The 72,089-nt window shown below is 43.9% G+C and overlaps 1 protein-coding gene across 1 annotated transcript; it reads right to left on the reverse strand.

The window, feature by feature from the left end:
* Positions 1–21,470: 21,470 nt before the first annotated feature.
* On the reverse strand, positions 21,471–57,979 carry LOC120045347 (melanopsin-A-like). Its single transcript, XM_038990226.1, has 11 exons — positions 57,857–57,979; positions 38,403–38,539; positions 37,216–37,349; positions 34,839–35,042; positions 34,453–34,624; positions 27,733–27,891; positions 27,295–27,402; positions 25,435–25,612; positions 23,122–23,328; positions 22,272–22,340; positions 21,471–21,701 (listed from the first exon to the last, which is right to left on the reverse strand). Exons 1-11 carry the CDS (start codon positions 57,977–57,979, stop codon positions 21,471–21,473), a joined length of 1,722 nt encoding a protein of 573 aa, XP_038846154.1.
* Positions 57,980–72,089: the final 14,110 nt, after the last annotated feature.

The raw sequence follows: 72,089 nt of genomic DNA on the forward strand, positions 1-72,089 counted from the left end.
TACCTTCAAACTCAGTGCCTTTTTGCTTGACATCATGGGAAAATCAAAAGAAATCAGCCAAGACCTCAGAAACAAAATTGTAGACCTCCACAAGTCTGGTCCATCCTTGGGAGCAATTTCCAAATGCCTGAAGGTACCACGTTCATCTGTACAAACAAGTATACACAAGTATAAACACCATGGGACCACGCAGCCATCATACCGCTCAGGAAGGAGACGTGTTCTGTCTCCTAGAGATGAACGTACTTTGGTGCGAAAAGTGCAAATCAATCCTAGAACAACAGCAAATGACCTTGTGAAGATGCTGGAGGAAACAGGTACAAAAGTATCTATATCCACAATAAAAAGAGTCCTATATCAACATAACCTGAAAGGCCGCTCAGCAAGGAAGAAGCCACTGCTCCAAAACGTCATAAAAAAGCCAGGCTACGGTTTGCAACTGCACATGTGGACAAAGATCGTACTTTTTGGAGAAATGTCCTCTGGTCTGATGAAACAAAAATGGAACTGTTTGGCAATAATGACCATCGTTATGTTTGGAGGAAAAAGGAGGAGACTTGCAAGCCGAAGAACACCATCCCAACCGTGAAGCACGGGAGTGGCAGCATCATGTTGTGGGGTGTTTTGCTGCAGGTGGGACTGGTGCACTTCACAAAATAGATGGCATCATAGGGAAGGAAAATTATGTGGATACATTGAAGCAACATCTCAAGACATCAGTCAGGAAGTTAAAGCTTGGTCGCAGATGGGTCTTCCAATTGGACAATAACCCCAAGCATACTTCCAAAGTTGTGGCAAAATGGCTTAAGGACAACAAAGTCAAGGTATTGGAGTGGTCTTTTGAGCGCAACTCACCAAGGGTGAAAGAACTGCGAGCTCAGTATATGCAAGTAAGTGTACATTCAGAAACATTTACTGTAATCCAGATTGTCTACAGTACTAACACATACTATGTGAATGACATTACTCTTCAGTACATACAATGTATGTGAATCAGAAGCCTAATTGTACTCTACAGTATAGCACTGTCTCTGTACGACTTACAAAATCCTACATACAGTATATTGTATTTCTACACAGACAATATTTGACTTGGAATCCTTGGACAGACCCCATGAGTTCATCTTTGTCGATGAAACAGGCTTCAATCTAACAAAGAGGAGAAGGAGAGGCCGAAACATGATTGGACAGCGGGCAATTGTTGAAGTCCCTGGTCAACAAGGTGGCAATATCACAATCTGTGCTGCTATCAGCAACCATGGTGTTCTACATCACCATGTTACACTCGGGCCATATAACACCCAGCACCTTCTAAGATTTATTGCCAATCTAAGAGATATTTTATTTGAGCAGCAGGTTCAAGAGCAGCAGGGTCAAGAGCTAAATGAGAATCCCATTCCCACCTATGTGATAGTGTGGGACAATGTCAGTTTCCACCGAGCTGCTCAGGTAAGGGAATGGTTTAACATCAATGGGCAGTTTATGAACTTGTACCTCCCTCCATACTCGCCTTTCCTGAATCCGATTGAGGAGTTTTTCTCCTCTTGGAGATGGAAAGTGTATGATAGACAACCCTACACCAGAGTAAATCTGCTGCAAGCCATGGATTTAGCCTGTGGTGATATAGGTGAGGAATCATGTCAGGGCTGGATACGGCACACAAGAGGCTTCTTCCCCCGTTGCCTCAGGAGGGACAATATTGCTTGTGATGTCGACGAAGTGCTCTGGCCTGACCCAGCCCAAAGACAAGAAGAAGCACATTGATCACATGTTTACTCCTTTGATTTTTGTCCCTTTTAGTATTGTATACTGTAGTACAGTGCATTGTAGGCTGTATACTGTTCAAAAAGGCACTCGCACATCTGAGCAATCTTATTTGCAGGTGCATGGTAACAATTGAACAAGATGAAGGAAAAAAGAAACCGCACACTGCTCTTGATAGTATCACCGATATTTAATAAGCTTTACGTATCGGCCACACGGCCTTCGTCAGAGCTTTTGGGATTTTTTGAAAGTTGCACCCTTATGTAGACCTGGCCCCACCCACATCCGTTCTGCATATCGAAGGGGGTTGGAGGCAAAGGAAAAAACAAATAAGTGCCACCAAATATAACAATATGCATTTCATAAATATTACAAAAGTGTATAAATAAGGCGTATTGAACACTTCTGTATAATCTCAATGAGGACATAGCAAGTTTTCATTAGTCATTGGGTACATCATATGAAAAACGTCAGAATAATCTACAAGAGACACACATTTCATGTTCCAATTCACAGCATAACATACATAGGCATTTCATCATTAAGTCCTTTTGGAAATAATGTCTGGAGGGTGAAAATCCAAAAACATTCTCTTTTACTCAGAGTATTATTAATATCACCTCCCCTGTCTGATATCTTAACTTTCTCTATGCCACAAAATCTAAAGGTAGAAATGTCATGCTTCAGGTCATTAAAATGTACTGCGACTGGATAATCCCTGTCGTTTCTCCTGATTGAACTTTTATGTTCACTAATTCTCTGTTTGAGAGAGCGGGTGGTTCATGGAACATGAAATGTGTGTCTCTTGTAGATTATTCTGACGTTTTTCATATGATGTACCCAATGACTAATGAAAACTTGCTATGTCCTCATTGAGATTATACAGAAGTGTTCAATACGCCTTATTTATACACTTTTGTAATATTTATGAAATGCATATTGTTATATTTGGTGGCACTTATTTGTTTTTTCCTTTGCCTCCAACCCCCTTCGATATGTAGAACGGATGTGGGTGGGGCCAGGTCTACATAAGGGTGCAACTTTCAAAAAATCCCAAAAGCTCTGACGAAGGCCGTGTGGCCGATACGTAAAGCTTATTAAATATCGGTGATACTATCAAGAGCAGTGTGCAGTTTCCTTTTTCCTTCAGGCTGTATACTGTACAATGGACAAATTGTATGGCCCTGAACATTGTGCTTTCCATTTATTAACAGTACTGACTGCTCAATAGATTTTGACTGGTTGCAGGTTCATATTAACAAAGAACAAGAATTACAGTACCACAGAGACAAAGAACAAGAATTACAGTATCACAGAGACAAAGGACAAGAATTACAGTATCACAGAGACAAAGGACAGGAATTACAGTATCACAGAGACAAAGGACAAGAATTACAGTATCACAGAGACAAATAACAAGAATTACAGTATCACAGAGACAAAGAACAAGAATTACAGTATCACAGAGACAAAGAACAAGAATTACAGTACCACAGAGACAAAGAACAAGAATTACAGTATCACAGAGACAAAGGACAAGCTTGTGAGATGCAGGGTACAGTACTGTAAAAATAGGGGTACAAGGAGGAGGAAGAACAAAAAACCTAATTGCAAAGAGCAAAGCAGAGTAGTAATTTCTGATCAATTTTGAGCTACTATGATAGAACATGTTTTCGTTCATCAAAAGACAATGACGGTAAAATATGAATATTTTTTTAGATTAAAAATGTACTTCTCCCTGAGAATTGTATGTTTTGAACAATGTGTTTTCTATTTTTCAGTGTATTGTTAACTGACTGCTTGAGAGTGTATATCATTTTGATCACTTTGTTTATGATTTGAGAGCAGTGTTTGATTTTGAACACAGGTAAAACTGTTTTGAGGCGAATGTTTCATTTTGCGAGAGGAGTCAGAGGTTATGTAAATAGTGCTTGAAGATGAGGTTTTGTGTTGAATGTTTTCAGGAAATGGAGCAAGGTTTCAGATATTGTGTTTTAGCAATTGAGAAAAACTGTAAGAAGCTGAATCAGGTGTGCTATCTCTGAAACAGCTGTGGGTCCCTGAGGAGAGAACTGAGAACTACTGACAGTCAACCATTCTCAAAGCCATACATGAGAAAGAGAGAGAGGGAGAGAGAGAGACAGGGAGAGGGAGTGGGGGAGAGAGAGAGAGAGAGAGAGAGAGAAAGGGGGCGTGATAGAGAGAGGGAGATAGAGAGACAGAGAGAGGGAGCGAGAGAGAGGGAGAGAGAGAGAGAAAGGGGGGAGCGATAGCTTTGACTATGTACAGACTCAGTGAGCATAGCCTTGCTGTTGAGAAAGGCCACCGTGGGCAGACCTGGCTCTCAAGAGAAAGACACACTGCCCACAAAATGAGGTGGAAACTGAGCTGCACTTTCTAACCTCCTGCCAAATGTATGACCATATTAGAGACACATATTTCCCTCAGATTACACAGATTCACAAAGAATTTGAAAACAAACCCGATTTTGCTAAACTCCCATATCTACTGGGTGAAATACCAATGTTCCATCACAGCAGCAAGATTTGTGACCTGTTACCACAAGAAAAGGTCAACAAGTGAAGAACAAACACGATTGTAAATACAACCCATATTTATGCTTATTTATTTTCCCTTTTGTACTTTAACTATTTGTACATCGTTACACCACTGTATAAATACATAATATGACATTTGTAATGTCTTTATTCTTTTGGAACTTCTGTGAGTGTAATGTTTACTGTTCATTTTTATTGTTTATTACACGTTTGTTTATTATCTACCTCACTTGCTTTGGCAATGTTAACATATGTTTCTCATGCCAATAAAGCCCCTTGAATTGAATTGAGAGAGAAAGGGGGGAGTGATAGAGAGAGAGAGGGGGGAGTGATAGAGAGAGGGAGAGAGAGTGTCACGATCGTCTATAGGTGAAAGAGAGGACCAAGGCGCAGCGTGATAACAATACATCTTCCTTTTATTAACGAAGATGAACACGAAACGAAATACTGACAAACTGACGACCGTGAAGCTATACAAACAAATAGTGCTGACACTAAACACTACACATAGACAATTACCCACAAATCCCCAACACAAAACAAGCCACCTATATATGATTCTCAATCAGGGACACCGATAGACAGCTGCCTCTGATTGAGAACCATATTAGGCTGAACATAGAAACAGACAAACTAGACACACAACCTAGAGTTCCCACCCAGCTGACGTCCTGACCAACACTAAACAAGCAAAACACACAAGAACTATGGTCAGGACGTGACAGTACCCCCCTCCTGAGGTGCGGACTCCGGACGCACCCCTAAAACTCCAGGGGAGGGTCTGGGTGGGCATCTTTCCGCGGTGGCGGCTCCGGCGCAGGACGAGGACACCACTCCACCATTGTCTTTGTCCCCCTCCTTAGCGTCCTTTGAGTGGCGACCCTCGCCCCCGACCCTGGTCTAGGAACCTTCACAAAGGTCCCCCTTAAATAGAGGAGATAGCTCAGGACAGAGAGGTAGCTCAGGACAGAGAGGTAGCTCAGGACAGAGAGGTAGCTCAGGACAGAGGGGCAGCTCAGGACAGAGAGGTAGCTCAGGACAGAGAGGTAGCTCAGGACAGAGGGGCAGCTCCGGACAGAGGGGCAGCTCCGGACAGAGAGGCAGCTCCGGACTGAAGGGCAGCTCATGACTGGAGGGCAGCTCATGACTGGAGGGCAGCTCATGACTGGAGGGCAGCTCATGACTGGAGGGCAGCTCATGACTGAAGGGCAGCTCATGACTGGAAGGCAGCTCATGACTGGAAGGCAGCTCATGACTGGAGGGCAGCTCATGACTGGAGGGCAGCTCATGACTGGAGGGCAGCTCATGACTGGAGGGCAGCTCATGACTGGAGGGCAGCTCATGACTGGCTGGCGGCTCTGGCAGCTCCTGACTGGCTGGCGGCTCTGGCAGCTCCTGACTGTCTGGCGGCTCTGGCAGCTCCTGACTGGCTGGCGGCTCTGGCAGCTCCTGACTGGCTGGCGGCTTTGGCAGCTCCTGACTGGCTGGCGGCTCTGGCAGCTCCTGACTGGCTGGCGGCTCTGGCCGCTCCGGACTGGCTGGCGGCTCTGGCCGCTCCTGACTGACGGACGGCTCTAGCGGCTCCTGACTGACGGACGGCTCTAGCGGCTCCTGACTGACGAACGGCTCTGACAGCTCGGGACAGACGGGCGGCTCTAATGGCTCGGGACAGACGGGCGGCTCAGATGACGCTGGGCAGACGGATGGCTCAGATTGCGCTGGGCAGACAGATGGCTCAGATTGCGCTGGGCAGACGGATGGCTCAGATGGCGCTGGGCAGACGGATGGCTCAGATGGCGCTGGGCAGACGGATGGCTCAGATGGCGCTGGGCAGGCTGGCAGCTCAGACGGCGCTGGGCAGACGAGCAGTGCAGGCGGCGTAGGGCAGACGGCCGACTCTGACTTGCTGAGGCGCACAGTAGGCCTGGTGCGTGGTGCCGGAACTGGTGGTACCGGACTAAGGACATGCACCTCAAGGCTAGTGCGGGGAGCAGCAACAGGACGCACAGGACTCTGGAGACGCACAGGAGGCTTGGTGCGTGGTGCCGGAACTGGTGGTACCGGGCTGGAGACACGCACCATAGGGCGAGTGCGTGGAGGAGGAACAGGGCTCTGGAGACGCACAGGAGGCTTGGTGCGTGGTGCCGGAACTGGTGGTACCGGGCTGGAGACACGCACCATAGGGCTAGTGCGTGGATGAGGAACAGGGCTCTGGAGACGCACAGGAAGCCTGGTGCGTGGTGTTGGCACTGGTGGTACTGGGCTGGGGCGGGGAGGTGGCGCGGGATATACCGGACCATGCAGGCGTACTGGCTCCCTTGAGCACCGAGCCTGCCCAACCTTACCTGGTTGTATGCTCCCCGTAGCCCGACCAGTGCGGGGAGGTGGAATAACCCGCACTGGGCTGTGTAGGCGAACCGGGGACACCATGCGTAAGGCTGGTGCCATGTATGCCGGCCCGAGGAGACGCACTGGAGACCAGACGCGTTGAGCCGGCTTCATGGCACCTGGCTCAATGCCCAATCTAGCCCTGCCAGTGCGGGGAGGTAGAATAACCCGCACCGGGCTATGCACACGTACAGGAGACACCGTGCGCTCTACCGCATAACACGGTGTCTGCCCGTACTCTCGCTCTCCACGGTAAGATCGGGAAGTTGGCGCAGGTCTCCTACCTGACTTCGCCACACTACCTTTTAGCCCCCCCCAAGACATTTTTGGGCTTGACTTACAGGCTTCCTACCGCGTCGTCGTGCTGCCTCCATTCGCCGGTATCCCTCCTCACACTGCGCCAGAGAATCCCAGGCGGGCTCCGGCACTCTCCTTGGGTCGATCGCCCACCTGTCGATCTCCTCCCAGGTAGTATAGCCCAGATCCTTCTCCTGCTTCCGTGCTAGCTCCTCAAAACGCTGCCTCTCTGCTTTCGCTGCCTCCAGCACAGCTTTGGGGCGGCGATATTCTCCTGGTTCTTCGCTGTCCAGAATTTCCTCCCAATTCCTGTAATCCTGCGTTTGCTGCTGCTGCCTTGAATCACGCTGCTTGGTCCTGTTGTGGTGGGTAATTCTGTCACGATCGTCTATAGGTGAAAGAGAGGACCAAGGCGCAGCGTGATAACAATACATCTTCCTTTTATTAACGAAGATGAACACGAAACGAAATACTGACAAACTGACGACCGTGAAGCTATACATACAAATAGTGCTGACACTAAACACTACACATAGACAATTACCCACAAATCCCCAACACAAAACAAGCCACCTATATATGATTCTCAATCAGGGACACCGATAGACAGCTGCCTCTGATTGAGAACCATATTAGGCTGAACATAGAAACAGACAAACTAGACACACAACCTAGAGTTCCCACCCAGCTGACGTCCTGACCAACACTAAACAAGCAAAACACACAAGAACTATGGTCAGGACGTGACAGTACCCCCCTCCTGAGGTGCGGACTCCGGACGCACCCCTAAAACTCCAGGGGAGGGTCTGGGTGGGCATCTTTCCGCGGTGGCGGCTCCGGCGCAGGACGAGGACACCACTCCACCATTGTCTTTGTCCCCCTCCTTAGCGTCCTTTGAGTGGCGACCCTCGCCCCCGACCCTGGTCTAGGAACCTTCACAAAGGTCCCCCTTAAATAGAGGAGATAGCTCAGGACAGAGAGGTAGCTCAGGACAGAGAGGTAGCTCAGGACAGAGGGGCAGCTCAGGACAGAGAGGTAGCTCAGGACAGAGATGTAGCTCAGGACAGAGGGGCAGCTCCGGACAGAGGGGCAGCTCCGGACAGAGAGGCAGCTCCGGACTGAAGGGCAGCTCATGACTGGAGGGCAGCTCATGACTGGAGGGCAGCTCATGACTGGAGGGCAGCTCATGACTGAAGGGCAGCTCATGACTGGAAGGCAGCTCATGACTGGAAGGCAGCTCATGACTGGAGGGCAGCTCATGACTGGAGGGCAGCTCATGACTGGAGGGCAGCTCATGACTGGAGGGCAGCTCATGACTGGCTGGCGGCTCTGGCAGCTCCTGACTGGCTGGCGGCTCTGGCAGCTCCTGACTGGCTGGCGGCTCTGGCAGCTCCTGACTGGCTGGCGGCTCTGGCAGCTCCTGACTGGCTGGCGGCTTTGGCAGCTCCTGACTGGCTGGCGGCTCTGGCAGCTCCTGACTGGCTGGCGGCTCTGGCCGCTCCGGACTGGCTGGCGGCTCTGGCCGCTCCTGACTGACGGACGGCTCTAGCGGCTCCTGACTGACGGACGGCTCTAGCGGCTCCTGACTGACGAACGGCTCTGACAGCTCGGGACAGACGGGCGGCTCTAATGGCTCGGGACAGACGGGCGGCTCAGATGACGCTGGGCAGACGGATGGCTCAGATTGCGCTGGGCAGACGGATGGCTCAGATTGCGCTGGGCAGACGGATGGCTCAGATGGCGCTGGGCAGACGGATGGCTCAGATGGCGCTGGGCAGACGGATGGCTCAGATGGCGCTGGGCAGACGGATGGCTCAGATGGCGCTGGGCAGGCTGGCAGCTCAGACGGCGCTGGGCAGACGAGCAGTGCAGGCGGCGTAGGGCAGACGGCCGACTCTGACCTGCTGAGGCGCACAGTAGGCCTGGTGCGTGGTGCCGGAACTGGTGGTACCGGACTAAGGACATGCACCTCAAGGCTAGTGCGGGGAGCAGCAACAGGACGCACAGGACTCTGGAGACGCACAGGAGGCTTGGTGCGTGGTGCCGGAACTGGTGGTACCGGGCTGGAGACACGCACCATAGGGCGAGTGCGTGGAGGAGGAACAGGGCTCTGGAGACGCACAGGAGGCTTGGTGCGTGGTGCCGGAACTGGTGGTACCGGGCTGGAGACACGCACCATAGGGCTAGTGCGTGGATGAGGAACAGGGCTCTGGAGACGCACAGGAAGCCTGGTGCGTGGTGTTGGCACTGGTGGTACTGGGCTGGGGCGGGGAGGTGGCGCGGGATATACTGGACCATGCAGGCGTACTGGCTCCCTTGAGCACCGAGCCTGCCCAACCTTACCTGGTTGTATGCTCCCCGTAGCCCGACCAGTGCGGGGAGGTGGAATAACCCGCACTGGGCTGTGTAGGCGAACCGGGGACACCATGCGTAAGGCTGGTGCCATGTATGCCGGCCCGAGGAGACGCACTGGAGACCAGACGCGTTGAGCCGGCTTCATGGCACCTGGCTCAATGCCCAATCTAGCCCTGCCAGTGCGGGGAGGTAGAATAACCCGCACCGGGCTATGCACACGTACAGGAGACACCGTGCGCTCTACCGCATAACACGGTGTCTGCCCGTACTCTCGCTCTCCACGGTAAGATCGGGAAGTTGGCGCAGGTCTCCTACCTGACTTCGCCACACTACCTTTTAGCCCCCCCCAAGACATTTTTGGGCTTGACTTACAGGCTTCCTACCGCGTCGTCGTGCTGCCTCCATTCGCCGGTATCCCTCCTCACACTGCGCCAGAGAATCCCAGGCGGGCTCCGGCACTCTCCTTGGGTCGATCGCCCACCTGTCGATCTCCTCCCAGGTAGTATAGCCCAGATCCTTCTCCTGCTTCCGTGCTAGCTCCTCAAAACGCTGCCTCTCTGCTTTCGCTGCCTCCAGCACAGCTTTGGGGCGGCGATATTCTCCTGGTTCTTCGCTGTCCAGAATTTCCTCCCAATTCCTGTAATCCTGCGTTTGCTGCTGCTGCCTTGAATCACGCTGCTTGGTCCTGTTGTGGTGGGTAATTCTGTCACGATCGTCTATAGGTGAAAGAGAGGACCAAGGCGCAGCGTGATAACAATACATCTTCCTTTTATTAACGAAGATGAACACGAAACGAAATACTGACAAACTGACGACCGTGAAGCTATACATACAAATAGTGCTGACACTAAACACTACACATAGACAATTACCCACAAATCCCCAACACAAAACAAGCCACCTATATATGATTCTCAATCAGGGACACCGATAGACAGCTGCCTCTGATTGAGAACCATATTAGGCTGAACATAGAAACAGACAAACTAGACACACAACCTAGAGTTCCCACCCAGCTGACGTCCTGACCAACACTAAACAAGCAAAACACACAAGAACTATGGTCAGGACGTGACAGAGAGAGAAAAAGAGAAAGCGAGACAGACAGAGAGAGAGAGAGAGAGAGACAGAGAGAGAGAGAGAGAGGTGTGTACTTTAGAAGTGTCAGGTCACTGCTCAGCGTCTGTCACAAATCGTTACGTCATTACATAATACACACAAGCGCACGCACACACACACACACTCACACACACACCACAATCACTATATCTCACATCAGAAGCTACTCTAACACAGCGTAGAAACCAACGTGAACATGTGTGTTCGCTTACCCTGGAGATGCTTAGTGGCATGTTGAAGTCCGTTCCTCCTTGTAGTCTAAAGCCCCATGGTGCGGAGCCTTTGAGAGTAACTGTGTACGTAGCCATCTTCAGCTTTGAAGAAAACACACATACTTCCTTAGTGTCCTCCTGAAACCGCTTTCCCCCTTCACGCACAGTACTTTTTACATTTTTTCCTCTCGCACTAGTATTCTTGTTTCCCTCCTTTAGTTGCGTTCCTGTGTTCTTTACCTGTTATTTCCTGACGATGGGAACGAACACGTTAGGGGGGGGGGGGGGGCAAGTGCCTAGGAGCTTCTGAAACACACAAATACAGGTGTGAGAAACACACAAACGCACACACATGCACGCTCACATGCACGCACAGGATCCACACACACAGGAGACACAGAGCGGAGCAGAGCGATCCCCCACACACAGGAGACACATAGCGGAGCAGAGCGATCCCACACACACACACACAGGAGACACAGAGCAGAGCAGAGAGAGATCCCACACACACAGGAGACACATAGCGGAGCATAGCGATCCCCCACACACAGGAGACACAGAGCAGAGCAGAGCGAGATCCCACACACACACAGGAGACACAGAGCAGAGCGATCCCACACACACACAGGAGCCACAGAGCGGAGCAGAGAGAGATCCCACACACACAGGACACACAGAGCGGAGCAGAGTGATCCCACACACACAGGAGACACAGAGCGGAGCAGAGAGATCCCACACGCACACAGGAGCCACAGAGCGGAGCAGAGAGAGATCCCACACACACAGGAGACACAGAGCGGAACAGAGAGATCCCACACACACACACAGGAGACACAGAACAGAGCAGAGAGAGATCCCACACACACAGGAGACACAGAGCGGAGCAGAGAGAGATCCCACACACACAGGAGACACAGAGCGGAGCAGGGTGATCCCACACACACAGGAGACATACAGCAGAGCAGAGAGAGATCCCACACACACAGGAGACACAGAGCGGAGCAGAGCGATCCCCCACACACAGGAGACACATAGCGGAGCAGAGCGATCCCACACACACACACACACACAGGAGACACAGAGCAGAGCAGAGAGAGATCCCACACACACAGGAGACACATAGCGGAGCATAGCGATCCCCCACACACAGGAGACACAGAGCAGAGCAGAGAGAGATCCCACACACACACAGGAGACACAGAGCAGAGCGATCCCACACACACACAGGAGCCACAGAGCGGAGCAGAGAGAGATCCCACACACACAGGACACACAGAGCGGAGCAGAGTGATCCCACACACACAGGAGACACAGAGCGGAGCAGAGAGATCCCACACACACACAGGAGCCACAGAGCGGAGCAGAGAGAGATCCCACACACACAGGAGACACAGAGCGGAACAGAGAGATCCCACACACACACACAGGAGACACAGAACAGAGCAGAGAGAGATCCCACACACACAGGAGACACAGAGCGGAGCAGAGAGATCCCACACACACACAGGAGACACAGAACAGAGCAGAGAGAGATCCCACACACACAGGAGACACAGAGCGGAGCAGGGTGAACCCACACACACAGGAGACACACAGCAGAGCAGGGGGAGATCCCACACACACAGGAGACACAGAGCAGAGCAGAGCGAGATCCCACACACACAGGAGACACAGAGCAGAGCAGAGCGAGATCCCACACACACAGGAGACACAGAGCAGAGCAGAGAGAGATCCCACACACACACAGGAGACACAGAGCGGAGCAGAGCGATCCCACACACACAGGAGACACAGAGCGGGGCCAAGCGATCCCACACACACAGGAGACACAGAGCGGAGCAGAACGATCCCACACACACAGGAGACACAGAGCGGAGCAGTGAGATCCCACACACACAGGAGACACAGAGCAGAGCAGAGAGAGATCCCACACACACAGGAGACACAGAGCGGAGCAGAGCGATCCCACACACACAGGAGACACAGAGCGGAGCAGTGAGATCCCACACACACAGGAGACACAGAGCAGAGCAGAGAGAGATCCCACACACACAGGAGACACAGAGCGGAGCAGAGCGATCCCACACACACAGGAGACACAGAGCGGAGCAGAACGATCCCACACACACAGGAGACACAGAGCGGAGCAGAACGATCCCACACACACAGGAGACACAGAGCGGAGCAGAGAGATCCCACACACACACAGGAGACACAGAACAGAGCAGAGAGAGATCCCACGCACACAGGAGACACAGAGCGGAGCAGGGTGATCCCACACACACAGGAGACACACAGCAGAGCAGAGAGAGATCCCACACACACAGGAGACACAGAGCAGAGCAGAGCGAGATCCCACACACACAGGAGACACAGAGCAGAGCAGAGAGAGATCCCACACACACAGGAGACACAGAGCGGAGCAGAGCGATCCCACACACACAGGAGACACAGAGCGGAGCAGAGAGAGATCCCACACACACAGGAGACACAGAGCGGAGCAGAGAGAGATCCCACACACACAGGAGACACAGAGCGGAGCAGAGAGAGATCACACACACACAGGAGACACAGAGCGGAGCAGAGCGATCCCACACACACAGGAGATGCAGAGCAGAGAGAGATCCCCCACACACAGGAGACACAGAGCGGAGCAGAGAGAGATCACACACACACAGGAGACACAGAGCAGAGCAGAGAGAGATCCCACACACAGAGGAGACACAGAGCAGAGCAGAGAGAGATCCCACACACACACAGGAGACACAGAGCAGAGCGATCCCACACACACACAGGAGCCACAGAGCGGAGCAGAGAGAGATCCCACACACACAGGAGACACAGAGCGGAGCAGAGCGATCCCACACACACAAGCACAGACCTCTGTCTCCTTCTCACGAGATCTGAACTAGTTAAATAAAGGTTAAATAAATACAATAAAATAAAAGTGAACTAATTCAACCTAAAACAGATCCTAGTTTAACCTTAACGCCGAAAACCTGAGTTTTAAAAGTGTCTAAAAGGGTTGACGGGGAGGTCTTGCCTTTTAGGTGAGGGACAGACGGGACAAGAATAGTCAAGCAGAGTGGAGACGGAGACAGGGATGGAGGACACAGGGGCCTTATAAGACCTGTAACCCTACCCCCAGCATGCCTCACTCTGATACCCTGCATTACTCACTCAGACAGATATAGACTCCTCTTAGCCCCACACATTGTCCCCTATCTCTACACTGTTAAACATTTCCTGTAAAATGTACAGTACAGCAATTGGCCAGTGAGTTACTGTAACTTATTTTACAGTACAACTACTGTAATCAATTTTACAGTACCAACATGTTACTGTAATCTAATTTACAGTACCAAGTCAGTCACTGTGATCTAATTTAGAGTACCAATTACAATTACAGTATATTACAATGCCATATTACCCAGTGTTCTTTTCATTTGTACATTTACATGAACTTTTTGGTCATTTAGTGGGTGCTCTTGTCCTTAGCAACTTACAGTTGGTGCATTCAACCAAGGCTGATAAAGAAAATGTATCATAGCAAGTAAAAAGTTGTCGTAGTCAATACACTGGTCTTCAAAATAATTGTAATTACAACAAGATATCTTATGATACTCTATGTCGCTATCTCTGGATAGTGTCAATACATTACGGAGATATTCACAGTAACTTGATGCCAGCTTCCTGTAAATTAGTATAAAGTCAAAGCAATGAAACAGTACAATTCTGTAAAAGTGAGTAATAAACTGTAAGATTTTTTAAACAATATTTTACTGTAATTACAAGGGATTGGAGCTAGCTGGTTGTCTATTAGGCATTTGTATAATTACAGCATATGAATGTGTTTTATTTCACTCGCACTTCTAGATGCCTAAACAAAGGCTTCCAAACTAACCATCATATCAAAGATTTTTTTTTGTCACACGATGATATGAGGTGTGGTCCTCCCACTACAACTCGGGAAACCATGTAGTTTATTAGGCTACAGATTCAATCAATTATGATGAACTTCACAGGGTGGTGAAAGTGCACGGTGATGAGCTTGATGCTGCTTTCCAATTATTGTGGTGACATCATGATCGAAGCTGCCGTTTGAAAAATAGAAATATTCTTGCTCTTATCCACAATAATCTCATCATGAAGACTAGCCTACCCACACAGCCTAAGCGCTCTGTATCTCTGAGCTGTTGGATAGAGCAACGCGCCAAGACCAGAGTTGGCACATTTGCTATTTAACGCAACAGTTTGTGACAAAACTATCGGTAGAGATAAAAATGTAATAGAAACACATTGAACTTAAGATTTTTATTTGAGACATGTTACTTAAAATTTCAAATCAACTTTAATAAAAATCCTAAATAATAAGTAATCTATTCAATTAAACTTAATAATAATGATAATAATGATAAAAATAAATTAAAACAGGTAACAATCAATGAGTTAGTCAGTCATGGTTGGTCTGTTGGAGTGGTTGATGGTGTCTTTGTGTCTTTGTTTTGCGGGAGGGGAAGGGATGGGGTCTGGCCTGGCAGTTGCTGGATGGAGATGGCAGTTGTGGTTGGTTGGTGCTGTGTCCAGGGTTGGTGCTGGTGTTCGGGCTGGGACTGGGAAAACCTGGTTGTGAGGACCGGGTTGGAAATTGTACAGTACCAGGGCGGGAAAAACCAGGGGTTGGTGCTGGGTCTGGTGTGGGGACTGTGAGGCTGGGAGAAACAGGAACTGGGTTAGGATCTGTAGAGGGGAGGAAGGATAACCTGAGGAGCAAGCAGTCACATAAGGAAGCCCTAGAACCAAAGGTCAATGGTGGTACTTCCCTGTGGTCTGCTTGCTCAGGGTGAAAGTCTGGTGTTTAGTCCCTCCTCCACACCTTGTCTGTTGGTGTGGTGCTGGGACTGGTGCTGGAAACCGGGATCTTGATTCGTGGACTGGAGAGTCAGGTCAGGCCGCGGTCAAGCCATTGTTACCTTTCCAAGTTCTCCCGGCGATTCCGGCCTTGTCCTCTGGATCAGAGAAACAGAGCCAGCCATGTTCAAGCCACTGTTACTGTTGCTGCCTTCTGGTCCATCCAAAGAAAAGGATGGTGAGAGAGTAGAGAGAGGGACACAACCCCAGAGAACCTCCACCAGGCAGGGTTGTGCGTAATAAAGCGAAACCAGAGTCCTACCGTTTGAAGTTTATACTAGTAGAAACCCATAGACTTCCAATGTGTATGTACACTACCGTTCAAAGTTTGGGGTCACTTGGAAATGTCCTTGTTTTTGAAAGAAAAGCACATTTTTTGTCCATTAAAACTTCTTCAGGATCGGTGTCCCTTCCACAGGACGGTTGAGCTAACGTAGGCTAATGCGATTAGCATGATGTTTTAAGTAACAAGAACATTTCCCAGGATATTGACATATCTGATATTGGCAGAAAGCTTAAATTCGTGTTAATCTAACTGCACTGTCCAATTTACAGTAGCTATTACAGTGAAATAATACCATGCTATTGTTTGAGGAGAGTGCACAATTTTGAACATGAAAAGTTATTAATAAACAAATTAGGCACATTTGGGCAGTCTTGAAACAACATTTTGAACAGAAATACAATGGTTCATTGGATCATCCTAAACCTTTGCACATACACTGCTGCCATCTAGTGGCCAAAATGAAATAATACATTATGGCCTTTCTCTTGCATTTCAAAGATGATGGTACAAAAAAAAATACAAAAGAACGGTTGGTATTTTCTTTGTATTATCTTTTACCAGATCTATTGTGTTATATTCTCCTACATTCCTTTCACATTTCCACAAATTTCAAAGTGTTTCCTTTCAAATGGTATCAAGAATATGCATATCCTTGCTTCAGGACCTGAGCTACAGGCAGTTAGATTTGGATATGTCATTTTAGGCAAAAATTGAAAAAAGGGGCGAATCCTTAAGAGGAATCCTTAGCTAATCCAAGTTGATCATTTAAAAGGCTAATTGATCATTAGAAAATCCTTTTGCAATTATGTTAGCACAGCTGAAAACTGTTGTCCTGATTAAAGAAGCAATAAAACTGGCCTTCTTTAGACTAGTTGAGTATCTGGATAATCAGCATTTGTGGGTTCGATTACAGGCTCAAAAGGGCCAGAAACAAAGCACTTTCTTCTGAAACTCATCAGTCTGTTCTTGTTCTGAGAAATGAAGGCTATTCCATGCGAGGAATTTCCAAGAAACTTTAGATCTCGTACAACGCTGTGTACTTATTTGTTTGTTTATGTGTCAAGAAAATAAAATTTCATTAATTTCATTCATTCCAATCATGCTCTAACAGTAGTTAGCATTGGCTCGCGAAACTACCTCCAACTTCCTTCGTACTGGACACAAAGACATAAAAATGATATCCACGAGTTCATCTGACTCTGGGGAAAATCCCGGAATATCACTTTAAAATATGTTAATGAGCCAGAGACTAACTTCCACCACCAAAACATTTTCCCACAATGCACCATAATTAATTCTATAAAACACATTTAAGGTATTTTACTGTGCATTCTACAGCGTTTCTACCATTGAAATGACAGAAAAGTCTTACGGTGTGCTGTACAACACATTTACAGATGTTTTACTGTGCATTCTACAGCGTTTAACTGTTGAAATGACAGACACGTCTTCCAGTGTACCTCTATCTGTCGCTCTCGCCTATCAATCCCTCATTCTCTCCCTCATTCTATTTTTTTTGTCAGTTTTGCTGTGTCACTTTCACTCTCTCTCTCTTGCTAACACTTTCTATTTCTCTCTCTCTCAGTTTTGCTGTGTCACTTTCACTCTCTCTCTCTTGCTAACACTTTCTCTCTCTCTCTCTCTCTCTCTCTCTCTCTCTCTCTCTCTCTCTCTCTCTCTCTCTCTCTCTCTCGCTCTCTCTCTCTCTCTCTCTCTCGCTCTCGCTCTCTCTCTCTCTCTCTCTCTCTCTCTCTCTCTCTCTCTCTCTCTCTCTCTCTCTCTGTTGTCTGTCCCAGCTCTCTCTCTGTTGTCTGTCCCAGCTCTCTCTCTGTTGTCTGTCCCAGCTCTCTCTCTGTTGTCTGTCCCAGCTCTCTAAGGGGAAGCAACACACTACAGAAGTCTGAAGTTTGATTTCCTAGAAGGCCTGTAGCAGGAGACACAGTCACCATGATCAACAAGCTGATAAAGGTCAAGCTTTTTTAACAACTTCTGACAGTTCCGTATGCTAGGATATTCAACCATTACATTTCAACATGTGCATGTTGGATTACTGTACATGCTTTAAACACTTTTATATAGAAAATAAACCAAGGGTAGTCCTTGAATTGTGGCAGCATTTAAAAAATATATGTTTTTATGTATTTGGGTACATCTTCCCGTTCTTAATCAAATAATATGGCAGATTAATGACATTTAATTATTTTTACCAATATGATAACATTGTGCCACCAGTCAGATTAGTAAAAAAAAGTGATCTATATACAATATATTAAAAACCTTTGTTTACTTTCTAGTATTCAAAATAGCAGATAGATATGTCTAAATCTCCAAAATATGTTACAAGTATTTTAAACAATGCATTCAAATTAAGTTTTGCAGTATAAATGACTTCCAATACATTTTGTCATTGATAAACAGTTCAATATAAACAAAAACATGTATGATGTGTAACTATTTATCATTTTAAGGTGTTTTTCAAGGTTGCAAAGGCAAGGGACACGAATGCCACTCAAAACCAATAATGACTCAAAAACAACACATTAGCAGATAAACCTTACCAAAATCAAATAATGACTTCAAGAGATTTTCAAAAAATAATCTCCAATGTCCCAATCTTTCCTGTATAAAACGGATTGATCATGGTGCATAACGGCAAAGACTATATGCCATTTACAGACGCTTTTATCTAAAGCTTCCAATCGTGCTTACGTACATTTTTGTATGGGTGGCCCCAGGGGAATAGAAGCCACGATCCTGGCATTACAAGCACTATGCTCTAGTCCAGGGGCACTCAAATCTTATTTTATGAGGTCTGCAGCCTGCTGTTTTTTTGTTCTACCTGATAAGAAATTGCACACACCTGGTGTCCCAGGTCTAAATCAGACCCTGATTAGACGGGAACAATGAAAAAAATGCAGTGGAACTGGATTCAAGGTCCAGAGCTGAGATTGAGTCTATCAACAGAACCACACAGGGCCACAATAATACTTTTAATACAATTCACTTTATTTTTAAATCTCAATGTATGTCTAAGTATAGGAGTCAGAGGTCTTCAGTTATTAAAGTGAATACACACACACTACACACACGCTACACACACACACACATTTACACAAACACTGCACCGGTACTCTGGGTGTCACCTAAGCACCAGCAACCCCAGTATGCACAGTGACCTCATGGAGCTATCTGAAAGGAGTGGAAAATATGTCTGCCCTAATACCACAGACAGAGAGAGAGAGAGATGGATGGATGGAGAGAGAAATAGAGAGTAAGAATGAGAGTGAGATGGGGGGAGATTATAATTTGTGTTAAAATGTATTCAGGTTAACATGGAGAGGAGGGACACAGGCTGATTCTCATACAGCGTACACACACTCACATACATTATAGAACGTTTTTTGAAGGTTCTATAAAGAACCATGCACATAAAGAACTTTTCTCAATCTCAAAGGTTCTTTGTGGAACCATACAGGTTTTTATTTATTCTGGTATAATAGACTTATTATATTGTTAAATTCCATAGGTTTTATTATGGTGTTCATTAAGAAGTTGAATCAGGTGTGCTATCTCTGAAACAGCTGTGGGTCCCTGAGGAGTTGACACAAAGCCATACATGAGTCTTTCACAAGACACCATCACTGGCTATAGTCATATACAACATGTAATAAGGAAACACAACACATTAGATAAACTGGAATGACACTCTTACTCACCCACGGTTGCACCAAAAGAGCTGTGCGCAAACCACACACACAAAAATATTCCAATGAGCTGCCGTCCTCACATTTGAATTATTACTAAGAGAAAAAAATTATAATTGGGAACTGCAAAGAACCATTGAAGGGCTCAAAGGGTTCTTTGGGCCAGTATGGTTCTGCATAGAACCATCAGCCTTCCTAAAGAACCCTCATATTGTAGTGTGTACTGACATGTACCAGCAGATGGGGTCACCGTGGCGATGGTAAGATGTGTTTTCAACCAGCAAACGTTTATTTTATTTTCAACTCCTCATAACACACCCCCACACACCGCTGATGGAAAATAGACCACACCCACACACACCGCTGATGGAAAATAGACCACACCCACACACACCGCTGATGGAAAATAGACCACACCCCCACACACCGCTGATGGAAGTAGACCACACCCACACCGCTGATGGAAAATAGACCACACCCCCACACACCGCTGATGGAAAATAGACCACACCCACACACACCGCTGATGGAAAATAGACCACACCCACACCCACCGCTGATGGAAAATAGACCACACCCACACACACCGCTGATGGAAAATAGACCACACCCACACACACCGCTGATGGAAAATAGACCACACCCACCGCTGATGGAAAATAGACCACAGCAACACACCGCTGATGGAAAATAGACCACAGCAACACACCGCTGATGGAAAATAGACCACAGCAACACACCGCTGTCAGTAACACATTTAGTTGGAAAAATAAATAAAATCAACAGAAATAAACAACTTTATACATCACAAATCTACAATAAACCATCACATAATTTAGAACATATATATATATTTTGATTCATATTTCCATAATGTAACAGTTAAACAGTTGATCAGTTCATCAATACATTACAAATCAATCAGTTCATCAATATTCAGAACTACAATAAATTCTGTTAGTACACCAGAAGGATCGCTACAATCATAGAGTCGACACTCAGCAATGACATACACTCCCTGCGTCCCAAATGGCTCACTACTCCCTACATAAGGCTCTGGTTGAACGTAGTGCACTATCTAGGGAATACGGCGTCATTTAAGACGCGTGATGATCAGACAGGAAAACAGTGATCACGGAAGAATTGACGTTCGGAAAACAAGTGTTGCTCAATCGTTGTGGATTGTTCTGTGTTGCGGAAGGGGTCTGATGTGTGCAGACACGCACACTGGCACACATACAAACAGTAAACTGGGGCAGGGCCATGTAAGGTGCTGAAAGGACAATTAACACAATTGAGAGAGGGAAAGGGAGAAAGAGGGGGAGGAGAGAGGGAAAGGGAGAAAGAGGGGAGAGGGGGAGTAGAGAGGGAAAGGGATAAAGAGAGGGAGGAGAAAGGGAAAGGGAGAAAGAGGGGGAGGAGAGGGAAAGGGAGGAAGAGAGGGAGGAGAGGGGGAAAGGGAGGAAGAGAGGGAGTAGAGAGGGAAAGGGAGGAAGAGAGGGAGGAGAGAGAGAAAGGGAGGAAGAGGGGGAGGAGAGAGGGAAAGGGAGGAAGAGGGGATGGAGGGGACCACATTTTCACAATCCTCATTGTTTAAAGAAATAAAAAGGAAAGAGTCACCAACTGAAACTGTTTCACATTCTGTGTTTTCTACATTTCAATGGAAAACTTCTCTAAATACATAAATACAAAACACTAACCCACACCCACACGCACACCCACACCCACACCCACACCCACACCCACACCCACACACACACACACACACACACACACACACACACACACACACACACACAGCGCATGAGTTACAGTAGATAGCAAGGTGATAGCGTAGAACCCCGTAGAGGGAAGAAGCGACCCACACACAGCTGTGTCACACATTGTCCAACTGCACAACATCCACGGGTTCTCTTACAGCAAGCCCCGCCCCTTTACTGACGTTATTGGCTGGGTTGCCTCGGGAACCTTGTCTTTGTAGCAGGGAGATGGAGGAGGGGCTAGAGGTAGACGTGAGTACGATGGCAGGGATCAGGTCGGTTAGGCATGTGGAAGAGCCACGCCCACTAACACCTTGAGACGACCTCTCCTCTCTGACGTCATCCAGCTACAGAGAGAGACAGTGTGATGTCATTCTTACTGCATAATACCGTTACATTGATTAATTGATTGGCTGATTGACTGGTTGATTGACGTGTTTGAACTATACAGTACAAGTCTATACATCTGCAGTCACTAATGGGACAGGCACCTGGACAGAACTATCATTACAGGATTGTACAGGGCATTGGGAAGATGCATTTGACAGGCTAGGATACTTTTCTTTTATTTCACCTTTATTTAACCAGGTAGGCCAGTTGAGAACAAGTTCTCATTTACAACTGCGACCTGGCCAAGATAAAGCAAAGCAGTGCGACAAAAACAACAACACAAAGTTACACATAAACAAACGTACAGTCAATAACACAATAGAAAAATCTACGTACAGTGTGTGCAAATGTAGAAGATTAGGGAGGTAGGGCAATAAATAGGCCATAATAATTACATTTAACATTACCACTGTAGTGATAGATGTGCAGATGATGATGTGCAAGTAGAGATACTGGGGTTCAAAAGAGCAAGAGGATAAGTAACAATATGGGGATGAGGTAGTTGGGTGTGCTATTTACAGACTTACAGTAGCAGGAAGGATATTGGTCAAACCAACATTCTCAGACATGGAGATGTCCTCTGGCTCTGTCAGCGTCTGGAAAGGTGAAGCATGGTCAGCACAGACAGACAGACAGACAAACACACACACACACACGCAGGAGACAAAGGCCTTAACAGCATAGTCATATGATAGCTGCATGTAGTGTATCACATGGGGATTACAAGCACCAGCTTACCAGATTACAGAACAACTAGTTAATGTGTGTGTGTGTGTGTGTGTGTGTGTGTGTGTGTGTGTGTGTGTGTGTGTGTGTGTGTGTGTGTGTGTGTGTGTGTGTGTGTGTGTGTGTGTGTGTGTGTGTGTGTGTGTGTGTGTGTGTGGATGAGTGGATCATATAAGGAAAACTATAATAGAGAAACTGACTATAGTGTGAGAGAGACTAGTGGGGAGCTTTAGCTCAGTGGGCTATTGTGATTGTGAAACACACAGTAAACATAGGATCAATACCTAAACTCTAGGTACAGATGTAGGATCTTAATTTGAGACTGTTTGCTACAGCATGAAAGATAATCCTGCAGCAACATAATAATTATGTGGATTATAATTTATGGACATTTTTGTCAGGGTTGATACATTTTTCGTAAGGGAAACTCAAGTCTGAAATTTGGAAAGTGGAAACTTCAGAAGCCTTTTTAAACCTGGAAAGATGTCCTGCAACAGGTGATCAAATATAGTTCCTACATCTGTATTGAACCTAGACACACACACACACACACACACACACACACACACACACACACACACACACACACACACACACACACACACACACACACACACACACACACACACACACACACATTCTGACACTCACAGTGACGTGTTGCAGGCGGCAGACAGCAGGGTCAGAGGGGGACTGAGAAGCTGCTTTCTCAAACGCTCCTGAGTCGCGACCTTTCACCTTCAGGGAGCTATGACCTTTTGACCTCTGGGAGAAGGTGGGGTGGAGCTGGGTGACATCACTGGACACCTGACGACTGGCCGGACGAGAGGAATGTTGCGCCTCCGTGTCCGTAAATGCCTGACAGACAGACAGACAGACAGACAGACAGACAGACAGACAGACAGACAGACAGACAGACAGACAGACAGACAGACAGACAGACAGACAGACAGACAGACAGACAGACAGACAGACAGACAGACAGACAGACAGACAGACAGACAGACAGAAATCAGAGACATACATTTGATGTAGCACTCATTTACATATAGATTTTTGTCAGCTAGCAGATGCAGTTGTACTGTAGGTAAGATGACCACATATCACAGTCATCTAGTGTAGGTAAGACAACCACATATCACAGTCATCTACTGTAGGTAAGACAACCACATATCACAGTCATCTACTGTAGGTAAGACAACCACATATCACAGTCATCTACTGTAGGTAAGACAACCACATATCACAGTCATCTACTGTAGGTAAGACAACCACATATCACAGTCATCTACTGTAGGTAAGACAACCACATATCACAGTCATCTACTGTAGGTAAGACAACCACATATCACAGTCATCTACTGTAGGTAAGACAACCACATACCACAGTCATCTACTGTAGGTAAGACAACCACATATCACAGTCATCTACTGTAGGTAAGACAACCACATATCACAGTCATCTACAGTCATCTACTGTAGGTAAGACGACCACATATCACAGTCATCTACTGTAGGTAAGACAACCACATATCACAGTCATCTACAGTCATCTACTGTAGGTAAGACAACCACATATCACAGTCATCTACTGTAGGTAAGACAACCACATATCACAGTCATCTACTGTAGGTAAGACAACCACATATCACAGTCATCTACTGTAGGTAAGACCACATTCTGTATACATCTGGCCCTTCTTTGGACACTGTGTTAACTAACCTCCAGACGAGCATCAATGCCATACAACTCTCCTTCCGTTGCCTCCAACTGCTCTTAAATACAAGCAAAACTAAATGCATGCTCTTCAACCGATCGCTGCCCACACCTGCCCGCACGTCCAGCATCACTACTCTGGACGGTTCTGACTTAGAATATGTGGACAACTACAAATACCTAGGTGTCTGGTTAGACTGTAAACTCTCCTTCCAGACTCACATTAAGCATCTCCAATCCAAAATTAAATCTAGAATCGGCTTCCTATTTCGCAACAAAGCATCCTTCACTCATGCTGCCTAACATACCCTAGTAAAACTGACTATCCTACTGATCATTGACTTCGGCGATGTCATTTACAAAAAGCCTCCAACACTCTACTCAGCAAATTGGATGCAGTCTATCACAGTGCCATCCGTTTTGTCACCAAAGCCCCATATACTATCCACCACTGCGACCTGTATGCTCTCGTTGGCTGGCCCTCGCTTCATATCCGTCGCCAAACCCACTGGCTCCAGGTCATCTATAAGTCGTTGCTAGGTAAAGCCCCGCCTTATCTCAGCTCACTGGTCACCATAGCAGCACCCACCCGTAACACGCGCTCCAGCAGGTATATCTCTCTGGTCACCCCCAAAGCCAATTCTTCTTTTGGCCGCCTTTCCTTCCAGTTCTCTGCTGCCAATGACTGGAACGAACTGCAAAAATCACTTAAGCTGGAGACTCATATCTCCCTCACTAGCTTTAAGCACCGGCTGTCAGAGCAGTTTACGGATCACTGCACCTGTACATAGCCCATCTGTAAATAGCACACCCAACTACCTCATCCCCCATACTGTTATTTATTTTGCTCCTTTTCACCCCAGTATCGCTACTTGCACACTCATCTTCTGCACATCTATCACCCCAGTGTTAAATTTGCCATACTGTAATCATTTTGCCACTATGGCCTATTTATTGCCTCACCTCCCTTATCCTACCTCATTTGCACACACTTTATATAGACTTTCTGGGATTATTTGAGCGTTGTGGGATTATTTGAGATACTGTTTAAAGACGTAGGTTTTCAGATGTTTTCGGAAGATGGGCAGGGACTCAGCTGTCCTGACGTTAGGGAGAAGCTCGTTCCACCCTTGGGGCGCCAGGACAAAGAAGAGCTTAGACTGGGATGAGCCAGAGCTGGCCCCTCATAGGGGTGGCAGTGCCAAGAGGACTCCAAAAGTTTAAAGAAAGAAAGGCAGGAACACTCACTGATTCGCTGTCGGACAGGGAGGACTGGCGGGGCCTGCCAGTCTTACCGGGGTCAGATGTTGTACTGGTGAGGGTTGATCGACGGGTGGAGGACATGAAGCTGCTGCTGCTATAACGATCTCTGGTAGGAACACACAGCAACACACCCATAAATGGAATGTACCTACTGATAGCTAGCCTGGAGAGAGAGAGAGAGAGAGAGAGAGAGAGAGAGAGAGAGAGAGAGAGAGAGAGAGAGAGAGAGAGAGAGAGAGAGAGAGAGAGAGAGAGAGAGAGAGAGAGAGAGAGAGAGAGAGAGAGAGAGAGAGAGAGAGAGAGAGAGAGAGAGAGAGAGAGAGAGAGAATGTTAATTGCATTAAGCTAGAGAAGTGATGAGAGGTTTAAGGTTGCCTAATGTACTGTATTATAAATCCATCTGACATTCTAATTATCGTAAAGACTATTAAATGTTTAGAGGTTAGAGGTCACTCTAGGAACAGATTAGATACATACATACAGTAAGTGTTTCTAAGCAGGTGCTGCAGATTAAAGAACATGTTCAGGAGAAAGTACGCACACACTGCAATCTATGCTCCGATGTGGTTCATCTATCAAAGGTTGGAGACTTCAATGGGCAAGCTGCAGTTGCTATATCCATTCTTGGACGTATACTTTAATGATATCTACCCATTGATTTTTGAAGAATATAACTTGCCCCAAAAAATGACCCATGAGCTTTCTTTAACTGTCGTACCCCATCAGAACCCAAATTATATAAGCTTGTTTTTTAAAAGCACAGTGCAGCCAAAAACATGTTTTATATATACTGTAATTCCACACTATGAGGGTGGAATAATGTTGTGAAATTTTGAAAATGATGATAATGCCCTTTTAATGTAAGGAGCTGTTTGAAAAGACCGCCTGAAATTTCAGCCTGTTTTGGTGGGATGGCGTTTTGGAATGCCTGGTGACATCACCAGGCGATAAATTAGCTAAGAGACCAATAAGAAAGAGAGTTCCAAACTTCTCTGCCAATAACAGCTAGTTTTCAGTTGTCCCCGCCCCACTCAGACCACTACCAGACAGTCCTTGCTAAATTCTTGCTAGAGGAAATAGCTATTTGCTAAGAAGCTATTTTTGTGTCTTTTTGACCATTTTAATTGAAAACAATCACAGTAAAGTACTTCATTGTTACCCAGAAATGATTTGATATTGAGATGAAAACGGCTGCATTGCACCTTTAATGTAAACAAACACTATATTTCCTCAACACATGGTTAAAACTATAATGTTGATATCATAGACGGTCAGTCTTTTCATCCATAGCTCTATCTATGAACACTTCTCCAGCCCCATCCCTCAGATTTTTACCGAACCAGTGGAGGAGAAAACACTTTGTTATTGTGTCAACTGTGTGTTGCCACTGTAAGGGTTACAAGCATATTCAACAAACCACATGGGGTCTGTGTCTCATTTAAAGGTTAGAGGTCAGCTCGGACTCACTGAGTCATTACTGACACACACACATAAGGTTACTACGGTTACACAGAGAAGGATCATGGGTCAGACAGATGCTAAGGCAGCTGCTTAATTAACCTCTTTTTAATCTAGCTCAGCCCAATGATAGTAGTCATCCGCCTATACAGCAGATGTGTTTATTAAAGATGATGTGTGTACCTGTAGTTGGGGTGTGTGATGGTGATGGGTGTACCTGTAGTTGGGGTGTGTGATGGTGATGTGTGTACCTGTAGTTGGGGTGTGTGATGGTGATGGGTGTACCTGTAGTTGGGGTGTGTGATGGTGATGGGTGTACCTGTATTTGGGGTGTGTGATGGTGATGGGTGTACCTGTAGTTGGGGTGTGTGATGATGATGGGTGTACCTGTATTTGGGGTGTGTTATAGCGTATATTATAGGGTTGTGGATGGCAGAGGCTTTAGCGATGGCAGCAGGAACAGAGTTCATATACGGAGTTAGCATGTCAGCATACCTGGAGAGAGAGAGAGAGAAATGACTCAGAACAGCAGACTTCCTTACACACTCTCCTTCAGCTGGGGCAGACATACAGTTGAGAGAGGGGGTACCATGACCTGACACACACATCACACACAAACACACACACCAAACACCAAACACACACACACACACACACACACACACACACACACACACACACACACACACACACACACACACACACACACACACACACACACACACACACACACACACACACACACTACACACACACACACACACACACACACTACACACACACTACACACACACACACACTACACACACACACACACCATCCTACCCTGCGAAGGCGGTGAGCGCGACACACGAGTACGGAGCCCAGGAGATGACGTAGAGCAGGATGACGATGAGAGCGATCTTGGCCGTCTTCCACTCAGTCCTCATCTTATGCATGCTCTTCACTGAGTCCCTGGTGCCCTCGTTTATCTTACACACGGCTCTACAACACACACACACACACAAAAACACACACATACACACACACACTCACACACACACACATTTACATATGACCATTACTGACAGTGGCCATCAGTGAATTATCAGCAGAAAGTATGGCTCAATAACGTATAAGAGTATCCACATCAATACTGATACCACTCACTCACCCGTGATACAAGTCAGTATTCGGCGTCCACACAAACAACGACTACATCTCATCTGCCCAGACCCACATGCTCACACCCCCATCCCTACTGCCTGGTCACACCCCCATCCCTACTGCCTGTTCACACCCCCATCCCTACTGCCTGGTCACACCCCCATCCCTACTGCCTGCTCACACCCCCATCCCTACTGCCTGCTCACACCCCCATCCCTACTGCCTGCTCACACCCCCATCCCTACTGCCTGGTCACACCCCCATCCCTACTGCCTGCTCACACCCCCATCCCTACTGCCTGCTCACACCCCCATCCCTACTGCCTGCTCACACCCCCATCCCTACTGCCTGCTCACACCCCCATCCCTACTGCCTGTTCACACCCCCATCCCTACTGCCTGCTCACACCCCCATCCCTGCTGCCTGCTCACACCCCCATCCCTACTGCCTGTTCACACCCCCATCCCTACTGCCTGGTCACACCCCCATCCCTACTGCCTGCTCACACCCCCATCCCTACTGCCTGGTCACACCCCCATCCCTACTGCCTGCTCACACCCCCATCCCTACTGCCTGCTCACACCCCCATCCCTACTGCCTGGTCACACCCCCATCCCTACTGCCTGTTCACACCCCCATCCCTACTGCCTGGTCACACCCCCATCCCTACTGCCTGGTCACACCCCCATCCCTACTGCCTGGTCACACCCCCATCCCTACTGCCTGGTCACACCCCCATCCCTACTGCCTGCTCACACCCCCATCCCTACTGCCTGGTCACACCCCCATCCCTACTGCCTGGTCACACCCCCATCCCTACTGCCTGCTCACACCCCCATCCCTACTGCCTGTTCACACCCCCATCCCTACTGCCTGGTCACACCCCCATCCCTACTGCCTGGTCACACCCCCATCCCTACTGCCTGGTCACACCCCCATCCCTACTGCCTGCTCACACCCCCATCCCTACTGCCTGCTCACACCCCCATCCCTACTGCCTGGTCACACCCCCATCCCTACTGCCTGCTCACACCCCCATCCCTACTGCCTGCTCACACCCCCATCCCTACTGCCTGTTCACACCCCCATCCCTACTGCCTGGTCACACCCCCATCCCTACTGCCTGGTCACACCCCCATCCCTACTGCCTGCTCACACCCCCATCCCTACTGCCTGGTCACACCCCCATCCCTACTGCCTGCTCACACCCCCATCCCTACTGCCTGTTCACACCCCCATCCCTACTGCCTGCTCACACCCCCATCCCTACTGCCTGGTCACACCCCCATCCCTACTGCCTGCTCACACCCCCATCCCTACTGCCTGCTCACACCCCCATCCCTACTGCCTGTTCACACCCCCATCCCTACTGCCTGAATGTTCATACCCCCATCCCTACTGCCTGTTCACACCCCCATCCCTACTGCCTGCTCACACCCCCATCCCTACTGCCTGGTCACACCCCCATCCCTACTGCCTGTTCACACCCCCATCCCTACTGCCTGCTCACACCCCCATCCCTACTGCCTGGTCACACCCCCATCCCTACTGCCTGCTCACACCCCCATCCCTACTGCCTGTTCACACCCCCATCCCTACTGCCTGTTCACACCCCCATCCCTACTGCCTGGTCACACCCCCATCCCTACTGTCTGAATGTTCACACCCCCATCCCTACTGTCTGAATGTTCACACCCCCATCCCTACTGTCTGAATGTTCACACCCCCATCCCTACTGTCTGAATGTTCACACCCCCATCCCTACTGTCTGAATGTTCACACCCCCATCCCTACTGTCTGGTCACACCCCCATCCCTACTGCCTGGTCACACCCCCATCCCTACTGCCTGTTCACACCCCCATCCCTACTGCCTGGTCACACCCCCATCCCTACTGCCTGTTCACACCCCCATCCCTACTGCCTGGTCACACCCCCATCCCTACTGCCTGTTCACACCCCCATCCCTACTGCCTGGTCACACCCCCATCCCTACTGCCTGCTCACACCCCCATCCCTACTGCCTGGTCACACCCCCATCCCTACTGCCTGGTCACACCCCCATCCCTACTGCCTGGTCACACCCCCATCCCTACTGCCTGGTCACACCCCCATCCCTACTGCCTGGTCACACCCCCATCCCTACTGCCTGGTCACACCCCCATCCCTACTGCCTGGTCACACCCCCATCCCTACTGCCTGGTCACACCCCCATCCCTACTGCCTGGTCACACCCCCATCCCTACTGCCTGGTCACACCCCCATCCCTACTGCCTGGTCACACCCCCATCCCTACTGCCTGGTCACACCCCCATCCCTACTGCCTGGTCACACCCCCATCCCTACTGCCTGGTCACACCCCCATCCCTACTGCCTGCTCACACCCCCATCCCTACTGCCTGTTCACACCCCCATCCCTACTGCCTGTTCACACCCCCATCCCTACTGCCTGGTCACACCCCCATCCCTACTGCCTGGTCACACCCCCATCCCTACTGCCTGGTCACACCCCCATCCCTACTGCCTGGTCACACCCCCATCCCTACTGCCTGCTCACACCCCCATCCCTACTGCCTGTTCACACCCCCATCCCTACTGCCTGTTCACACCCCCATCCCTACTGCCTGGTCACACCCCCATCCCTACTGCCTGGTCACACCCCCATCCCTACTGCCTGGTCACACCCCCATCCCTACTGCCTGGTCACACCCCCATCCCTACTGCCTGGTCACACCCCCATCCCTACTGCCTGGTCACACCCCCATCCCTACTGCCTGGTCACACCCCCATCCCTACTGCCTGGTCACACCCCCATCCCTACTGCCTGGTCACACCCCCATCCCTACTGCCTGCGTTATTGTTTGCCACATGGCTTTAAATTGTTCCAATTTGTTTTTCTCGGTCGGCCATACTATTTCAATATTTCAATAATAAATCTTACGATTTATACAGTGTCAACGATGGCAGATTGATTGACTTCCAAGTTTTTAAGCATACGTTTTTTCAAGATGAGTGAAAAACATATACCATGTACCATGTACCATATACCATGTACTATATACCATGTGCCATATACCATGTACCATATACCATGTGCCATATACCATATATCATGTACCATGTGCCATATGCCATATACCATATACCATGTACCATGTGCCATATACCATGTGTCATATACCATATATCATGTACCATGTGCCATATACCATATACCATGTACCATATACCATGTGTCATATACCATATATCATGTACCATGTGCCATATACCATATATCATGTACCATGTGCCATATACCATATACCATGTACCATGTGCCATATACCATATACCATATACCATGTGTCATATACCATATTCCATATACCATATACCATATACCATGTACCATATACCATGTGTCATATACCATATATCATGTACCATGTGCCATATACCATATACCATGTACCATGTACCATATACCATATACCATATACCATATACCATGTACCATATACCATGTGTCATATACCATATATCATGTACCATGTGCCATATACCATATACCATGTACCATGTGCCATATTCCATATACCATATACCATGTGCCATATAACATGTGCCATATACCATGTACCATGTACCATATACCATGTGTCATATACCATGTGCCATATACCATATACCATGTGCCATATACCATATACCAGGTGCCATATACCATATACCAGGTGCCATATACCATATACCATGTGCCAAATACCATGTACCATGTGCCATGTGCCATGTGCCATATACCATGTACCATACACCATGTACCATGTGTCATATACCATATACCATATACCATGTACCATATACCATATACCATGTACCATGTCTTGAAATGCAGACAGACGGATTAAAAGCAAGAGTACATTGTAATACTTCTGACAGCCAATTTTCTAGTTCCGCCCACATCTTCTGGACTTTATAGCAGTCCCAGAAAGCCGAGATTATTAAGTCATTATTAGTTTAACATTAACCTGTTTGGGCTCAAGGGGCAGTATTGAGTAGCCAGATAAAAGGTGCCCATTTCAAAAAGGCCTCGTACTCAATTCTTGCTCGTACAATATGCATATTATTATTACTATTGGATAGAAAACACTCTCTAGTTTCTAAAACCGTTTGAATTATATCTGTGGGTGAAACAGAACTGGACTTAGAGCAATTTTCCTATGTGTATGTCAGAATGCAGAATTTTGCTGGCTGTTCTGAGACCTGTGTATTAATTTGCCTGTCCTCTATTGGTTGAGATGCACTGCATACGCCTTCCCCTGGGTGTCAGCGAATAGGGAGACTTGAAATGGAGTTTCTACGTAGTTCCCAAAGGTTATAAATTGCTTGGAACCGAAGTGTCCCATCTTTCCACTCTTCGCTCTGACGCAGGGAGGATCTTGACATGTCATGTTAGAAGCTCCTGTTTTAGCTCCTAGATATATCCGGCTCTGTTTTTAATAGATATAGGTGTTAAAGACATCGTAATGTTGTTATTTTAAACCGAATTATATCAGTTTATGTCAGTATATTGCGATTTTCGGGTATTTATTTTCGTGACGTTGTAGGAAGTTGGCCCACATGGCTATTGTTTACTGCTAATTGCAACGTTGAAGACGACGTTCTCCAACCTAGCAACGATTCTTTTGGACAAAGGACACCTTTCCCAAGATTCTGATGGGAGTTCATCAAAAAGTAAGAACTATTTATGCTGATAATTTATTGTTCTGTTGGAAAAAGTCAAATGCATAAGCCGCCATTACTTGCAGTGTAGCCTTGCTTTATCGCACGCTGTATTTTGAATTAACGTTAATTTTAAAAATGTAACCCAGCGATTGCATTAAGAACTAATTTGTCTTTCAATTGCTGTCCAACCTGTATTTTTTTAGTCAAGTTTATGAATAGTTTTCGATAAGAATAGGTGCCTTTCCAAGATGGCGCCGGACAGATTGCTTGAGATTTTGGACACTATTCTCATTGTATAAGCACGATTTGTGCCGCTAAATATGCACATTTTCGAACAAACTCTATATGCATTGTGTAATATGATGTTACAGGACTGTCATCTGAAGAATTCTGAGAAGGTTAGTGAAAAAAATTAATATATTTTGGTGGTTTATACGTTATCGCTATTTTTGCCTTGAATCAATGCTGTTGTTATGTTTGCTATTGTGGTAAGCTAATATAACGCTATATTGTGTTTTCGCTGTAAAACACTTGATAAATCGGAAATATTGTCTGGAATCACAAGATGCCTGTCTTTCAATTGCTGTACACTATGTATTTTTCAGAAATGTTTTATGATGAGTATTTAGTTATTTGGCGTTGGTGTCTGTAATTTTTCTGTCTGCTTTCGGTGCAATTTCTGACTGTAGCTGCAATGTAAACTATGATTTATACCTGAAATATGCAAATTTTTCTAACAAAACATATGCTATACAATAAATATGTTATCAGACTGTCATCTGTTGAAGTTGTTTCTTGGTTAGTGGCTATTTATATCTTTATTTGGTCGAATTTGTGATAGCTACTGATGGAGTAAAAAACTGATGGAGTAAAAAAAGTGGTGTCTTTTGCTAACGTGGTTAGCTAATAGATTTACATATTGTGTCTTCCCTGTAAAACATTTTAAAAATCGGACATGTTGGCTGGATTCACAAGATGTGTACCTTTCATATGCTGTATTGGACTTGTTAATGTGTGAAAGTTAAATATTTTAAAAAATATATATTTTGAATTTCGCGCCCTGCACTTGAGCTGGCTGTTGTCATAAGTGTACCGACGTCGGGCTTGCAGCCAGAAGAAGTTTTAAAGACATGTCTCTGACGTTGTGCTGTAGAACTTGTGAATGTTGTCTCTTGTATAATAAATTATACACATTAGTTTATACTGGATTACGCATACATTTCTTGTAACTGTAATTAGTTCTGCTTCAACTTTCCCTCCATCTTGTGGAACAGTTAGTTCTGCTTCAACTTTCCCTCCATCTTGTGGAACAGTTAGTTCTGCTTCAACTTTCCCTCCATCTTGTGGAACAGTTAGTTCTGCTTCAACTTTCACTCCATCTTGTGGAACATCAGAATCAGCATCTGCCTCTGGTGCCATAGGTTGCATGTTCGAATCCAGCGACAAAAAGTAATTTTTTATATTTTTGTTTTAAGCCTATCCCAAACCTTAACACTAACCTTAAACATTCAGAGTTAATGCCTAACCTTAAACTTAAACACTTTGAAATTTGACATTTGGAACAATTTTGAAATTGTGCTTTTGAGAAACATGGATGAACGTCTAATTCTGCCATGAGACTGTGAGAGCTGGTTGACTAATACACTGGGTAGCCTATTGGACGTGGTCAATGGTGTGTGTGTGTGTGTGCTCACCTCGTGGCGCTGCGTACAGCGATGAAGATGCAGATGTAGCAGTATATGATGATGAAGAGGGGGATGAAGAAGACGAAGATGAAGAGCAGCATGGTGTAAGAGCGGACGGATGGCGTGAACGTCATGTAGTCCCACGAACACGACGTCATCAACCCCTCTGGGACGTACGCACCTGACACACATACACACACACTTAGATATACACACACGGATACGTCGCGTATCCCTCAGACACGCAGAGCTATAACGATTGTGTGTGTGTGTGTGTATGCGTGAGTGTGTGTGTGTATGCCCATGTGTGTTTTGTGTGCGAGTGTGTTTGTGTGTTTGTGTGCGAGTGCATGTGTTTGTGTCTGCGTGTCTGTCTGTCTGTCCGTCCGACTCACTCCAGCCAAAGAAGGGAGGTAGGGACCAGAACATAGAGTAGAACCAGGCAGCAGCCATGACGTAGAGGGCCCGGCGTCGGGACATCACACCCATGGACGCCAGCGGCCGTGTGATGACGAAGTAGCGGTCCACGGCGATCACCAGCAGAGTGATCATACTGGTCATCCCAAACAACGCTCCACAGAACGCATACAGCTCACATGCTGGGGGGAGAGATTAAGAGAGAGAAAGGTGGAGTATTGACAGAGAGAGAGAGAGAGAAAGAGAGAGAAATAGATTAAGAGAGAGAGAGGTGGGGTATTAGACAGACAGAGAGAGAGAGAGAAAGAAAGAGATAAATAGATTAAGAGAGAGAGAGGTAGGGTATAGCCAGACAGACAGAGAGAGAGAGAGAGAGAGAGAGAGGTAGGGTATAGACAGACAGACAGAGAGAGAGAGAGAGAGAGAGAGAGAGAGAGAGAGAGAGAGAGAGAGAGAGAGAGAGAGAGAGAGAGAGAGAGAGAGAGAGAGAGAGAGAGAGAGAAAGAGAAAAAAAGAGAGAAAGAAATAGATTAAGAAAGAGAGAGGTGGGGTATAGACAGAGAGAGAGAGAGAGAGAGAGAGAGAGAGAGAGAGAAAGTTAACATCAAGGAGCATGATTAGAGAGTATGATGCATTTAGATGTAAATGATCTGAGGTCACTTTTGTATTTTCCCCCTAATACAAACAAAGCTATATATAAAGGTCATCTCTATACAGTTTACTGTAGTCAGACAGTTAGGATGTGGGGAGGGTAATCTGATCCTAGATCAGTGCCTATTGAACGGTGATAGAATCTCTACTGTAGGTATTGATCATCAGTTCCTCGCCTGTCCTTCTCTGTGTTTTATAAGGTGACCTGTCCTTCTCTGTGTTTTACAAGGTGACCTGTCCTTCTCTGTGTTTTACAAGGTGACCTGTCCTTCTCTGTGTTTTACAAGGTGACACGCGAGCACACACATGGATACACGCGGACACACACGCACAAACACACACACACGCACACACACAGACACACGCACGCACGCACACACACGCACACACATGCACACACACACACACGCAGACACACAGACAGACAAACACCCTTGTAATCACAGCACCGAGCGCCTTGGGAATGTGTGTGTGTGTGTGTGTGTGTGTGTGTGTGTGTGTGTGTGTGTGTGTGTGTGTGTGTGTGTGTGTGTGTGTGTGTGTGTGTGTGTGTGTGTGTGTGTGTGTGTGTGTGTGTGTGTGTTTTGTTCAGAGGTGAATTGTCATTGCTGAGTGAGATGGTATAAGTCACGCCGACTCACAGAGGTGAGAGCTGTGTGTCTCTCCTCTCCTTCCTAACGATTAGAGTCTAATCCTGTCAATGGAGATCCCTACAGAGCTGGCCTGATGACTGAACTCCTGACTATGTGAGTCTCATAGATGAAACACTTACAGAAAGGTGACACAAATGAATGAATTGAATATACTGTTCAGAAACACTGAAGTTGTTGTGTGTGTGCTCCTTTTATAAGATTCATGCTAAACACAGTGTGTGTGTGTGTGTGTGTGTGTGTGTGTGTGTGTGTGTGTGTGTGTGTGTGTGTGTGTGTGTGTGTGTGTGTGTGTGTGTGTGTGTGTGTGTGTGTGTGTGTGTGTGTGTGTGTGTGTGTGTGTGTATGGTGTGTGGTGTGTAACCCTCTCACCAGGCTCGAATTTGACTCTCACGATATTAACTTACGTTGAATATCTCAACAGCATGGGATGTTAGGTGAGAAGGGCATCTCCAATAAGAATCCATATTGTAAACTATCTAGGGTGATGACAAATAGGGTATTACCTTCAGATGGAATGATAATAGATTTTTTGTTATTGTATAAGGATATACTTTCCCATGCATTAAATCAAATTGAAACAGGAAATGACTCCATCAAGGCAACATACATAAGGTTCAAAATGTGTATTATTAAAATTTCAAAGCACCACATCAAAATAAATAAAAATAATAAACCCCAATGAGTCGTGCACAACCCATGTCCAAATTATTTCAAGCTTGCTTAACCCCGTTGGGGCGCACTGGAGCTAATAAAAAATGTGTGTGTGTGTGTGTATTCTCCTCTAAAAGGTGCTTTAAGAGGCTTTCAGCATGAATTTCATCAAAGGAACACAGATCGATTCAGCTGAGGATGAGTGGAGAGGCCAATTATATACCATCAACACAATGTCATTCAGAGAGAGAGAGAGAGAGAGCTAGAGAGAGAGAGAGCGAGAGAGACTCCAAACAAATTAACAGCCGAAGCTGCAGGAGTGGATGGACTTCATTAGTTGTCATTAAACCTCTAGGAAGTGATTTGCCCTTCTCTCCCATAATCCCATTTCTATGGTTACCTTTCTCTCCAAAGATCCACCTGTTGTGCATGCTGTTGATGAAGAAGATGGGGGTCTGAGTCACACACATGAGGAAGTCTGTCAACGCCAGGTTAATAATGAACATGTTGGCTGGAGTACGTAAACTCCGACTCCTGGAGGGGGGAGAGAGGGAGAGAGGGAGGGAGAGGGAGGAGGGAGGGGGGAGAGAGAGAGAGGGAGAGAGAGGGAGGGAGGGAGGAACGTGGGGAGAGAGAGAGGAGAGAGAGGAGAGAGGAGGGAGGGAGGGGCGGGGAGAGAGAGATAGAGAGGGAGGGAGGGGCGGGAGAGAGAGAGAGATAGAGAGGGAGGGAGGGAGGGAGGGGCAGGGGAGAGAGAGGGGGGGCGAGGGAGCAGAGGGTAGAGTGGAAGAGTCGGAGAGATAGAGGGAGATGGAGAGAGTGGAAGAGGAGAGAATGAGGGGGAGAATGGTCAGTGAGAGAGAAGACAGGCTATGTTCACACCGCCCACAAAATGTGGTGGAAACTGAGCTGCACTTCTTAACCTCCTGTCAAATGTATGACCATATTAGAGACACGTATTTCCCTCAGATTACACAAGAATTCGAAAACAAATCCAATTTTGATAAACTCCCATATATACTGTGTGAAATACCACAGTGTTCCATCACAGCAGCAAGATGTGTGACCTGTTGTCACAAGAAAAGGTCAACCAGTGAAGAACAAACACCACTGTAAATACAACCCATATTGATGTTTATTTATTGTCCCTTTTGTACTTTAACCATTTGCACATCGTTACAACACTGTACTGTATATAGACATAATGTGACATTTGACATGTCTTTATTCTTTTGGAACACTTTTTATTGTTTATTTCACTTTTGTTTATGATCCATTTCATTTGCTTTGGCAATGTTAATATATGTTTCCCATGCCAATAAAGCCCCTTGAATTGAATGTAATTAAGAAGGAAGGACTACATTAGCAATAGCAGCTATGGCCCTGCTGTTACTGCTGTTGTAGCCTGAACACTCATGTGTATGAACACACAACACATTCAATCAAACATTATCGGGCTTTAAAGAAGCATGAACATCATTATGAAGGCAGGCACCTGTTTTATATAACAACCCTAGGAAGGGTAATCTCGGCAAAAAGGAATATAACACCCATATTGATTGATTGGTCGATTGATTGATCTCATACCTGCAGAAGGCGTACATGACGAGGAAGTTTCCCACCATGCCCGTGATGCCGACGGCGAGGATGACGGACCCGAGGGTGTAGTGGTGGTGGTCTGGGACATCCACCGTTGGGAAGGGCCATCGCACCGACATGGCAGCCTAGAGAGAGAGAGAGAGAGAGAAAGAGTGAGAGAGAGAGAGAGAGAGAGAGAGAGAGAGAGAGAGAGAGAGAGAGAGAGAGAGAGAGAGAGAGAGAGAGAGAGAGAGAGAGAGAGAGAGAGAGAGAGAGAGAGAGAGAGAGAGAGAGAGAGAGAGAGAGAGAGAGAGAGAGAGAGAGAGAGATAGATAGATAGATAGATAGATAGATAGATAGATAGATAGATAGATAGATAGATAGATAGATAGATAGATAGATAGATAGATAGATAGATGTGATTGTAATTATGAAACCAATAAAAGTAGCCCCAATCTGTACTATATGTTGAATGTTCCTATATAGTTACTGTACTATATGTTGAATGTTCCCATATAGTTACTGAACTATATGTTGAATGTTCCTATATAGTTACTGAACTATATGTTGAATGTTCCTATATAGTTACTGTAATATATGTTGAATGTTCCTATATAGTTACTGTACTATATGTTGAATGTTCCTATATAGTTACTGTACTATATGTTGAATGTTCCTATATAGTTACTGTACTATATGTTGAATGTTCCTATATAGTTACTGTAATATATGTTAAATGTTCCTATATAGTTACTTGAAGTTAATTGAAAGTTTCACCCAGTAGGTCTTCGTCAGGCTGATAGTAAATGAGGTATAGGCAGTTGAAACCTAGTCTCTCTCACTGCACCATGAGTCTGTAGAGGGAGACTAGCCCGGAGCGTAGACAACCATGTTAATGTATTTCTAAGAATTGATATTCCTTTTATATTACATATTTATACCCAGCAACTGGGATCCCAGGAAATTGTTGAATATGTGCACACTACTTCTGAGAATTATCAAATGATCAAATCATGACATGACTATAAAGCTGTGAAATATCAAATAATGGCATATCTATAAAGCGTTTTTAACAAAAACTGTCATTATGTCTCTCTCTCCCTCGAAAGACTCTTGATTAACTCAGTGAATTTATAATGCCCGAGAAGCCGGTGTTCGGAGGATATATTGGTGTATACTGGCAAACCGTGCCAATATATCCTCCAAACACCACCTTCAAAAACATTACCACTTTTATGCACCAGGTTACCAACATATTCAAATAATTATTGCCATATTTTCATTAAAAACATTATTTTGATGAATTTATTCATACTATTTTATCCTTTCAAGAGATACTGTCCTGACACAAATCTAGGGTTGCTACCCAAGCCGGCTGGTCGTTTGTTCTGTCGGTTCGGTAGCCAGAGATGCGACCCAGTCGTTAAGCATTTTTGTCTATGGGCCAGTCGTTCGTTCTAAATGTTCCATTGCCATACTGGCTGGCAACGTTCTTATCCCTTGCTTGCTAGCTAGCCAACTACGGCTAACTTACAGTCACGTCAATCAGTGCAGTCAAAATAACAACAGTAGCTGCATTTGCATGTTTAAGCTGTTTTCTAGTGACATTTATTTTGGATAGATTCACAAGAATGAGCGAATGATGCGCGATTTCACCTGGCATAGAAAATGTGCTCTCTCGTCAGAACACTGTTGTTCAGAGGAGCTAGCCAACAACACAGCTAACACAATCACTTCAAACTGAAGCTGGAAAGACTGCAAACTAGCTGTATTTTGTTTTGATTTGCCAGTTTTCTATTGACATTTCTTTGTTTATACCCATAAAATGACGCTGATTCATGATTTCGACTGGCTGAGAAAAGCTGCCTGCCTACGTTCATTACTATGGGACAGCTGGTGATCGATTTTCAATATTGAAACAATGTTGCAAATGTCAGAGAGACAGAAAGCAAGGTTAATACAAATCTCTGCTGTTGAAAACCAATTGCTAGTCTAAAAGAAATGCGAGATAATGTATAGATGCTTTTTACAGTGGAGATCAAGTTTAGAAAATGCCTGTCTGGGCTGATGAGACAGTGGACTGCCCAGTGAGATGGAACAGAGTAAATAGGTATTTTAACGTCATAGCTTTAGCCGGTGGTAACTTGTGGAATAGACAACGGCTGGAACGCAGTTTTAACCAATCAGCGTCCAGGATTAGACCCACCCGTTGTATAATGGTTTATATTACTTCCATTGTCTAACCAATAGAACACAGTGGACGTTTGAGGGTTCTATTACCTTCAGATACAATTGTATTCCGACATGACCTGAACCCTCCTCCTCCACTCCTCTACAGTCTGAGGAGTCAAAGGTCATTAAACATATCAAATTAAACTTGATTTATAGAGCACATTTCTTACAGAGGATGCATTTCAAAGTGCTTAATAAATAAAATAACTAAAGGTGCAAAAGACAAAAACAAAATATATTTCCTAAATTAGACAAATGAAAATTGTAAAACAATAGTAAAACAACACTGAGAGACTAACGCATTCAAATAAATACAAATAAGTAAGATACAGTATAAATAAAAGAGATAGTATGACTAAAAGCACTCTAAGTAAAAGCACGGCTAAAAAGGTGTGTTTTATTCATTCATTTTGTTCATTCTTGAACATGTCGACAGTTTCTGAAGCACTCAGATCCTCCGGTAGGCTGTTCCAAAGGCCAGAACTATAGTGGCTGAAGGCAGCCTCACCAAACATTCTTCTTCTGACCTTTGGAACGACTAAAAGGCCTAACCCAGAGGACCTGAGGGATCGACTGGGCATCTACTGTATCTTAAAAGCAGATATGCCATTGGGTGCAAGGCCACATAGTGCTTAAAAAAAATCGATATAGCAATTTTAAAATCAATTCTAAAACTAACAGTCAACCAATGCAGAGACTTTAAAATACCTGTTAGGTGTGATCTCCTTCTGGTCTTTGTAAGGACACGTGGTGCTGAACTCTGAATTGAGTTGGTTAATGTTGTTTTTGGGATGACCGGACAGCATTGCAAAAATGCTAGTGATAAAAGCATGCTTTGGTCTGTCAGTGTTGGCCCAGCAGAGAAACAGACACCCTTTGGCAATATTTCTTAAGTGATAAAAAGCTGATTTTGTTGCATTACAGATGTGGGCACAATGGGCCTCAAAATGTAGGTCAGAGTCTAAAATCACAACTAGGTTTTTAGCCTGGTTGGTTGTATCTAGTGCCAGGGGATTGTAAAAGTGCTGTCAAGTTCTCTGAATTGGCTCTTAGCAACAATAACCAGAGCCTCCGTTTTGTTTTTGTTCAGCTGTAGGAAGTTTTGTGCCATCCATATATTTATGTCAGAGATACATTCAAGCAGGGTGATCGGGCTATCGCCATCTGAGGACACAGAGTAATACAGCTGTGTATCATTGGCGTACCTAATAATGCTGCCAAGGGATAACATGTAAAAACTAAAAAGTATAGGGCCCAAAATCAATCCTTGAGGTACGCCACATGAGATCTCTAGTTTTCCTGAGGCATGGTCTCCCAGGGCAACAAAATCGTCTCTGTCAGTCAGATATGTCTTAAACTAGTTCAGCACTAAGCCTGAGAGGCCAACCCAATTCTGTAGTCTGTCCAGGAGGATACCATGATCTACACACTAAAAAATGATGGTTGTAAATAGTACCAGATAGGGGTTCTCTGGCTTGTAACCTTAGAGGAACCCTTTTTGATGCGATATATAATGATGTTATAAAGAACCCTTTCCTAAGGTTATACTGTAAATACCACCAAGAAAAGGGTTCCCCTATGGTTACAACCCTTTTTGGGGCTGGTGACAACCCTTTATAGAACATTTATGGAGAATGGTTCTATAAAGAATCTTTTTCAATCTGAAAGGTTCTTTGTAAAGCCTTTTGATCCTGACGAGAGAATTAAGACTGATTTTGTCAACCGTTCTCAAGGCCATACACGAGTCTTTCACAGGACACCGTCACTGGCTATAGTCATATACAACATGTAATAATGTAACAGATTAGATCAAATGGAATGACACACTCACTCACGGTTGCACAAAAAGTGCTGTGAACAAACTATGCCCGCATATATTATAAAGAGACACATTTTATTATAATTTATTATAATCCCCCACATTTTTTAAACCCAAAAGGTTATTTGAGTCAGTATGGTTCCCAATAGAACCATCAACCTTTCCAAAGAAACCCTGAGGAACCCTCTTGTGCGTGTATTCTATAGTATGCAAAGCTGCATTTAAGACAATGAGTAGAGGACAGAGATTTGTAGCATCAGTGTTAATCTGAAAGTACCGTCTCTTTGCTTTGGTGGGTACGAAAACAAGACTGGAATTTTTCCAAAACATAATCACTGCTGACCTGTTCTAACCTCTAGTAAGAACTAGGGTCGACGCCCTCTCTCTCCATGAATACACACACACAAACAAGTGCAGACGTAAACACATATACACATTCTTCTGTGCTAGAGTAGGCAGGGTGCCTGTGAATGAGTCGGTCAGCTGTGACTGTGCTGAAATCAATTTCCAATATCTACGTGTTTGTCTGAGGAAGAGCTAAGGGGCTGTGGGGGCAAGGACAACTATTGTTGGCCCTCTTTCCCATTCCGTCGACAACACAATCCCTGCTTTCTGTAATATCTAGGAGTTCAGCCGGAACTCACCCACTTCCTCTCTTTAATCCCTCTGTGTGTGTGTTTCTGCGTGTCTACAGTGTGTGCACATGCATGCACGTGTATATCGTCAACTGCCCCACATCTGTGTCCTTCAGTTCATACAATAAAAAAGCCATTTGTTTTGGTAAACAGGGTCGGTGCTTGAGTAATATAACCCCTCTCAAATTCATACCTATGGATGCAGTGACTGACCATCCATGAGATCAAAACTATAGTTTTAACTGTGTTTTGAGGCTATAGTGTTAGTTTACGTTGACTTTGTTCGGAAACATTGACATAAAAAAAACGCTTATATTTTGGGTTTGACAGTTGAACTAAGCTCATGAGGCATTTACAAGTTATATTCTTCAAGAATCAATGTCAATAATTCATTAATTTAACAGTCCAAAATGTGATGTAGCAACTGTAGAATGCCCCTTTAAACCCACAGTAGAAACTCTAAAGACAATCTAAAGACAACGGAATGATTGTGTGTGTGTGTGTGTGTGTGTATGTGTATGTGTGTGTGTGTGTGAGTGTTACAATTAGAGTTAGAATTAAGGTTAGGGTTAGGGATTAGGTTTAGGAGTTTAGGGTTAGGTTTAGTGTTAGGGTTAGGGGCTTGGGGTTGGGGTTAGGGTTAAGGTTAGGGTCAGGGATTAGGTTTAGGAGTTTAGGGTTAGGTTTAGTGTTAGGGGTTTGGGTTAAGGTTAGGGTTAGGGGCTTGGGGTTAGGGTTAAGGTTAGGGTCAGGGAAAATATAATTTTTAATGGGAATAATTGTTTTGTTCCCCGCAAGGATAGTAAAACAAACGTGTGTGTGTATATGTGTGTGTGTTAAATTGAAGGATAGTAAAACAACTGGCCCAGCGTCGTCTTGGTTAGGGAAGGGTTTGGCCGGCTGGGGTGTCCTGGTCCCATCGCGCTCTAGCGACTCCTTGTGGCCGGGTGCATGTATGCACGCTGACTTCGGTCGCCAGCTGTACGGTGTTTCCTCCCACACATTGGTGCGGCTGGCTTCTGGGTTAAGCGTGCAGTGTGTCATGAAGCTTCAAGGGGGGTGTTTTGGAGGACACATGGTTTAGGAGTTTAGGGTTAGGGATTTGGGGTTAGGGTTAGGGAAAATATAATTTTGAATGGGAAAAAATATTTGGTCCCCAAAAGGATAGTAAAACAAATGTGCGTGTGTGTGTGTGCGGGCGTGTGTTACTATCGTCATGGATACCGGAAATCCCCCAAGGTCCACAGAAGGATAGAAAAACAAGAAAATATATACATCTGACCACACTATATATTCATACACCAGACAGAGTACAGGGGGGGGGGACTGTGTGTCTGTGCAGGGCAGGTTAATTTATAAATGTAATCTGTTACAGTTACTAGTTGTAATCAGTAACGTAACTTTTGGATTACCCAAACTCAGTAACGTAATCTGATTCATTTTGGATTACCCAAACTCAGTAACGTAATCTGATTACTTTTGGATTACCCAAACTCAGTAATGTAATCTGATTACTTTTGGATTACCCAAACTCGGTAACGTAATCTGATTAATTTTGGATTACCCAAACTCAGTAATGTAATCGGATTACTTTTGGATTACCCAAACTCAGTAACGTAATCTGATTACTTTTCGATTACCCAAACGCAGTAACGTAATCTGATTACTTTTGGATTACCCAAACTCAGTAACGTAATCTGATTACTTTTGGATTACTACTTTCCCCTTAAGAGGAATTAGAAGAAGACAAAAAGGATTCATCAAAAGCATTTGGTGTGTCATCATAGCGGTCTCTGATTGGTGGTCATCATTTGGTGTGTCATCATAATGGTCTCTGATTTGTGGTCAGACTCTCTCAGGTGGAACAAACTTAAACTTGCACCTTTTTTTAATGCTGATTTGAATGTCAATGAGAAAACAAAAAGCTGTCAATGTTGTCCCCCTGCAAACATCCTTTCTCAATTTGAAAGTAATCCAATACTTTTCAAAAGTATCTGTAATCTGATTAGCATATTTTTGCTGGTAATTTCACTGATTGCAGTTACAGTTTTTGTAATCAGATTACATGTAATCAGTTACTCCCTAACCCTGTGTATGCGAGATTGCCTGTGTCTGTGTGCACTGTGAATGCATGCATGTGTGTTTTTCCTTGTCAGCAGGTAGTAAATGTTAGTGCGTGAGCTGCCAAAATGCTAATTGGCTTAGACAAAGGGAGGAACAAGAGGAGCAGGAAGTAGAGTAGGAAGTAGGGCAGGAATGAGGAAGAGGATGATGATTGATGGAGCTGAATTTCTACTGTCACACTGTTGCATCTCCAACCTCTTTAACCTTTACCTAACACCTACCCTAACCTTAACCGCCCATGGGTTATGACCCAATCTTAACCCGTCAAGGTTCTTGCGTCACTGAAAGCCTTATTTTTTACAAGTAAATGTCATGTTCCTTTGGGTACAGCTTATTTCTTTGTTCCAAAAATCCAATGTTTGTGTCTGTTGGATGAATGTCAAATATCAACCTGAGGTTAAGTTGCCAAACACACACGCACGTGCGCGCGCACGCACGCACGCACGCACGCACGCACGCACGCACCTGTGAATGTAGCCCGAGGGACGAGCTATGCGGCAGGGCTTCAGTCTGTCAGTAACGCACAGTGAACCGCGTGTGTGTGTGTTTGTATGTGTGTGTGCGTGTGTGTGTAATAAAACGCACACACACATATTTTGTAAGTACTTTTTAACACCAAAACTATTGCTAAGTGAGGTGCCACCAACACAAAGGAGATGGAACCTTAACTTTGATGGAGTATTGAAACACATCCTCCTGAAATGTTTTGTAAGTGTACATGATGTGTTGTAACACCCACTGGGCGAAAAGGGTCCATCGTCGGGGATATATTTACTTGACATGTTTTTTATATTCTAGAGGATACAGAACATGTCCAATGCATATTTTGGGTTTTTATGGATATGCTCCATATCCTGACAAATTCTGACTCCAGATGTGTCTTTTAGACATATATGATACTGGGATTACTCCGAATATCACACACGGACATTTCCTATTTCCTTATTGACAGTACGCCTACATAGGATCTTGATAGGAATATTTTACGCTGCTGCTACTCTCGGATTATTATCTATGCATAGTCACTTTACCTCTACCTGCATGTACATATTACCTCAATTACCTCGACTAACCAGTGCCCCCGCACATTGACTCTGTACCGGTACCCCCTGTATATTGCCTCGCTATTGTTCTTTTACTGCTGCTGTTTAACTATTTGTTACTTTTATTTTAAATGTTTTACTTATCTAATTTTCACTTAACACTTATTTTTCTTAAAACTGCATTGTTGGTTTAGGGCTTGTAAGTAAGCATTTCACTGTAAGGTTTACACCTGTTGTATTTGGAGCATGTGACAAATTCAATTTAATTTGATATGCTAAATAAGTTATTTGAGTTTTGAGGATATGCTCAATAATTTTACAAATATTCAATCCATTTCATTCTTTCAGACACAATCATTTTTGTATTCCCTCTGGATAAAGGACTCGCACAAACCACAAGCTAAAAGCACTGTAACTGGTAGCCTAGCAACAATAATGACATATTTCTTGCTGCGGAGTTCCAACTGCCAACTATGTAAACGGTGTGGTCGAACTGACAACTGGAGAGACAAAGAAGTGTGAAGCTGTTCTGAAAATACCTAAAAGAAGTTAACGCTAAAGTGAGTAGCTAATTGAGATATGTTTTATTTATCTGAGTAACTAGAATCAAGAACGTTAGCTAATTTGGCCAGTAGCCAGTAGCCAGTAGGGATAGCCAGCTAGCTAGGCTTCATAGGGGGATAAAAGTGTACTGGTAGCCTGGCTAGCCAATAAATAACAATAGTGCCTTCCCTTCAGGGATTTTTTTATACCCTATCTAGTCCCAAGGTGACAGCTAACGTTTTCAAACGGTTAGGCATATTTTGTATTACTGGTTAATATAAGAGAACTAGCTAGCTAACTAACTAGCAACTTGGCTAGCTAGCTAACTTAGTTCCAGTTAGTTTTCTCATCATGAATGAAGCAGGTAGAGTAGCTGCCTTGTGGTATGGTTATGTGTAATGACAATGTTTTCTTGAAATATCGACACAATTTTCATTCATTGACAGTTTGGAGTGGATCACAGACCAACACTACCACCATAATGGGTCTGACTGCGAGGGACCACCACTGACGACCCAATCTGCACCCATCGCATCGAAACTACTATGTAAACTGGAAACCATACATCCTGAGGTTGCATTTATTGTAGCTGGGGATTTTAACAAAGCTAACCTGAGAACAAGACTTCCTAAATTCTATCAGCATATCGAATGCGCGACACGAGCTGGTAGCATTATGGATCATTGCTATTCTTACTTGCACGATGCATACAAAGTCCTCCTGCGCACTGCCTTCGGCAAATCTGACAATGACTCCATTTTGTTGCTCCCAGCTATAAACAGAAACTAAAACAGGAAACGCCCGTGCTCAGGTCTATCCAAAGCTGGTCTCACCAATCGGATTCCATGCTTCAAGATTGCTTCGATCACATGGACTGGGATATGTTCCTGATAGCCTCAGACAATAACATTGATGAATACGCTGACTCGGTGACCGAATTTATTAGCAAGTGCATCAGAGATGTCGCACCCACTGTGACTATTAAAACCTTTCCTAACCAGAAACCGTGGATTGATGGCAGCATCCACGCAAAACTGAAAACGCGAACCATCGCTTTTAATCATGGCAAGGCGACTGGAAACATGACCGAATACAAACAGTTCAGCTATTCCCGCCGAAAGGCAATCAAACAAGCAAAGCGTTAGTATAGAGACAAAGTAGAGTCGCAATTCACGGCTCAAACACGAGACGTATGTGGCAGGGTCTACAGTCAATCACGGATTACAAAAATAAAACCAGCCCCGTCGCGGACATCGAAGTATTGCTCGCAGACAAATTAAACAACTTCTTTGCTCACTTTGAGGACAATACAGTGCCACTGACATGGCCTGCTACCTAAGCCTGTGGGCTCTCCTTCTCCATGGTCAATGTGAGTAAAACATTTAAACGTGTTAACCCTCGCAAGGCTGCCGGCCCAGATGGCATCCCTAGCCGCGTCCTCAGAGCATACGCAGACCAGCTGGCTGGTGTGTTTACGGACATATTCAATCAATCCCTTTCCCAGTCTGCTGTCCCCACATGTTTCAAGATGGCCACCATTGTTCTCTTTCCCAAGAAAGCTAAGGTAACTGAACTAAATTACTCTCACCCCGTAGCACTCACTTCTGTCATCATGGAGTCCTTTGAGAGACTAGTCAAGGATCATATCACCTCCACACCACCTGATAACCTAGACCCACTCCAATTTTCTTCCCGCCCCAATAGGTCCACTGACGATGCAATCGCCATCACACTGCACACTGCCCTATCCCATCTGGACAAGAGGAATACCTATGTAAGAATGCTGTTCATTGACTAAAGCTCAGCATTTAACACCATAGTACCCTCCAAACTCGTCATTAAGTTTACGACCCTGGGTCTCAACCCCGCCCTGTGCAACTGGGTCCTGGACTTTCTGACGGGCCGCTCCCAGGTGGTGAAGGTAGGAAACAACATCTCCACCCCGCTGATTCTCAACACTGGGGCCACTACAAGGGTGTGTTCTTAGCCCTCTCCTGTACTCCCATGTCTGCGTAGCCATGCACGCTTCCAACTCAATCATCAAGTTTGCAGACGACACTACAGTGGTAGGTTTGATTACCAACAACAACAAGACGACTTACAGGGAGGAGGTGAGGGCCCTCGGAGTGTGGTGTCAGGAAAATAACCTCTCACTCATTGTCAACAAAACAAAGGAGATGATCGTGGACTTCAGGAAACAGCAGAGAGAGAATCCCCCTACTCACATCGACGGGACAGTAGTGGAGAAGGTGGAAAGTTTTAAGTTCCTCGGCGGACACATCACGGACAAACTGAAATGGTTCACCCACACAGACAGTGTAGTGAAGAAGGCGCAACAGCAACAGCGCCTCTTCAACCTCAGGAAGCTGAAGAAATGTGGCTTGTCACCTAAAACACTCTTTTACAGATGCACAATCGAGAGCATCCTGTCGGGCTGTATCACCGCCTGGTACGGCAACTGCACCGCCCTCAACCGCAAGGCTCTCCAGAGGGTAGTGCGGTCTGCACAACACATCACCGGGGGCAAACTACCTGCCCTCCAGGACACCTATAGCACCCGATGTCACAGGAAGGCCAAAAAGATCATCAAGGACAACAACCACCCGAGCAACTGTTTGTTCACAGCGCTATCATCGAGAAGGCGAGGTCAGTACAGGTGCATCAACGCTGGGACCGAGACACTGAAAAACAGATTCTATCTCAAGGCCATCAGACTGTTAAATAGCCATCACTAACATAGAGAGGCTGCTGGCAACATACAGACTCAAATCTCTGGCCACTTTAATATATGGACTTAATAAAGGTATCACTAGTCACTTTAAATAACGCCACTTTAATAATGGTTACATATCCTACATTACTCATCTCATATGTATATACTGTATTCTATACCATCTACTGTATCTTGCCTATGCCGCACGGCCATCGCTCATCCATATATTTATATGTACATATTCTATTCATCCCTTTACATTTGTGTGTATAAGGTAGTTGTGTAATTTGTTAGATTACTTGTTAGATATTACTGCATTGTCAGAACTAGAAGCACAAGCATTTCATTATTTCAACCATGTGCATGTGACCAATACAATTTGATTTAATTTGATGAAATTAAATGAAAAACAACATGTTTTAAACCTGACCCTGACTGCATTACCTGGATTAACCCATAACCCTGACTGTTTATAGGCCATGTCCATACTAACTATGTAGAAGTTGGTAGATAGATGAGTGTTATTGTATTGTATTACAGTACATCAATAAAGAACTCAGCCGCAGGTCTTTTCATTTTATTTGGTATATTAGGATTTCCATTAGCTTTTGCAGAAGCAGTAACTACTCTTCCTGGGGTCCACAAAATGCTGATACACTGATAGACAAAGACAGTCACACAAATTCAGAACACAACGGCATTCAAACAATACCACTAAAAAAGAACAAACAATACCACCAAAAAATAATGTTTGTGTTAGAGTGTGTTGTTGTACGCGTGTCCCCTCACAGTCCCCACCGTTCCATGAGATGTTGTTTAATACATTTTTTCAAGGTCATTTTGCTGTTGGCTTTGGGTACAAACACAGGTTTCGCACACAGGCACACACACCCTGTCATTAGTGGACCAGACTGTACTGGGAAAGCACCACCTCTCTACATTAATTAGCATATAATATAATTAATTTGGTTCATCATTGATCGATTATACACTACCGTACAAAAGGTTGGGGTCACTTAGAAATGTCCTTGTTTTTGAAAGAAAAGCAAATGTTTTGTCCATTAAAATAACATCAAATTGATCAGAAATACAGTGTAGACATTGTTAATGTTGTAAATGACTATTGTAGCTGGAAACGGCTGATTTATAATGGAATATCTACATAGGCGGACAGAGGCCCATTATCAGCAACCATCACTCCTGTGTTCCAATGACACGTTGTGTTAGCTAATCCAAGTTTATCATTTTAAAAGGCTAATTGATCATTAGAAAACACTTTTGCAATTATGTTAGCACAGCTGAAAACGGTTGTTCTGGTTAAAGAAGCAATAAAACTGGCCTTGTTTAGACTAGTTGAGTATCTGGAGCATCAAAATTTGTGGGTTTGATTAAAGGCTCAAAATGGCCAGAAACAAAGCACTTTCTTCTGAAACTCATCAGTATATTCTTGTTCTGAGAAATGAAGGCTATTCCATGCGATAAATTGCTAAGAAACTGAAGATCTCGTACAACACTGTGTACTACTCCCTTCACAGAACAGAGCAAACTGTCTCTAACCAGAATAGAAAGAGGAGTGGGCGGCCTCGTTGCACAACTGAGCAAGAGGACAAGTACATTAGAGTGTCTAGTTTGAGAAACAGACGCCTCACAAGTCCTCAACTGGCAGCTTAATTAAATAGTACCCGCAAAACTCCAGTCTTAACGTCAACAGCGAAGAGGCGACTCCGGGATGCTGGCCATCTCGGTAGAGTTGCAAAGAAAAAGCCACATCTCAGACTGGCCAATAAAAATAAAAGATTAAGATGAGCTGAGCCTGCTTGGCAGGGTTGGTCCTGCAAAGCCAAAGCCCCCTAAAGGGAGAGTATACTACACAAGGAAATTCTCAAAGCTGCTAATGAGAACCTTGACGACCTTGTACCTGGCCGGTGGGGATTCCGGTGGGGTGCCCCCACCCAGGCAGTGGCAGTGCTTGCAACACTAGCTGCAGTAACCCATGGGGAGGGGGTCACACTCGGACATTCAGAGAGGGGGTATATTATTGTGGCCCTGGTGGCACAAAATCAAAGTCGGACTGCATGGAGATGCTTGGGAATATGGCCAATACGGGTGACCATATTGTGGGTGTTTCAGGGAAAAGGTGTACATTTGACCTCCATCATCTAGGATGTGACAATGGTAAATAAAATCTCTCAATTTTTGCCCATTTTTTTGCGCGGTCTTGCAGGCCTTCTCATGCAGCTGTAACTGTAAGTGCATTTGTAAATCAAGACCTATCTTGAGTTGGACTCTGGGTTGGTGCAATTGTTGAGAAAGTGAGCTTATGGTTGTGTGGGGGTAAGGGTTGAGTGTGTGTGGGTGTATGTGTGTATCCCACAACTGTTGCGAAGGAGTGAAAGATGTTAGGGACAATAGAGGATGATCCACAGCTATATATAATACAAATCGAGGTGAGGGCGATGGAAATGCATTTGGCAGTTGATCTACTTCAATTCGGTAAATGGCACTGTGTGCTCTTTAGAAAGGATGGATCCCAGTCGGTTATGGGCTATGGGATACAGGGGGTCGAGGGTGGTCTGCCGGGCATTGGGATGACAACCCAACTCGGGGTGAGGAGGGCTTTTAGCGGGTGGAATAGTAGGGACCAATTGGAGGTTTACTTAGTAGAAATGCAAATATCATGGTACAGCTATATAGACACTCAATCATCATGTTACTTTTTAATGGTACGTTTACAAACATATATTTTGATAAAAAGAATTTAAAGTTGTGTCTCATTATGGTAAGTGGTGAAATAAGTATAGCCAGTTATAATTGTAATGGCCTAGCAGATAATAAGAAAAGACGATCAGTATTTACCTGGCTAAAAGAGAAGGAATATAATATCTATTGTTTACAGGAAACCCATTCAACAGTTTTAGATTAAGTTTTGTGGAAAAAGAACTGGGGGGGCGAAATATATTTCTCCCATGGGCAAAGAAATTCAAAAGGGGTGATGGTTTTAATTAACAATAATTTTGATCCAAATGTGCAAATTGTCCAAACAGATCGTCAAGGTAGATGGATTATTTTAAATATGTTATTGGACAATAAACAGATATGGCTTATTAACCTATACGGTCCGAATAATGATGATCCAAGCTTCTTTGAAAATATATATAAGAATTTATCAACTCTACAAGCAACACTAGACTCTATTATTATGGTGGGAGATTTTAATACGGTCTTAAATACCTCTATGGACCGGAAAGGAAATCACACTACAAACTATCACCCTCAGGCACTTAAGGAAATCATGAATGTCATGGATATATTGGAATTAGTGGATATATGGAGACTTAAATACCCTGACCTAGTGAGGTATACATGGCGGAGGCTTAATCAAGCTAGTCGTCTTAACTACTTTCTTATGCCATTCTCTCTGGCACCAAAAGTTTAAAAAGTGTTGATAGGGGACAGAATGCGGTCGGATCATCACATAATTGGTATATATATTACTCTTACAGAATTTCCACGTGGGCGAGGATATTGGAAATTTAATCAAAGCCTACTAGATGATAAATTGTTTAGAACTAGGACAGAAGAATTTATAACTGACTTTTTCAGACATAACATAGGTACAGCAGATCCCATTGTATGGGACACTTTTAAATGTGCCTTTAGAGGCAATGCAATTCAGTACTCATCTATAAAACAAAAGCAATTTAGATCAAAAGAGTCCATATTAACAAAGGAAATTGAAGGACTAACAGTACAGTTAGATAGCAATAAAAACAGTACCATAGAGGCACAGAATACGTTAGAGGGAAAACAAAAAAAAATGGAGGAACTTATTCGATAAAGATCCAGTGTAATATATTATAAAAATTAAGCGAACTGGATGGAATATGGGGAAAAATGCACAAAATTATTTTTCAATCTTCAATATTGAAATGCTACCAAAAAAATGTATTAAAACTTGTTACAAATGATGGAGTCACGCATGATTCACCAAATTATATTTTGAAAGAGGAAGTAAAGTACTTTAAGAATATGTTTTTGTTTCAGGCTCCTCCATCTCCACTAACGGAAACTAATTGTATGGATTTTTTTCCTAATAATAATGTAAAATTAACATCTGTACAGAAAGACTCATGTGAAGGCCAAATTACAGAGGAGGAACTGCTTGATGCAATTGGGGACTTTAAGGATGGGAAGACTCCAGGGCTGGATGGCATACCAGTGGAAGTATACAAAACTTTTTTTGATATACTCAAAGGACCATTATTAGCTTGTTTTAACCACTCCTATATAAATGGTAGATTATCAGACACGCAACAAGAAGGTCTGATATCATTATTACTGAAACAGGACCCAAGTGGTATATATAAAGATCCAGTCCATTTAAAAAATTGGAGACCTCTTACACTTCAGTGTTGTGATGCAAAAATCCTAGCAAAATGCTTGGCGCATAGAATTAAAAAAGTATTGTCAGATATTATTCATCCTAATCAGACAGGTTTTTTACATGGATGATACATTGGAGATAATATAAGACAAGTACAGGAAACAATAGAACACTATGAAATATCGGGGACACCAGGCCTGGTTTTCATAGCTGATTTTGAAAAGGCTTTTGATAAAATACGACTAGAGTTTATATATAAATGCCTAGAATATTTCAATTTTGGGGAATCTCTTATAAAATGGGTTAAAGTTATGTATAGTAAACCTAGGTGTAAAATAGTAAATAATGGCTACATCTCAGAAAGTTTTAAATTATCTAGAGGAGTAAAACAAGGTTGTCCACTATCGGCATATCTATTTATTATTGCCATCGAAATGTTAGCTGTTAAGATTAGATCAAACAATAATATTAAGGGATTAGAAATCCGTGGCTTAAAAACTAAGGTGTCATTGTACGCTGATGATTCATGTTTTCTTTTAAAACCACAATTAGAGTCTCTCCATGGCCTCTTAGAGGATCTAGATACTTTTGTTATCCTCTCTGGATTAAAACCAAATTAAAATAAGTGTACCATATTACGTATTGGATCACTAAAAAATGCACATTTTACATTACCATGTAGTTTACCAATTAAATGGTCTGACGGAGATGTGGACATACTCGGTATACAAATCCCAAAAGAAAGAAATGATCTCACTCCAATATTTTTTTTTTTAGAAAGTTAGCAAAAATAGATAAGATCTTGCTACCATGGAAAGGAAAATACCTGTCTATTTGTGGAAAAATCACCCTGATTAACTCTTTAGTCATATCACAGTTGACCTATTTGCTTATGGTTTTGTCTACACCTAGTGACCTGCTTTTTAAATTATATGAACAAAAAATATTCAATTTTATTTGGAACGGCAAGCCAGATAAAATTAAAAGGGCATATTTATATAACGAATATGAATTCGGAGGGCAGAAATGATTAAATATTAAAGCATTAGACCTCTCACTAAAGGCATCAGTCATACAAAAGTTATACTTAAATCCAAACTGGTTCTCTAGTCAATTGGTACGAATGTCTCATCCTATGTTCAAGAAGGGCCTTTTCCCCTTTATTCAGATTACACATGCTCACTTTCGGTTGTTTGAAAAGGAAATAATCTCCAAAATATCTTTATTTTTTAAACAAGCCTTAGAAAGTTGGTTGCAATTTCAGTTTAATCCACCTGAAAGGACGGAACAAATAGTACAACAAATATTGTGGTTAAATTCAAATATACTAATTGATTAAAAAAACTGTATTTATCGAATACATTTTTAAAAAAGGTATAATTTTAGTGAATGATATCATAAATAGGACTGGTGGAGTTATGTCACACATTCAGCTAACACAGACATATGGAAATGTCTGCTCTACCCAAAATTACAACCAATTAATTGCAGCATTACCACAAAAATGGAAGAGGCAAGTAGAAGGGGGAAAAAGTAAGGAACTTGTATGTCGGCCCTGTATTAAAGAACATAAATGGTTAAAGAAAAGTATGATAAATAAAAACATATACCAATTTAATTTAAGGACCAAAAAACTGACAGCTGTGCCATATAAATTGCAAAATAGTTGGGAAGAGATTTTCGATGTACCCATTCCATGGCACATGGTTTATGAATTGATACACAAAACAACGCCGGATTCAAAACTTCGAATTTTTCAATTTAAATTACTATACAAAATTCTTGCAACTAATAGAATGTTATATATATGGGGGATACAATCTTCCCAGCTTTGCAGATTCTGCTGTGAGGAGGCAGAGTCATTAGATAATTTATTTTGGTATTGTCCATATGTAGCTCGTTTTTGGTCACGGGTCCAGGAATGGCTGAAGAATTGCAACATTTGCCTAGAACTAACGCTACAGATAGCAGTACTGGGTGATTTGAAAAGCCATAATCAATCAATAATATAATAATTATTTTAGCAAAAATGTTTATTTTTAATTTACAATCTGTAGAAGCTATGAGAATAGGAAGGTTCAATTATTTTGTGAAGCATCACAGCACAGTTGAAAAATATATGGCAAATAGAAATCTGAAATGGATGATGTTGGAAGATAGATGGGGGGGGTTGAATTGAGCTGAAGGGTGGGACTAATAACAAGATAAACAATGTAAAGCATACGGATCTGTAAAAAGTATATAGGTTCGGGAACTTTTGTGAAATAGCACAGTTACAAATAGAAATCAAACTGGATGGATATCAGAAATAGAGGAAGGAACAAACAAGAGAGAACTATTGTAAAGTAGACTGTGTCTGTAAAATGGGTATAAGATGTATAAATTGAAGGTAAAAGCAGAAGTGTTTATTAGTTTACTCCAATTGGGGGATCGGTGGTAGGGTTTGCGGGGAATAATAATAAAGGTATATTCTTTTAAAAAGTATGTATGTCTATATAGGTATGTGTATGTATATATGTGTATATGTCTGCATGCGTGTATGGATATATATATTTACCCCAAAAAATACGGGTGATTGGAAATGATGCAGACAATTACATTGGAAGCAACATTCTTTCCGCAATATTAAGCTGATCCAACCCTAAGAATTTATTAATTTTTTTAATAAAAAAATAAAAGATGGGCTAAAGAACACAGACACTGGACAGAGGAACTCTGCCTAGAAGGCCAGCATCCCGGAGTCGCCTCTTCACTGTTGACGTTGAGACTGGTGTTTTGCGCGTACTATTTAATGAAGCTGCCAGTTGCCAGTTGTCATTTACAACATTAACAATGTCTACATTGTATTTCTGATTAACTTCATGTTATTTTAAAGGATAAAAAAAGTGTTTTTCTTTCAAAAACAAGGACATTTCTAAGTGACCCCAAACTTTTGAACATTAGTGTGTTTCTAAGTGACCCCCGCCCCCCTCTCTCTCTGGTGTTCATTCATTCAGGTGCGCAGCTGAATGAAGATTGCCAGATGTGGGTCAAGCTGGAGCCATTCACAAAACAAAACATAGGCTACTTGCATAAACGTCATGAATTGTCTGCATGTTATTTGGTAAGCCAATACATTTATCTTAAGTATTTATACAGTTGATTGAATCACTTGAATGATTATGTTAAAATACCGTAAATCCACAGTGTGCCATATTTAGGCTATTATTTATAACATAAAAAAAAACACGTGCTATAAATCTCACAGGTTCTTCGTAGATCCTTTTGAGGAACAATACAGTTTTTGGGGGGGTGTTCTGGTTAGCCATAATCTATTGTTAACATTACTTAGGCGTTATTATTATGTTGTTCATTGGCACAAGGCTATACCTGAGGTTTTCACAAGACACCACAACTGGCCATTGTCACATGTATCATGTAATGGCATAACACAACCGATTAGATCAACTGGAATAACACTCTCACAAAAAGAGCCGAGCACCACCTCCCCCCTAAATATTCGACTGAGCCACCTTTGACCCTACATTTGAATTATCACTAAAATAGAATAATAAATAAATCCCTTTAAAAACTGCTAAGAACCATTGAAGGGCTCAAAGGATTCTTTAAATCACGATTGTTCCACATAGAACCATCACCCGTGCAAAATAAACAAATAGAAGATGAACAAAAAAACGAGAAACAATCCAATCTCCAGAGCTGCCCGTGGGACACACTGTAACGCACCACATACAAGCGGGCAAGCGGTGCACGCAGAGAACGGGCATCCCGCATCAACCCCTCTATTTAGGATGTGGATTTTATGTATGTAGGCTAGGCAAGTTATGGTATGTAGCCTAACGCGTGTTTGATCACTGCCTTCTAGTGACAGGTCTCCTAAAAGAGAATAACCAAAGAAATTATAAAAAACTTAGATTAAATAAATCACTGAACAGTCATCCAGCCAAAGTAGTGTCTGCCGTTAACTTACTGAGGTGGACGCGGGCGGCAGCTCCATCAGGCGATGCGCGCTTACAGAGCTGATGTTCCAAGGCGCGAGAGACGGGTCTTGCGTGGGGATGCTGACGGCCTTGACTGGCGAGCGCGAGCTCATTCTTGCCAAGTGTGTCAGTCAAAATCTAGAGAGATAGAGACAGAAAGGGAGGAGGGAAACCGCGTTAGTAGTAGTGCTCTGCTTCAGTCCTCTAGCCACAGCATCACGACCCTGTCTCCCATAAACACAGAACAGACTGAGACCAGGGAGTGAGAAAGCACTCACATTCACTCACTAACGCTCTCTCACTCTCTTTCACCCTCTCCCTCTCTCTATTTACACGTTCACGTGCGCCTCCGCCATGTGAAGAAATGTCCCAAAGCTGTGGAAATGTGAAAATGATGTAGGGAGCCAGGACTAGACTCTCTGATGGCCACTTATATACAGCCAACTGCGAAGTGGAATTCCATAAGGCAGGGATAATTAACAAGATTCAGCTGAGGGACGATTTTTTTTAGCGTGGATGGTGGGGACCGATCCAAAATTAAAAATAATTTGTAGACTGCAAATTGACCGCTAGAAGCCCAAACACATATAATATTTGACTAAAACATAATAATTTAAAACCTTGCTTACATTTGTATATTATCATGTGTCTCTCGATTACATGTGGGAATACTTGGGAACATATTTATTAAATTAAAATCACTTGGAGCTGATTTCCTGGTGTTTTTACAGTCTTTTGTGTCTGACAATAAAAAATACAAATAAATTGTATTTAATTTTTTTGCTCAGAAAACTTGGAGCCAAATGAGACCACTCGTGGGCCCCGAGTTGGGGAACCCTGCCATAAGGCATTATGTTATTTTTTAGGTTATTTTTGAGTTAGCACAATTTAAGCATCCCTAATTATATGCCACATGTATTTGTTTATGTCAGATTTTGAGACTTGATACATGTAACAGATGAAATACCTCCCAAATGAAATGTTAAACTGTTACTGAGGTGTATATCTTGTAAAACGACAGGGGGGATTTGTTCATTTGAATTTCATGCCGTATTATTCCTATTTAAAAGTGAAACTTGAATTTCATCATTCAAACACCTAGTGTGTCCCGAATCGCTACTCTCTGACTCTGAAGTCATCCTCTGATTTTAGTCAGCAACAGGTGACAACAGAGGGCCCTCTGAGCGAGTTGGTATGGGCTAGGCAGTGTTTTGTGATTCACCGATACAGAATGTGGTGATTAATTTAATCTCCCCCCCCCCCCCCGCTGTCTCTGTCAGTTAAATTAAACTAGAGTAATTGTAAGAGAAAGGAATAGTAATCACAATTATAAATAATAATAGTCTCCCTCCTCCACCCCTCTCCTCCCCCCTCTGTCTCTGTAGGGAGTCTGTAGAAAACACAAACAAACCACAGACGCTACACTCTAAAAAATGATGGGCTAAAAACAACCCAATTTGGATTAATTGGTAACCCAGTGCTGGCTAAACAGTGGACAGAACACACGCCAAGTTATTTTGACTGAGCCAGGCTTTTTGGATTAGCCAAACATGGGTTAATTTCACTATCAGTTGTTGTTAATTTAACAATCAGTAGTTTTTTTAACCATCAGTTGGGTTGACCCAGCAGCTGCGTTTTTTATTATGTAATCCATATGTTATATTCAGGAAGCGTGGCCTATTAGGGGCGTAGCTTTCAATTAGTTATTTTTGGCCACCCGTGAGAGTAAACATAATTCCTGATCATAATGTTAAATTTGTACACTGCAAATGATAATTTCCCTTGTATATTTTTCAACATTACATATTCTAATCTAAATTTCCCATTATTATTAACATATGCCGACCCTGAGATACAATGTTAAGATATGTATTATTTACATATCCAGACATTGGCATATGGAACTCAAACGCTTGTGTAAACCTCATTAAAGAGATACTTCAGGATTTTGCCAATGAAGACCTTTATCTATTTTCCGGAGTCAGATGAACGTGTTGATACCATGTTTATGTCTCTGTGTCCAGTATGAAGAAAGTTGCAGGTAGTTTCGTGAGCCAGAGCTAACTAGCTTTAACACAATAACTGGAAGTCTGTGGGTATCTACCAGCACACTTTTATAGTGTATGACGTATGGATGTGTACGTGTTCCCGTTGTCTGAACCTTTCTCCAGTATGTGTGCTGTGTGTGCTGTGTGTGTGTGTGTGTGTGTGTGTGTGTGTGTGTGTGTGTGTGTGTGTGTGTGTGTGTGTGTGTGTGTGTGTGTGTGTGTGTGTGTGTGCGCGCGCGTGTGTGTGTGTGTGTGTGCGTGCTGTGTGTGCGCTGTGTGTGAGTGAGCGAGTGTACGGTATGTTTAACAGAGACTACAGCAATCGGTAACGCAGGCGTGTATTGTAGTTGGTAGATAGATTAGTGTTGTTGTTAATGGCTCTGTTGTTTTGTCAGACCCTCGGACCCAGACCTGATCCTCTTACAGTATACAGCACATTTCACACACAAACGCACACACACACACACGCACACACACATACACATACACAATGGACTGCGGTCAGCGCTAAGCAGCTGATAAACATTACCCCGAACCCTCTGTCATGAGACTGATTGACCTACAGAACTTCATGGAAGTTCAAATCAACTGAGACTGATTTATAGGCATATTTACTCTGAAGAGTAGTCACATCTCAAACATTCACAGATGAATGAACTGAGATGCATCACCTGCAGGTGACAATTAGCATTTTAGCTAACCCTTCCCCTAACCCTAATTCTAACCGTAACCCAATTCGCATACCCTGCTACGGACATTTTTCTAACCTTTGTCATTAGTTCTCCTGACCACCAATGTTCTCTCCAAATTCTCCTTTGTTGTTGCTACGCAACAAGCAACCTGGTCTCAGAGAAAGACGTATAACGTACAATACTATACATCCTCCAAGATGTATGATAAATCTTTTTCAGTCTAGGGTCTATTTTGCTCCACTTCCTATCTGACTGACGTGCCCGAAGTAAACTGCCTGTTACTCAGGCCCAGAAGCCAGGATATGCATATAATTGGTACCATTGGATACAAAACACTTTGAAGTTTGTAGAAATGTTAAAATAATGTATGAGACTATAACACAATTGATATGGTAGGAGAAAATACAAAGAAAAAACAATTTGAGAGCCCATGCTCTTTCAATGGAAAGCTATGGGTCCTATGCATGTCCAGCTCCCAGATTGCAATTCCTATGGCTTCCACTAGATGTCAAAAGTCTTTGTTCAAGGTTTCAGGCTTGTTTCTTCCCAAACGAGGAAGAATTTTGAGTTTTGGTACAGGGAGTCAGAGTTGGAAATCAGTAAGAGGACGTGCAATTGCTAATTTAGCTTTTCTATTGAACATACTTTTTTCCGTATGAAATATTATAGTTTAATTACATTATAGGGTACCTGAGGATTAAATAGAAATGTATTTTGACTTGTTTCAACAAAGTTTAGCGGTAGCTTTTTAGATTCCTTTCTTTGCATGTTGAACGAGTGGATTACTCAAATCGATGCGCCAACTAAACTGACTTTTTGGGATATAAATAAGGATTTTATCTAACAAAACGACCATGCATGTTGTAGCTGGGACCCTTGGGATTGCAAATCAGAGGAAGATTTTCAAAAAGTAAGTGAATATTTAATGGCTATTTGTGATTTTACGAAGCCTGTGCTGGTTGAAAAATATTTTGATGTGGGGCGCCGTCCTCAAAACAATCGCATGGCAAGTTTTCGTTGTAAATCCTATTGAAAATCGGACAATGCAGTTAGATTAACAAGAATTTAAGCTTTTAACCGATATAAGACACTTGTATGTACCTAGATGTTTAATATCCATAACCTTTATGATTATTTATTTGAATTGCGCGCCCTCCAATTTCATCGGAAGTTGTCGACAGGTATCCTGCTGACGGGATGCCTAGCCCTTACGACATCCAATTCGTATTCTATTGTACGACCAGGTAAGACATATAATACTATACATCCTATAATTCAGATGATATTGTGCGACCACTATTCCATTCATAATGTAACCTAATGTAATGTAATATATCATACTAAATGGAGGGTCATTTACATACCAAATCCTACGAAATGCTCTCAGACCAGGTTACAGACATAGGCAGGAAGCAGACAGTCAGAATGAATTGTTCTTTAATGATATTTTCTCGTTTAAAATGGGTTTACAGTATACTATACTGAACAAAAATATAAACGCAACATGTACAGTGTTGGTCCCATGTTTCATGAGCTGAAATAAAATATCCCAGAAATGTTCCATATGCATAAAAAGCTTGTTTCCCTCATATTTTGTGCACAAATTTGTTTACATCCCTGTTAGTGAGCATTTCTCCATTGCCAAGATAATCCATCCACCTGACAGGTGTGGCATATCAAGAAGCTGATTAAACAGCATGATCATTACACAGGTGCACCTTGTGCTGGGAACAATAAAAGTTCACTCTAAAATGTGCAGTTTTGTCACACAACACAATGCCACAATTGGTTAATTAATATGTAAACCAAAACATACATGAGGAATAAATAAGACACTTCTAAATATGTAAATACAAATAAAGCAGACGAGGGAAAAAAAACAATTAGCAACAAAAGCAATGGCCCCTCTGACCTCTGACATCCATGGGGAACCCACTCTTGGAGTTGGGCTACCATAGACTCAGAACCCATAGAATACATTTTACAGTGACTAGGTCATAATGTAGGTCTCCAACTCTGACTGTGCAGGTTTTAGTTCCAACACCCGATTCAGGTAATCAAGGCCCAGAACAAGGATCATGATAGATTGTGATTGATTATATCTGAATCAGCTGTGTTAGTGCTTATGTGTTCATGTATTCAAGGTCAACTGCCCATTAGAACCAACTTCTCTGGTTTTAAACAGCCTATGTGGCACCGATATGAGTCACAAAATTCATTCTAGTGTTAAAATTGTCTAAAGTGTAAATAGTTTCATTTTTATCATAAAGTCCGTCTCGTCCAAAACCAGATTTTTGTAAGTAAGTTCGTCACAACTTACTGGAGAGTTGGTTATGGATTACTTCCATTTCCACTTTTGCCAATGATGCCCAATTGCAGACAACACGTTGACAACACATAGCCCAACTTCCTGTGAGTTGGGCTAGCATAGAAACAAAACCCGCCACCAGCTGCCATGTGGACATTTGTTGTCAAGTCTGCATAAGGGTGCAACGCATGCACATTTCACTCGGTAAATAGGACAATTTTGCCAGATGGCCAGGAATGGATTACATCCGACTAGCTTCTACTTGGTCTGTCAACCATCAAACCTGAGACTGCTGTGTTGTTGGTAAGTTGATACATTTTGTTTATAGATAGCTAGGTCAGCTGGCTAGTTACACGTCGTTATTTTATAGGGTATGCCGCTATGATACTAGGCTATGATACTGTGATGTAACTAGCTAAATACATAGCCTCTCCTTAATGTTTAATGTGAGAGGAAGATTTGCATAGCTAACCCGAAGACATGTTTGATCCCTGCTAGCTAACGTTAGCTAGCTAACTAGCTCATAATCAAGCAGCAAACCTGATGACGTTTGATGCATGTTGCCAGCTTGTGTTACAGGCCTCAGGCATAAGACCAAGAAAACAGATAGTTGTCACGACTTCCACCGAAGGTGGCTCCTCTCCCTGTTCGGGTGGCGCTCGGCGGTCGCCGGCCTACTAGCTGCCACCGATCCCTTTTCCTTTTCTTTTGTGTATCACCTGGTTTCACTTTGGTTAATTAGGGGGGTAATTTAATTCGACATTTCCTTTGGGGTTTTGTGCGGGATTATTTTCATGAACTGTCAGTGAGGTTGGGGTGCGTTTTATTTCCCTCATGTTCTACGGGGGGTTTTCCCTGGACTGTGTCTGAGTGGGGGATTTATCCAGTGTATTTTACTGTAGACCTGAGTCCTGTTGGTTTTCTTTTGAGCTTGTGAAAATAAAACGCCCTTTCTTTGGAACTCGGTTCTCCTGCGCCTGACTCTACACCCACATCTCCTTGAGGAGATCTGACAGAATCCCGCACCGAAAAGAAGAATGGAGTCAGCAGGAGCGGACGCGCCCATCCCGTCCATGGAGGACCGGGTGCAACAGCACACGGCGGTATTACACCGTTTGGGGACAGCGATGGATCAGGTGTTGGCGAGAATGGAGAGATGGGAGAGGAAAGGCCTCTCTACCTCGTCTTCAGCCACTCTCCAGCCTGCACCACCACCTTCTCCGGCGGCGTCCGGCCCCAGCGGGATTCGGCTCGCTCTCCCGAGGGATTACGATGGAACGGCTGCCGGGTGTAAGGGGTTCCTGCTCCAGCTGGAGCTTTACCTGGCGACCGTTCACCCGACCCCCTCGGGAGAGGAGAGTGTTAATGTCCTCGTCTCCTGTCTTTCAGGTAAAGCCCTGGAGTGGGCCAACGCGGTCTGGGAGGGCCCGGACTCGGCGAGGAACCATTACCCAGAGTTCACGGCTGTTTGAGCGGCTGTTTCACCTAAGGCAGGAGACGAGGAGCGCACAAGATTTTGCGCTGGAGTTCCGGACCCTGGCCGCCGGCGCGGGTTGGAATGACAGGGCCCTGATGGACCATTAGAGGTGTAGCCTACGGGAGGACATCCGCAGGGAGCTAGCCTGTCGGGAAACCACTCCTTCACTGGAACAGCTAATCGACATGTCCATCAGGCTGGACAACCTGTTGGCTGCTCGCGGGCGTCCTGATCAGGGTCTGTTTGTTCCACCTCCCAGCTCTCCTGCTCCGACACCCATGGAGTTATGGGGTGCTGCTGGTAGGGCCACCGCTGGAGGAGCTCGTCTGGGAGTCGAGAGGGCAGGCAGAGCACGACTCGAACACCTCAGGTGAGTCAGCACCCGGCTCACCCAGAGCCCCGTGTTGGTCATATGTATGTTTTGATTTCCTTTCCTGAGTTTTCTCCTCATTCCCAGCATAAGGCGCTAGTCAATTCAGGCGCAGCGGGGAGTTTTATGGACCGCGGTTTCGCACGTAAGTTAGAGATTCCCTTGGTGCAGATAGACCAACCCTTCCCCGTGCACACCCTAGATAGTCGACCGTTAGGGTCAGGGTTGATCAGGGAGGCCACGGTTCCGCTGGACATGGTGACGCAGGGGGGTCATGAGGAGGGGATTAGTCTCTTCCTCATTGATTCTCCTGCGTTTCCAGTGGTGCTGGGTATTCCCTGGTTGGTTTATCACAATCCTAAAATTTCATGGAAACAGGGGGCTCTTAACTTCTCTTGGGTAGGGGGCAGCATTCGGAATTTTGGATGAAAAGCATGTCCAAATTAAACTGCCAGCTACTCATCCCCAGAAGATAAGATATGCATATTATTAGTAGATTTGGATAGACAAAACTCTGAAGTTTCTAAAACTGTTTGAATCATGTCTGTGAGTATAACAGAACTTATTTAGCAGGCGAAACAGGACAAACCATTCAATTTTTTTTTTTGTGGTCACTCTCTTTTCAATGAGGTTTCATTGGGAAACCAGATTTCTAAGGGACCTTCTTGCAGTTCCTACCGCTTCCACTGGATGTCAACAGTCTTTAGAAATTGGTTGAGGTTATTCCTTTGTGTAATGAAGAAGTACTGCCATCTTGAAGGAGGGTCACTCGAAGTGTCCTGTTTGTTAGAAGTGCGTGACCAGAAAGCTAGCTACAGTTGGTTTTAATCCTGTATTGAACACAGATCATCCCGTCTTCCATTTTCTCGATTATTTACGTTAAAAAATACCTAAAGTTGTATTACAAAAGTAGTTAGAAATTGTTTGGCAAAGTTTACAGGTAACCTTTGAGATATTTTGCAGTCACGTTTCACAATTTGGACCCGGTGTTTTTCTGGATCAACCGCGCCAAATAAATTGACATTTTGGATATATATCGACGGAATTAATCGAACAAAAGGACCATTTGTGATGTTTATGGGACATATTGGAGTGCCAACAACAGAAGCTCGTCAAAGGTAAGGCATGAATTATATTTTTATTTCTGCGTTTTGTGTCGCGCCTGCAGGGTTGAAATATGCTTCTCTCTCTTTGTTTACAATAGTGCTATCCTCAGATAATAGCATCGTTTGCTTTCGCCGAAAAGCCTATTTGAATTCTGACATGTTGGCTGGATTCACAACCAGTGTAGCTTTAATTTGGTATCTTTCATGTGTGATTTAATGAAAGTTAGATTTTTATAGTAATTTTTATAGTAATACATTTGAATTTGGCTCTCTGCTTTTTCTCTGGCTTTTTGCCAAGTGAGACAGTAGCGTCCCGCCTAAACTCAGATTTTTGGATATAAATATGAACTTTACCAAACAAAACATACATGTATTGTGTAACATGAAGTCCTATGAGTGTCATCTGATGAAAATCATCAAAGGTTAGTGATTAATTTTATCTCTATTTCGGCTTTCTGTTACTCCTCTCTTTGGCTGGAAAAATGGCTGTCTTTTTCTGTGACTTGGCTCTAACCTAACATAATCGTTTGTTGTGCTTTTGTCATAAAACCTTTTTGAAATCGGACACTTTGGCTGGATTTACAACAAGTGTATCTTTAAAATGGTGTAAAATACTTGTATGTTTGAGGAATTTAAATTATGGGATTTCTGTTCTTTTGAATTTGGCGCCCTGCAATATCACTGGCTGTTGACGAGGTGGGACGCTACCGTCCCACATACCCTAGTGAGGTTAACCTCTTGACGCTAGGGGTCAGATTTTTTATTTATTTTAAATAACGTTCCCAAGGTAAACGGACTATTTCTCAGGTCCAGATCGTAGAATATGCATATAATGTACAGATTAGGATAGAAAACACTCCAAAGTTTCCAAAACTGTCAAAATATTGTCTGTGAGTATAACAAAACTGATTCTGCAGGCGAAAACCTGAGGAAATCTAACCCGGAAGTGATTTTTTATATTTTTTATCTGTGTTTCCTTGCCCGTCTTTCTTCCATTTAAAGGGGTATCAACCAGATTCCTTTCCCAATGGCTTCCTCAGGCTGCGACCAGGCTTTAGACATAGTTTCAGGCTTTTATTTTGAAAAATTAGCGAGATTTTTCAAAACTAGTCAGGTGTCCTTTGATTAGTTCCTGCGCGCGAGAGGGGTAGCTCTCCATTTTCTTTCTCTCTTTTATTGAATAGGTTACGGTCCGGTTGAAATATTATCGATTATGTTTGTTAACCTCTTTGGGCTCAAGGGGCAATATTGAGTAGCCAGATAAAAGGTGCCCATTTCAAAAAGGCCTCGTACTCAATTCTTGCTCGTACAATATGCATATTATTATTACTATTGGATAGAAAACACTCTCTAGTTTCTAAAACCGTTTGAATTATTTCTCTGAGTGAAACAGAACTCGACTTAGAGCAATTTTCCTATGTGTATGTCAGAATGCAGAATTTTGCTGGCTGTTCTGAGACCTGTGTATTAATTTGCCTGTCCTCTATTGGTTGAGATGCACTGCATACGCCTTCCACTGGGTGTCAGCGAATAGGGAGAGTTGAAATGGAGTTTCTACGTAGGTCCCAAAGGTTATAAATTGGTTGGAACCGAAGTGTCCCATCTTTCCACTCTTCGCGCTGACGCAGGAAGGGTCTTGGCATGTCATTTTAGAAGCTCCCGTATTAGCTCCTAGATATATCCGGCTCTGTTTTTATTCGATATAGGTGTTGAAGACATCGTAATGTTGTTATTTTAAACCGAATTATATCAGTTTATGTCAGTATATTGCGATTTTCGGGTATTTATTTTCGTGACGTTTTAGGAAGTTGGGTATCTCTGGCCCACATGGCTATTGTTTATTGCTAATTGCAACGTTGAAGACGACGTTCTCTAACCTAGCAACGATTCTTTTGGACAAAGGACACATTTCCCAAGATTCTGATGGGAGTTCATCTAAAAGTAAGAACTATTTATGCTGATAATTCATTGTTCTGTTGAAAAATGTCAAATGCATAAGACGCCATTTCCTGCAGTGTAGCCTTGCGTTATCGCAGCCTGTATTGCGCAGTAAGGTTAATTTTAAAAATGTAATTCAGCGATTGCATTAAGAACTAATTTGTCTTTCAATTGCTGTCCAACCTGTATTTTTTTAGTCAAGTTTATGAATAGTATTCGATAAGAAAAGGTGCCTTTACAAGATGGCGCCGGACAGATTGCTTGACGTTATGGACACTATTCTCATTGTCTAAGCACGATTTGTGCCGCTAAATATGCACATTTTCGAACAAACTCTATATGCCTTGTGTAATATGATGTTACAGGACTGTCATCTGAAGAATTCTGAGAAGGTTAGTGAAACAATTAATATATTTTGGTGGTTTATACGTTATAGCTATTTTTGCCTTGAATCAATGCTGTTGTTATGTTTGCTATTGTGCTAAGCTAATATAACGCTATATTGTGTTTTCGCTGTAAAACACTTGATAAATCGGAAATATTGTCTGGAATCACAAGATGCCTGTCTTTCAATTGCTGTACACTATGTATTTTTCAGAAATGTTTTATGATGAGTATTTAGTTATTTGGCATTGGTGTCTGTAATTTTTCTGTCTGCTTTCGGTGCAATTTCTGACTGTAGCTGCAATGTAAACTATGATTTATACCTGAAATATGCACATTTTTCTAACAAAACATATGCTATACAATAAATATGTTATCAGACTGTCATCTGATGAAGTTGTTTCTTGGTTAGTGGCTATTTATATCTTTATTTGGTCGAATTTGTGATAGCTACTGATGTAGTAAAAAACGGATGGAGTAAAAATAGTGGTGTCTTTTGCTAACGTGGTTAGCTAATAGATTTACATATTGTGTCTTCCCTGTAAAACATTTTAAAAATCGGACATGTTGGCTTGATTCACAAGATGTGTACCTTTCATCTGGTGTCTTGGACTTGTTAATGTGTGAAAGTTAAATATTTTAAAAAAATATATTTTGAATTTCGCGCCCTGCACTTTGAGCTGGCGCGTGTACCGACGTCGGGCTTGCACGCCAAGTGTACCGACGTCGGGCTTGCACGCCAAACAGGTTAAAAACAACCTGAGGATTGATTATAAAAAACATTTGACATGTTTCTACGAACATTACGGATACTTTTTGGGATTTTCGTCGAACGGAACGAGGCTTTGGTTTTCTGAACATAACGCGCAACCCAAATGGCATTTTTTTGTTATAAAAGTAATATTTATCGAACAAAAATAACATTTATTGTGTAACTGGGAGTCTCGTGAGTGCAAACATCCGAAGATTATCAAAGGTAAGCGATTAATTGCTTTCGCTGCAAAGCATATTTTCAAAATCTGACACGATCGGTGGATTAACAACAAGCTAAGCTGTGTTTTGGTATATTTCACTTGTGATTGCATGATTATAAATATTTTTAGTAATATTTTGCGCCCTGCAATTCAGCGGTTGTTTAGGAAAATGATCCTGCTAAAGGGATCCGTAGCGCAGAGAAGTTAAGGGATGGTCAGAGGAGTTGTCACGTTCCTGACCTGTTTTCTGTTCTGAGCTACCTTGTCCCGGAGCTGTCCCTTAATTTTGTGTTGCCTCTTATATTAGGTGGGTGTTTCTGTAACGGCTTTCTTCCATAGGTGAAGGAGAGGACCAAAGTGCAGCGCGGCTAGTGTTCAACATGTTTAATACAAGAACAAGTGAAACACTACAAAAAACATACAAAATAACAAATGTGCAAAACCGATACAGACCTATCTGGTGCAGAACACAAACACAGAGACAGGTAACAAACACCCACAAAATCCCAACACCAAACAAGCCTCCTATATATGATTCTCAATCAGGGACAACGACTACCATCTGCCTCTGATTGAGAACCATATTAGGCTGGACATAGAAACAGACAAACTAGACACACAACATAGAATTCCCACCCAGCTCACGTCCTGACCAACTAAACACATACAAAACAACAGAAAACAGGTCAGGAACGTGACAGGAGTGCTCAGGTAGGTGTGTGGGAGTTTCCATCGGTGCAACGACGGTGGAGAGTCCAGACCAGGTCTTCACCGTGCGCATCCCCCCCGAATATGCCGATTTGGCAATCGCCTTCTGTAAAAAGAGAGCGACCCTATTACCACCACATAGATGAGGGGATTGCGCGATAGACCTCCAGGTAAACGCAGCACCTCCCAGGAGTAATGTGTATCCCTTGTCACAGGGGGAGACGGTGGCTATGGAGACATATGTTACCGAATCTCTGGGACAGGGATACATTTGGCCCTCCACATCACCTGTCTCCTCGAGTTTCTTTTTTGTGAAAAAGAAGGAGGGAGGTCTGCGTCCGTGCATTGACTATAGATGTCTAAATTTCATCACAGTGGAGTTCAGTTACCCACTACCTCTCATTGCTACAGCGGTGGAGTCATTCCACAGAGCACGCTTCTTCACCAAACTGGATCTTAGGATCGCATATAACTTGGTGCGAATCCGGGATGGAGATGAGTGGAAAACCGCGTTTAGTACCACATCTGGCCATTATGAGTACCTGGTCATGCCGTATGGGTTAAAGAATGCTCCAGCCGTCTTCCAATCCTTTGTTGACGAGATTCTCAGGGACCTGCAAGGGCAGGGTGTAGTGGTTTACATCGATGACATACTGATCTATTCCGCCACCGCGCATGTGTCTATGGTGCGCAAGGTACTTGGGCGACTCTTGGAGCATGACCTGTACGTCAAGGCCGAGAAATGCATGTTCTCCAAACAAGCCGTCTCTTTCTTGGGGTATCGCATTTCCACATCTGGGGTGGTGATGGAGTGTGACTGCATTGCTGCTGTGCGTAATTGGCCGACTACGACCACGGTAAAGGAGGGGCAGCAGTTTTTAGGGGGGGGGGGGGGGGGGGGGGGGGGCGGTGAAAATAAAACACCCTTTCTTTGGAACTCGGTTCTCCTGCGCCTGACTCTACACCCACATCTCCTTGAGCAGATCTGACAATAGTGAGGAAGGATAAATAATGAGACAGAGAAATTGGTTTTGGTCTTCTCTCAGTTGAATTTAATTAAAAAAAACATAAAAGTTGCAACAGGGTCAACTATCAGGGTCAACAGTATCATTCATTCTCAATATCCATACAAAAATAAATAGTTAAAAAAATTGCATTCCCATGTTTTCCCATTCCATATTCATTCCATTAAACCAATACATAACTACAGCTATTCAAAAAGAATAGTACAAATAACATACCTGGTATGTAAAAATCACCAAATTGTTAATTTGTCCAACACATCACAGAATACCCACTATAGTAGTGTAATTACATATGCTACTCAAAGCTATATATTACAATTTACAATGAATGACCCCAGCTATCAGTGCACAGTTAACAATAAAATGCATGAACAGCTAAACCAGGCTAAACATAGCAGGTCTAACTAGCGTTAGCAAAAGCGTAGGCTAGCATTATTAACCTACCAGGGTGTTTACAAACACTATGGGAACAAGATCATGCACATGTAATGATCACATTTTTACTAATACTGTAGATTTCTATTCTAAAACAGGTGTGGCCGTATCCATTGGATGTAGTGATCACAATATAGTGGCTATATCCAGGAAAGCCAAAGTTCCAAAAGCTGGTCCTAAAACAGTATATAAGAGATCATAAAAAATGATGTGGATTATAATAACAATATTTGTTTGTCTGATGTGATTAATAAGGAGCATCCAGACACTGCACTTGATGCATTTATGAAATTGCTTCTTCCAATTATAGATAAATATGCACCTATTAAGAAACTGACTGTTGAAACAGTTAAGGCTCCATGGATTGATGAGGAATTGAAAAACTGTATGGTTGAAAGAGACGGGGGAAAAGGAGTGGCTAATAAGTCTGGCTGCACATCTGACTGGCTGACTTACTGCAAATTGAGAAATGATGTGACCAAACTCAACACAAAGAAGAATAAACTGTATTATGAGGCAAGATCAATGATAGAAAGAACGATGGAGAAAAACTTTGGAGTATTTAAATGAAGTTATGGGCAGAGACAAATTCAACTCCATCTTTCATCGAATCACATGGCTTATTTATCACAAAACAATTTGATGGTGCAAATTATCTTAATGATTACATCATTGGCAAAGTCGCCAAACAAACGCAGGAAATACCAACAACGAACAGTGAGCCATCGTACTCATGCATAAAAAAACTAATAATGAAA

Source organism: Salvelinus namaycush, chromosome 4 (assembly GCF_016432855.1).
Source record: "Salvelinus namaycush isolate Seneca chromosome 4, SaNama_1.0, whole genome shotgun sequence".
NCBI classification, from domain to species: Eukaryota; Metazoa; Chordata; class Actinopteri; order Salmoniformes; family Salmonidae; genus Salvelinus; species Salvelinus namaycush.

What these genes read in the sequence shown, in the direction of transcription:
- LOC120045347 (XM_038990226.1), bottom strand. Translation starts at nt 57,979, where the DNA reads ATGAGCTCGCGCTCGCCAGTCAAGGCCGTCAGCATCCCCACGCAAGAC. An exon ending in GCTGTACGCAGCGCCACGAG is followed by an intron (nt 27,892 to 34,452) that starts GTGAGCACACAC and finishes TGTGTGTTGTAG; the next exon opens with AGCCGTGTGTAAGATAAACG. An exon ending in CCAATATCCTTCCTGCTACT is followed by an intron (nt 21,702 to 22,271) that starts GTAAGTCTGTAA and finishes CTCTCTCTGTAG; the next exon opens with CTGGATGACGTCAGAGAGGA.